The sequence below is a fragment of the Vicugna pacos genome, chromosome 19 (genome assembly GCF_048564905.1).
Source record: "Vicugna pacos chromosome 19, VicPac4, whole genome shotgun sequence".
In the NCBI taxonomy this organism is placed as follows: Eukaryota; Metazoa; Chordata; class Mammalia; order Artiodactyla; family Camelidae; genus Vicugna; species Vicugna pacos.
The window spans coordinates 14830132-14902220 of record NC_133005.1 but is presented as its reverse complement, the minus strand read 5'-3'; the positions used below and the strand labels follow the sequence as shown (position 1 = coordinate 14902220).

The window sequence follows — 72089 nt, the reverse complement described above, 5'->3', positions numbered from 1 at the left end:
CTGCAAAACTATCTTTCAAAAGTGAAGGAGAAATTAAAATTTTCTCAAACAAAAATTGAGGAAGTGTGTAGCCTGTAGAAGTGGCTTGCAAAATAATATTCAAAGAAGTTCTTTAGAGAGAAGGAACATGAGACAGATCAGAAACTCAGATCTGCATAAAGGGAGGGCATCAGGAAAGGAGTAAGTAAAGTTAAAAAGTAATAGATTAAAAGAGAAAAAGTATGAGAGTGCCCTCAATAGATTTAGGAAGGAGATTTCATGAGATTAACCTTACATTTATCAAATGCGTTAAAAAAAGATTTCAGAACAAATTAGAAATATAAAGAAATTGTGTTAGTTTGATAATAGTATCTTATGAGGAAGGAAGGAAGGAAAGAAGGAAGGCAGGCAGGCAGGTAGGCAAGCATCTAATTTTACCTGAAATTTTTAAAATGTTTAAGAATAGGGAGAAGAAAAAGAACAAAAGCCTGCTACCAACACTTCTATTTGTTATTATCCAATGAAGTAAGGCAAAGATAGAACTATAAAGGATTGAAAAGAAAAAATAAAGCTGTCATAATTCAGAGCAGATATGATTGTCTAGTGAAAAAATCCCTCCAAAAATCTGCAAGTGAATTATTATAATGAATAAGAGAGTTTAGCAAGTTTGCTGGAACAAAATCAACGCAGAGAATTTAATCTTATTTCCATAAACCATCGACAGGAGATAGAGAAGTCATGATTAGCCAAAAACCGATTTAAAATAAAACTTAGCTTGTGACTTTCCACAAAACTTCTGTCTGAAATATTGACTGAATTTAAATTGACATCTTAACAATATTCAGTCCTCTGATCCTTAAAGATGGTAGACCCCGCCTTTTATTTAAGTCCTGTCTAATTTTCCTCACCAGTGTTCTGGAGATTCCATTCTACAGGTCTGTTACATGCTATTTTGCTCATGTCATCAGGAAGTATTTCATGTTTTTATGCTATTGTAAATGGTAGATTTTTTTTCCATTTCATTTTCAAATGGTTCATCACTAAATTCACTTATTTCTAGTAGCTTTTGTCCTGTGATTATCACAAAGATAACATTATAGTTTATCAGCAGAGAAAGATTGATATTTTAACAACTAATTATTCTATGGGAAAAAAATGAATTGGATTCTTTATTACACGCACGCACATAAACATGTGATAAACTAAAAAAGGAAAAGAGAAGAATGATACAACACAACATTCCAGCTGGTTACCTCTGAGGGAAATGGTAGGATGGGATTAGAATGGGGAACGGGGCACTTCAATTTCAATAGAAATGTTCTATCTATCAGACTGGGTCACTGGTACTAGGGTGTTCATAGCATTATTATTCTTTATCTCCTCATGTGTTTTATACCATATTTATTGTATTTGCTCAATGTTTGATAAAAAACAACAGCAATCAATGCTAGAGTTATCACTAGTAGTGGAGAATTATGATGTACAATTTTTAAATGATGACAGAAAGAAAAAAGGAACAAATAGATTTCAATCAGGTAACAGAGGGCAGAAAAAAGAAAAAAAGAAATCCCCCAAAACCTAGACGTTCTAGAAGATGGCACAAATAAAATTTGCCAAAACGATTATAACAACTTCGTTAGTTAAACTTGGTTATTATAAGGCAAAAAACCAAAACAACATTCAGCTATATGAAGAAGTATATTCCAGGAAAATACAAACAAGCTTAACAAAACAGAGAATAGCAATATAGGCGCTAGCTAAAATAAAGCCATTGAGACAGAAAGTTTTAATTTTGACAAAGGGGCTCATTTACTTTTCCAAAATTATAAAAACTTCCTGGAAAATAGCATAGTCTTGAATCAGCCAATTAATAATCTCACAATTTACAGTTGTTCCTTGTTATTCAGAGTCCATATTTGTGAATTTGCCTACCTGCAAAAATGCATGTATAATCCCAAAATCAATACTTGTGGCACCTTCACAGTCATTCACAGATGTGTACAGAGTGGCACAAAAATTGAGTCACCTGATGTGTAATTACCCACTGAGGTCAGACAAGGCTCAGCTCTGCCTCCCCGTTTCAGCTCTCAGCCTGTAAACCAGTGTCCCTGTCATGGTCTATTTAGTGCCATAATTTTTTTTTCACCTTTTTATGTTTCTGTCGGTAATTTCACTGTTTAAAATGGCCTTGAGCATAGTGCTGAAGTGCCAGTAACGTCCCTACATGCCAGAAGGCTGAACATGCCTTATGGAAGAAATATGTGTTAGTTATGCTTCATTCACACATAAGTTATGGTGCTGGTGGCCATGAGCTCAATGTTAATAAAACAAAAATGTATATTAAGTGAGATGTCTTTAAACAATGACTCAGTGTTTGCTAATCCAGTCTCTGAGGGGACTTTTAGAAGGCAACTACCCCAAATAACAAAAATCAACCGCATAAGGCAAAAAAATCATAATCGTAGCAGAAGGATTTAGCATATCTCTGAAAAGTCAACAAATTGATTGGATTAAATTTAATTTAAATAAAACAAAAATTCTAAAAATAGACTTACCATATGATTCAGCAATCCCACTCCTGGGCTTATATCTGGAGAGAACTCTAATTCGAAAAGATACACGTACCTTAATGTTTATAGCAGCACTATATACAATAGCCAAGACATGGAAACAATCTAAATGTCCATCAACAGATGACTGGATAAAGAAGTTGTGGTATATTTATACAATGAAATGCTACTCAGCCACAAAAAAGAATAAAATAATGCCATTTGCAGCAACATGGATGGACGTAGAGATTGTCATTCTAAGTGAAGTAAGGCAGAAAGAGAACGAAAAATACCATGTGATATCACTTATGTGGAATCTTAAAAAAAAAAGAAAAAAAGAGGACACTAATGAACTTATCTACAAAACAGAAACAGACTTGCAGACATAGTTAAACAATCTTATGGTTACCTGGGGAAAGAGGGTAAGAAGGGATATATTTGGGAATTTGAGATTTGCAAATGTCAACCACTATATTTAAAAATAGATTGAGAAAAAAACAAATTTCTTCTGTACAGTACAGGAAACCATGTTCAATATCTTGTAATAATGTTTAATGAAAAAGAATATGAAAATGAATATATGTATATATATGCATGACTGGGATATTGTGCTGTACACCAGAAATTGACACATTGCAACTGACTACACTTCAGTTAAAAAAAATTTAATTAAAATATAGAGAATCTAATAATAAAATACAACAAACTTGTTTTGGCCTCTAGTTTTCCTCTCAGCCTAAAGTCAACATCCAGAGATGAACTTTCTCACACATCCAGACCCCTGGACCCTTATCCCTTCATCACCAATGATTTCTCCAGTCCAATACAGTCACCCACCCCCCTGGTCACATCTTAGATATTGTCATCACCAAAAACTGCACTGTCTAAAATCTTGAGTTTAAGCATCCCACACGCTGTCTGCCACCTTTGTTCTACCCAGATCACTAACTCACAAACCCCTATGGCCACAATCCTTCAGCTCTTTGGAGATTGCCAAAATACTGGTCCCATAGCTTTCTGACTGCTTGTTTTAATTTCCCTTCCCTAACCCCAAGTCCATGACTTTTCATTGTGATCTTTCCCTTGCAAATACCATCAGCTCCCTGTTTCTCTCCCATTCTCTCTCCAGGGAACACTCTCCCTCCAAACCTTTACTTGGCCAGTGGCTTATGATCCTCTAGGACTCTGTCCAGGAAAAGCTCCTCTGGTGGCCTTTCCTGACCAGAGTATGCAAACTGAATGCAGCCTGCTGTCTCTACCTCAGTTCCTCACTTCCTTCGTAGCACTCACGGAAACTTATAAATATTTTATTTGCTATGTCTTTTTTCCCCTCTGTCTCTTGCACTAGAACATCAGTTCTATCAGGACAGGGATCCTAACTCTCTTGTTCTCTCTATATTCCAAGTACTTAATGTGATTCCTTGCAAGTATTAGAAACTCAGTAAGTACTCGTCATACAAAGAAATAGTTATCAACTTTTCTAAGCCTATAAAAAATGCATTATTTCCAAGTGTCTGTGGAATGATTATAAAATTTGATCACATGTAAGGACATAAATATAACCTTAATTAATTCTGTAATAGAGATTATACCACTTCCATTTTTTCACCACTGTGTAATAAAACCATATTATAATAATTTAACCCATTGGAACCAACATTGACGCTAACCCATTGTAAAACTAGAAAGTCTATTTTCAATAACTTTTGGGGAAAAAAGAGAAAATGAAAGACTACAATTACATTACAAATATTTTAGAAATTGAAGAACATTATATATCAAAATCAATTGCATAGATCAAAAGCTATCTTCAGAAAAAATGTATAGTCTGAAATGTTTTCTGTTATTAAGCAAGAAAAATAAAAATAAACTAAATACATATTCACCAAAAAAGTTAAGGGAAAAAAAAGCACTGAAATGAACAAACATAAATGAGAGTTAAATGAATCAAGATAAAAACAATACATTGGAGATAAAAGGGAAAAAAGAAAATTGTTTGAACTTATCAATAAAATAGATAAAGTTTTGTCAAGGGAAATCAAGGAAAATGAGGTAAAATAAACAAGTAGATATAAAATTGGGCACTTATGCACATGGAGAAAAATTAATTTAATTGCTAAGTTTCTTCTTTTAGCTAAACCTTCCTTTTTGCTTTCTCTAGATCTCTGACTTAGAGCCGAGCTCAGTGGGACAGAGTTGTACAGCAGTTCACACAATGGTTTTCCCATAAAGGCACAGGTGTCAACTTCAAAAGCCCTTCAACCATGCCCTCCAAAACGAGGTAAGTGTCTCTGTCCTGCCCTGAATGGCAAGGCTTTCACATTTTCCCTTTGGGTCTCCCCAACTCCCTGCCATCTTCCTTATCAAAACAGCCTGACCTTTGACTTCTCTGAAAAAATTGCTGCCACATTTCCCTTTAATGGGTAATCAAACCAAAAAATATAGTAAGGAAAAAAATAAACAATACTGGCTCTAACTTCATAAGATCTTTGTCTGCGTTATTCAGTCATGCATCTTGAGCAACTAAGATAGTCCCTGACCCAAAGTCATTGCTCAAAAATACAATTTGGGGAATGAATGGATAGTGGGTATGCAAATCTCCATCCATTAGAACTCATTCTGTCTCCACACTTTTCTGATTCAATGAAAGCACTGGCTCTCTTCCCAGCCAAGCCCAAGCCTTCAACTCATGCTTGAACTCCTGCCCTTCTCAGCTTCTCAGGAATCTTACATTATCAGTTCCCCCTTTTCTCTTATTCAAAGTCTAAACCATACTCTTCCCAACTGCTTTTAAACATGCTTGAGTCTGTCCCATTCAAAACAGAATTCTCCTTAAACCAACAGCTCACCTCCAGCTTCCATCTCTCTCCCTCTTGTGTCTTTTACAGAATTCTCACAGAGCAGTTCACATTTGCCGCCGTAAGCCTTGGACAATCTCCATCTATCAGTGTGGTACTAGCATCTCATTTTAAAGACCACAGCCTTCATCCATTCCCATTTGGCTTTCTTCCCCATGACCTCACTGAAGTTATTCTTATCTCAGGAACAGACTACTTGAGCACAAATCCAGTGATTATTTTTTTAATACCTCATCAAACATGACCGTCAATCCATTCTGAGCTGTTGACTGTTCCCTCCTTCTTAGAAAACATTTTTCTGCGTTTCTGCCTACGTTTTCAGATTCTCCTTTTCTGAGTTCCTTGTAGGTTAATATTCTTTTACACGGTTAGTAAAGACTTAGGTAAGGCTGAAGTAGACCTTACCTAAGTCTTACAGGCATAGTTTTTATGGCCACCTACAAGCAAATGACTCACAGAGAGTTCTAGCACCAGCTCAGGTCATCTCTCTGACCCTCTCTGACTGGAATATGCGAGTGTCTTCTTCCTTCTTTGCAAGCCTGTTAGGATATTTCCAAATCCCCTCAAACTCTAAAACCCTTGAGAATTTTGTCCTATCCAAGTCAGCTGTAAACCCAATAATATATGGTATAAGTAGAATAGTCTAACCCTTCTCAGAGTGCATTAATATTTGCCTACAAAATATTGCAAATGTCTTCAGGCAGATTGCACACCAGTAATTTTAGAAAAAACTGAACTGGTATTAGTGAAGATTGATAAATTAATGTTGACAGATTATTTGATGACAAAGCAGACCTCACTAACATCAAGTTCAGGAAGTATTTCCATCAAGTTCCCACCATATCAACAAATCTAAAAGCAAAGGGCCCATGTACCCTGCTTTCCTTTCTGTTGATTAGGAATGATGTTTCTCCTATTCCCACTTAAAGTAAACCCTCTGCCTGAGCACTGGGCACCTATAAGTTTTACTCTCTCTCCTCTCTCCTCTTTTTCCCCTCTTCTCTATTGAACCATTCTCTTCAGCGTTCAGACATGTTGTAATGTCTCCCACCTTAGAAATAGTTCCTTAGTCTCATTTCCCCCTCCAGGTGCCACCTCAGTTTTGTTCTCCTTTATACCAAAGACTTCGGGGAAAGTTATCCACTCTTTCTTTATACTGCCTCCCATTTCTCCTTTCTCTCTTGACCATCAGAATCCGACACTCACCCGCTCCACACCATCAATACTGATATTACAAAATTCAGCTCTGATGTAAAGTTCAGGAAGCAGAGCAGTATCTAGCCAAGGAGAATGAATAGGATATGCCAGGGAGGTAGGAGGAAAACCAAGACCACGCGGTATCCTAGAAACCAAGGAAAGGAAGCAATTCAAAAGGAAGGAGATGACGACTTGATTCAAAAGCTGCTGAGAGGTGGGATAATATGAGGACCGAGAAATGACCTGTGGACTAGGCAACCTGGAAGCCCCGAGGCCCTTGACAAGAGTGGATTCCATGGAGACACTGGAATGAAACCTTCATGGAGGGGTTTCAAAGAGAGTGGGAAGTGAGGAGAGTGACAGAGTCCCCAAGACCGCGTCCAGGCTCGACAATTTGCTGAGAGGACGGCATATAGTTGCTTTCACATCTTTGAGTTGTTGCAGCGAGAGAATACACAGCAAAATCAGCAAAGGGAACACGGTGCAAAGGATGGAGTCTGAGAGAAAACAGGCACAAGCTTCCAAGGGGCCTCTGCCAGTGGAGTCGCACAAGCACAAGATGAGCAGCAATGAGTCGTGACAACAGGTGTGAAATTAAGAGGAGCTCCCTAGAGACTCAGAATCTAAGTTTTTTATTGGTGATTGGTCCTGTAGCAGCCTCAGCCTGCATTTACCAAAATTCCAGATTCCCAGAGTGAAAGCAAGTGTTCTGCATAAGCCACATTGTTCATGCGAACAATTTAGATATAATCTCAGTCTTATAATTAATGGTGGTGGGAGCCCTCTCCCAACTCAGGTCCTTTTAAAGTCAGGCCTGCTATATTAATTCTTTGCTTCACAAGGAGAGAAAGCCAGCAAGTGGAGAGTTTTTCTGTAAAGAAGGTGAGAGAAATCAGATGGCAGCTGGAGGAAATACAGGATGTCAAAGAGGTCTTTAAATTTAATTTAATTTAATCTTATATTAAAATAGGTGAAGTTAAGAATGTTTGAATGCTAAAGGGAAGGATCCAGGAAGAACAGAAATTCCAGTGATGCAGGAGAGAGAGGGATGCTTAAGTAGAAGAGAAGAATGGGAGGCAGCACATGGTTCAAACATAAGCCTTTTAATAGAACATGGGAGGTTCCCCATTGTGCCCATGATCACTACTGTTGATTGACATTGTAAATATATGTCTGTCTCAGTTATAAATTTTATTAACAAGAGAGCTCATGATGACAACATATGTTATAAAATATACAAAATCAATAGTTGTCTTATTTCAAAAATCTAATGAGGAAGGAAAATCTGCATTTACCATACCAATAGCAAGAAACACACCTAGACACACTCTATGAAGAATTTTTATTAAAAAAAAACACTATAAAATGTTACTCAGCGGCATACAGACAGACAAGAATAAAAGGAGGAATGTATCAATCAATGTCCTGGGAAAGAAAGGCTAAATATTGTAATAGAGTATTTCCTCCTCAAGTTAATGTAATTCAAATTTATTTATTGAAATCAAAACTAATTTCAGAGGGAAGGAATTTAAAAGACCAATTTAAAAACTTTTTATTAACTGAATTATCCTCATGAATTAAATTAATTTCGATTCACATCAAAGCCTAATTGGCTTTTATTAGAGTAAAAATACTCTACAGTTTTTTCTTACTAATGTTTATTTTTGTATTATACAAATAATATATATTAATTGTTGGAAAACTTAGAATACATAGAAGGACTTTTTTTTTGAATAAAATAAAACCATCCAAAACGTGATCCTCAGAGAGAGCCACTCACTCTGAACATTTAACTTCAGGCTCTTTCTATGTTTGCAGTCCTTGATCTGCAGGGTGTTGAGAGGCAGAGCTTTCAGTTACCATGATTAAGTTATAACTCAGTCCTCCAACAAGATGTTTCAAATTTCAGTTTTCTCGTGGTATTAACTGCAAATAATTGCACAAAGTGCAAACTTTTCCTCTAGGTCTTGAGCCCCCCAGCCATTTCACAAATAACCGATATGCATCATGATACTGTTTCCTTCAGAGTCTGTCAGGGATGGGTCACTGTGCATTTGTTATTCCACTCACACAGACAGCAAAGCTTGTAGCTGTGTTGCCTCCTGGTCTCTCAGGGATAAATCTGTTACATTTTAGCAAAATGAAAAATTGAAAGAGGAAACTGGCCAAAAAAGGGAAAGTTCAGTTAAAAAAAAAATAAGGGATAATGATGGGAGTGAAATAAATGGATTATAGAAGAAATAGCTGACCACTGGAATGCTGATACTGCTGCCACTGGAGAGGAATCAAGTGAAGGCACGTTTATAGACACAAATGAGGACTGTAGTTCTAATGAAAGGATGAAGACATCCCAAAGGAAGTCTAGCAAGTCTTTCCGTTAAGGAAACGCTCAGACATTTGTCATGACTTTGATGGTGCACAAAATACAATGCTGGAAGATAATCCATTCTTAAAAAGGAGTCTGACCGTTCACCAGGGCACAGAAAAATGTACCATATCGTAAGATATATGACAAGAAGGCAAGCACTATTCATACTACCTTTAATAATTTTCTAATGAAATGAAACTTTTTAATTGCCACTGCTTCTAATGCTTTAAGTTAGAGTGTCCTAAATAGATGTTAATTTCCACAGGCATAGAAAATAAACTTATGGTTAACAAAAGAGAAAAGGGGAGAGGGATAAATTAGGGTTTATTTTACTTCACATATATTACTTCAATATCAACAAATATAAATAAACACCATTTTGCATTCACTGATTGTGTCAACATTCATGCAATGATTCTCCTCTTTAAAAAATATGAATTATTGCTTTTGCTTTATGATTATGAACAGTGCTACAAGGCACTTCCTAAAAGTAGGATTGTTCAAAGGGTAGGTATATTTTTTTTTAATTTGATAACATATTACTGAACTGAGTTGCTGAAAGGTACACCAATTTACACTTCCTTTGGAGTAAAAGAGAACTCAATATTCAAATTCCACATCAAAAGTGGGTATTTTTAATCTAATCTTTGCAAATCCAATCAGTAAAACATTTCTTTGCATTTTTAAAAATTGTTGGACTGAATTAAACTTGTGTTAGAGCAAACTAAGAAACCAAGGCAAATTTCTATTTTACATTGGGAAGTATAAATTTTTAGGTCAGATAATTTAGAGATACTCATATTCAAAGAGGCCTTTTTGTAGTTCTCCAAAGACTTCAATTGTTGTATAGCAATCAATGATACCTCTGTTTTCCTGGACTAGAAAACAGAGGATACACAGAAGCAGAATACAAGTCTTGGATTCTGTTTATTGTTCTTGTCACTGGTTTGTTGGCTACAGATGTTTCAATGTTCATAATGGTCCATACGGATGTCTATGTATGCTGAAGATGCTTCTAACACTGGAATCCCCAGAAAACGGAGCAGAGATTAACAGATGTTGGTTAAGGGACTGGTTTTATATCAAGACTTTTAAGCATAACACTGAGAATGGGAAGAGTTGAGGGGAAAAAAGTAGACGCAAGTTAAAACTAAGCAATAAATCAAATTTTCTTCAATATTAATATCAACATAAGGTTAATTATAAACCTTAATATAACTTCAAAGTTAAGCAGTAACTTCATAGTTTATTCTGCTATGAAATAATGCCCTTGCAATGTATAAGGTTTGGCTAGCAATTTTTTTAATAATTGACAAACTTTTAACATTAGAAGTGTTCAAATTTCCAATTTTTCTCAAATCCTTGGAAGATCTGATAACACGGTATCTCTCATCTCCACGTGACAGCTGCAGACAGGGGCTGGAAACGTAGTTGCTTCCTCTACCAAGGAGCAAAGTCCACAGTCTCTTGCTTGTCTTCTTTATTCATTTATATTCCCTGCCTATCTTTTGCTCAAGAGAGTAAATCAATCTTGAATTTCCTTATAAATTTATATTACTGGGGAAAGAAATGAAAACTTATTATGGACTCTAATCCGACTATCAATTATATTTGAAAGGGACAGCAGAAAAGTGTATTACTCTCTTTAGACATTTTATTTCAGGGAAATGATTTTTTTTTCTTTAATATTGTTCTATTAAGTTCTTTCTGACTAGCTGCACCAAACAGATGACCTAATGCCCGAACACTGTGAGTTAACACACCATTTAGGGGTTAATAGATTTCCACCGAATTTTCCACGGTCCTGATGGAAGCACTTATCGGCCTTGATGCCAGTGTGATCTGCAGTGTAGATGAGAAATCTAGTCCTTTCATTTATTACCCCCACCCATACTAGTCCATTTTTCCCTAAGAAAAGCACACAATCTGCCTGAAGTCACTCTCAATATATTGTGGGCAAATTTTAATGTCCTTCTACTCCAACTGCAAATGATTTGCTTCAGAAGTGACTTGGCCATGACAAAAATTCTCAAAATACGCGTCTTAGATAAGTAAGTAAATTTACTTACTTACTTATTATATGTTCTTCAAAACAACCGTCACCAAGCAAGATGGGCACTGTGCTGGCGCAGCCATTTCTGTGAAAAGATCTTACTTTTTCAAGTCTTATTCATTTTCAAACATTAGGAAGAAAGAAAGAGAGGCATTTAGCTGGTTTTCCATTAAAGAAACAGACTCCATTAGGACAATAAATAGAGTCACGAACAATGTGAGCCTGGAAGCCCTGGAGCCCAGCTCCCTAAAATAAAAGCTGATCAAGGTCAGTCACCCCTTTCCTGATGGTCTCACCTCACAATGACTGTTCCTTGATAAAAAGCTCTTTTTCTTCTCTGTGACTGACTACAGCTACTCGCTTACTAATTGTCAGAGGTCTGTACCTTCGTCATCTTTAGAGATGCGCCGCAGTAACTAGCTTCTTGGTCTGCCGAAAACAAGCACTCCATAAACGCCGGTAATCCCCTGGCTGGCTCACACGGCGCCTGACTGAATACTCTTTACGTTCCTATTGTGAGCAGGAATATCTATCAGGTTGATCCCAATGTCCCATTAGCTCTAGTGATTTTCTGTCATATCCACCCTTCTCTTTATCCCTCCCTCCTTGGCCCAGAGTCAGGGATGGGCCACCTCTTACTTGGACACTTGCGATATCATCCTACTGTCCTCTCTGTCCCTGTGATCCTTCTAATATTAAATTTTGAACATGCCCTCCCTTTCAAACTCTTCAGTGCCCTCTCCTCCCTACACAATGAAAACTCTCGGGATAATATAAAAGGAATGCTCTAACACTTGCCCACCTGTCTAACTTCAATTTCCATTACATGTAAGATCCTATGATAAATTCCCATATTACTGAACAATGTCCAAATACGCCACCTCTTTCAGATCTTTTCTTTACATAGGCTGTTTCCTTGGCCTGGAATATGCAGCCCTGCCTGTGGGCCTGGATAACTCCCACTCATTCCTCTCAGCTCCAAACAGCCTCCCCGGAAACCTCCCCTCACTTCTAAGACACAGCAGATCTCACTGCGCTGGCACACGCCTCCAGTAGAGTATGCCTCAGGTTGTAATCAAATTTGCTTGGAAGTGTTTCTCACTCGTAGACTGTGAATCCCTCCAGGGAAGCAGCTGTAAGTAAGTTCTTACTTGCATCCTTGGTACTTGTTACTAATAGGTTGATGGAGCTCTGCACACAGAAGGCCCTCAATTCATTCTGATTGAATGTAAGAAAGGACAAGAGTTGACCAGTCATTTCCTTGAGAACTTCATTCATTCATTCATTCATTCACCCATGCATTCACCCATTCATATATTCATTCATTTATTGACTGCTTCCTAAAAATGGGTAGACTATTGTACTGGATGCCATCAGGAGGCATAATAAAAATGAGGCCACTTCACTCATCAGGGCCAGAGGCATTGAAAGCCAAACTAACAAATCTTGGAATTTTTCTTAGGGACAATACAGGCTAATTATTAGAGCCAACATGTAAATATAATAAAGAGAATAACAAACATCATCATCACAATGGTATCTCACAGGAATACATCACCTAACAGTTTATGAAGCTCTCAGGTGTTTGCAAACTATTTATCACATTATAAATCATTAGAGATATTTGGGGAAGGGGGCAGTTCTGGGTTATGATCGTCTCTAACTTACTGACAACAGAAATGAGGCTTAGAAAGACTAAGAGACTAGTCTAAGCTTACTCTGTGTGTGATAGCCCAGTCCTTTACCCTTTCCTGTGCCTGTAACTTTAGCCATCAAACTTAGCAGATCCTTCCACTCAGACTCTGGCTCAACCCACATGGCCTACTTTGGCTAACGGGATGTCAGCAAGCATAATGCTAGGGGAGGCTTGAATAGCCATGCACACCTGGGCTTCCTTGTTCTTGTCCTCTGCCATCACCACACGAAGCACTGCCCAGGCTAGCCTGTTGGCCGCAGAGGAAGGAGGAAAAACACTTAGAGCAGAGACTTCAGCCATTGAACCATCACTCTATAGACAGCTACGAGTCTAGACATGAGAGTGAACTCGGTCAAGGTTGGAACTGCTTGGTTCTTCAGCCCAGGATAAATCACAACCCTCAGACTCATGAAGTCACTGTATGTTTTTTATTTTAGGCCACTGAATTTGGAGGTGGTTATTCATAAAGAATTATAATGACAGTCCACCCAGTTAACAAAATAAAAACCAGGACTAGAAAACATTCTTATTGCAGTCATTCTTTATAGATGCTTGCAACCCTGTAGGACATTAGGCGTCTGGGTATTGAAGGTGGAACACACCTAGTTTAAAGAGTCCAGATGCCTCTCCATTTCCTGGGGATTATCCACCTTGAGGAGTTCCGTGACTTAGTGAGAGAGTGCAGACACTTCTTTATGTCATGGACAGCTCATGATTTCCTAACTTCCAAAGTATCTCTCCTATGAGGAAAAAAAAATGTTTTTATAGCACAATATCCCAAGCTATGCTAAACTGTGATTTGGAGACCAGTTGAACTATTAGCTGAGGGCACTCTCTCATTGGAGGCAGTTCCTTGGTCAGAGGTGGAAGGAATGAAGAGAGGGATGAAAAGGCCAGTGGGGGACGTTTCTTCCAAGCCCCTTCTAGTAATCAAGTATAAGGACCCCAGGGAGAGAGGAAGGTCATGAGACATGATCTGGAACGTGGGGTTTAGATGAGATTTGGCCAGTTGGATCAGCACAAAGGGATGGAGGTGGAGGCAGAGATAATGCTTTGGGCCCAAATAACAAAGAAAATCTTTTGTAGAACACTGAGCATGACTCTCGTGAAGGGAGAACCCAGAACAGAACATGGCATGTGCTCTTCAGTAGTCCTGGACCTTGGCAGCATTTGTGCTGGGCAAAATCCCTCTTGGTGGAGACACAGTCCACGTAGGGGCTCGGCATCCATGGTTCTGATTGAATCACTCACCACATGCCTTGTGGGTACCAAACACTAACAAGTGGTCAGAGACAAAATCCAGAAGCAGTGTTCTCTGGGCTAAATGGACATTCAGAACTAACTGGGTAGCTCTGAAGTGGGTCTTAAAGCCCTGCACACGTGTCAGTAGGAACTAGGGACAACAAAGCAAATTTTAGTGTTAAAATTAGTGTTTAACCTTAAAGGCTGGTGATGCCAAGAGGCTCAGGTTCCAACTATTAAAATTAAAATCAAAATGTACTATCTCCATGATGTGATACCACACCTAATAGAATGAATAAGATAAAAAAAAAAAACAGATGCTATGAAGTGTTGGCAAGGATAAGAAATAACAAGAATGCTCACACAATGCTGGTGGGAGTGTAAATTTTAACAACCACTGTCGAGCAATGTCTACTAAGCTGCCTATGTGCAAACTCTGACTGAGCAATCTTACTTCCAGGTATAAATTGAACAGAAATATGTTCCTATGTTCACCAAAGACATGTGCAAGGAAGTTCACAACACCATTATTTTAACAAGGAAAAACTGGAAACAGACAAAATGCCCATCAATGATCATACTGGATGATTACATGTTGAAATAGTCACACATACTATACAACAATCAGAATGACCTACAGTCACACCTGATGATCTGAATGGGGCTCACAGACTTTACGCTGAGCAAAGGAAAACACAAAGGAGACACAGTGTATGACTCTATTTATAGAAAATCTGCAAATCAGCAAAATGAATCAACACGGTCAGAACTGAGGACAGTGCTCTCCTGGGGGACTTGGGCAATGGTTTCCAAAAGGGGCATGAGATGGGCTTTGGGGATGATGGTCAGGCTCTGCTTCTTGATCTGAGTGCTGGTCACATGGATGCTTTTACGTTATGAAAATTAATTGAGTTGCACATTTAAGACCTGCATACTTTTCTATGTCTGTGTTATACTTTGATAATTTTTTTTAAATTTGACATTAAACATCGTGTTGAGGTAATATGACGTGATAAAAACTTGGTTGTTGTACAAACAGCAGACACTGTCTTCATAGCTGAATCAATAAATTATGATCTCTGAGTTTTAGCTGCCTCATTTTAAAAACGGGGAAAATGGTAACTGTGCTGTCTATTCATAGGGTTGATTTGAGAAGCAAGTGAGTTAATGGGTTTGAAAAAAAAGAAACTTGGTAAATTGTGAAAATGTATGCATATGGAAGATATCCTTGTTGGAATAAAGCAAAAGGGAGTTTTAATTTTAATTTTTAAATGATTTTTCACTGTTAAGGAATAACTCCCTTTGGCAAATGATAGTAATTGCAAGTGTTTTGGATCAAGTTTTAAAAAGCAGGTTTGTCAATTATATAATGGTCTTTAATGTACCCAGATTGTTGCTTTTGTTTCAGAAAAACAGAAAATTACATGATAGCTTGTAAATGGCACATTCAATTTCACACACTGAGAATGCTTGAAAAGCAAAAGGTCCACATACAATGCAGGAACTCAAATATAATGGCATTAAATGATACATAATTTGATTCGTTCAACCGCATTTCCAGAAATTAATCACTGAGTGTCAGTGTCTTTCTGTCTTCTACGACTTGGTTTGTCAAAAGAAAACTGCCCCTTTTGCCATATCACGACTAATCAGTAATAGTTGGTTCTCTGGCTTTAGCATTTCAATCCAGTGCTCAGCATCTGAAAACATCTGAAAAGGTCAGACTGCTACTCCCTCCCTCAATTTACTAAAGTTTCGCAAACATAATGAGCTTCCTTTTTGTGCCTCCCAACATGCTTAAAAACACCTTTAGCAATCAATGGAAACTTTGTTAGAGCAAAAATTGGGAGTAAAGATTAGGAGAGGAAATTGGAATGCACGACCTTTAGCTTCCTCTCTCACTGATGTTTTTTCTGTAGATCACAGTGTCTGAACAGTGTCACAACTGAACTTTTAGGACGGCTAATCGTTTGTGGGGTAGGAGCGTGCTAGCCTGTACATTGTAAGATATTTAGCAGCACCTCTGACTTCTAACCAGCGAATGCCAACAGTACCCTCCCCCCACGTTGTGACAACCGGAAAGGTCTCTGACCTTTGCCAGATAATTTCCAGGTAGAAGGGTTTAAAATTTCCTCCAGGTGAGGACAACTGCTCTAGATGGAAATCAGCTAATGCGTTTGTCTTCAGATCTGCTCTAAGACGTCTACACCTTCATAGAATTTTTTTCAAAACTGTTTGGAAACAGTCTGGAGGTAAGGTGCCCTGCTCAGGTGTACAAATAACCGGGTGTTTTGGCAAACCCGTGTTGTTCTCTGGGCGTAGTGGGTCACTGTCTGCTGTGCACAGCTGTAGAGCATACCTCTACATTTTGAGAAGATTTTGAGGAGATCAGAGAGAACAAGAAAAGAAAACAAGGGGAAAGAGGCAATCATTGAGGGGAATGAAGATAATGTCCAGGTCTGCCTGGGAAGGGGCTTCGTGATGCTGTTGTGGGTCTGTGTACCCAGTGCCCACTGGAGCCGCCCTGCTCACATTCCCTTACACTTTCTGATGCCAGATACCAGCAGTTGAGATCCTGTGCCTTTTTTTCCGGCCACAGAACCACCTTCAGCTCATGAGCAAGGGTTGAGTGAAAGTGCAGGGAAATCAGTTTCTCTGGGAGCAGAACTTCAGTCTTTAACAGGCTCGATGCTAATCGGTGGATAAGGTCCCTTGATGAACGGGAGTTGGTGGATAATGACCCCAGCTCCCCTGACCCTCGGCTGAGATATCCCTAAGGTAAGTGTTCTGCACTGGCTCCCACAGTCACCCACAGGACTGAGCTCCAGCTGGTAACTAGGCTGCATCACCTTTTTTGTTTCAGTCCCCTGCCACACCGTCAATGTTCCCTTGGTTCACCTCCAAAAACATGACTTGTACTTGAATCAGTGGTTTGGTTCTGGGGAAGATCAAAGCAAGATGGTCTGGTGGGATATGGCTTTTTGCTGTTGCACTAGATTCTGGAATATTCCAAACCCGCAAAGCTATCCTTGGGAGAATTCAACTCCACAGGGATCCTCCTGGCCCAAGCTATTTGATCAGAAAGAATACCTTCCCTCGCTTTCTGGGGAGCTACACAGTAATAACCCTTTTGAAGAGCAAACAGCACAAGTAGGTGGTGTTTTCTTAGTCTATTTTTTGTCATTTACTCATGTAGGCACAGAATGTTGCATGGTAATTCACAGCTCTATGAACTATAATTTACTGTTATAAGGTTATAATCTAGGAACAAACAGTTTACAATGCCTGTTTAAAGGGAAAAAGAAAAAAAGGTTTCTATGGGGCTCTGAACCTCCATAGACACCAAGTAAGTAAACCCAGGGAAGGAAATGTACTCATTCTATTTCTAAAAACATAGCGAGGTTATATAACCAATAGATAAAATACAATGCCTTTTCTGTTAATGTCTGGGTTTAAGAAAATCTCTGTATGTAAGTATTTAGTATGTTTTCCTCAAAATTCAGCTGGGAATGGTTTTACATGATGAACTGGGCCATCAATTATGAAGAAAAGCAGTGATAAACACACATGTGAAGTACAATGTTATACGAACAAAAGACAAGCAGGAAGTGAGGGTTTATCAACACTGTATGCTTATGAACATGTGTTTACTTCATCTTTTTGAAATCAGGTTTAGAATTCTTACAAAATATACAGCATTTAAAACCTTTTTGGCACTGAAGACAATGCACATTCTTTTAAACACATTATATCTGTTTACTGACTGTTCAGTTGATCAAAGATTGTATTCATTTTTATATATATCCATACAATGAAGTTTAAAAAATGTAGAAATGACTAAACCTCTAAGAAAAGTTCTGAAAGACAGAAGGATACTAATAAAACTTAGAGAAAGATCCCATTTATAACATGCAGAGATATTCAACACTGCAATACCTATAACAGATTTAAAAAAACATGCAGAGTAAGGACAATTGGAAATGAACAGAATCAAACATACTAGGACTAATCAAGTAAGACCTAGACATGGCAGATTGACTGAACCCATGCTTATATCCATTCTGGGCTTGCCAACGTGGCCTGCTTTGGCCAACGAAACTGTCAACTTGATGTCATCATAGACTTTAGAATGTGCTTGCATATTTTTACTGTGTCCCTGGAAGACCACCACGGCTCTGAGAACACAGCTGGGCCAGCCTGCTAAGAGATAAGAGACCACGTGGAGCAGTGCCAGCTTGTTCCAGCATAAAACATCCTACACCAGACTAGCCTCCAGGCACCCCAACGGCTAGATGTGGATGCTTGAGATTGCTCAAGCAAGATTAGCCAAGCCTGGCCAGAAGCAGACCTGCAGAGCAGCCCCCGAGACTTGACGGACTAAAGGTTGTTGTTGTAAAGCCACTAAGTCTTAGAGTGGTTTGTTATTGAGCAATATTAGGTATGCCTTATATATAAGGTATAGCTAATCAACAATCATGGGAGTAGAAAGCAAGATGGGAAATACTTGTCATGAATGTGCGTTCGCTCTTACACTCGCAGTAGGATAGTGGGCACTAGAGTTAAATAAATGTAGGCATCACAGAAAAGATTCGTGATCCCATTGGCAGACGTGATTTTTCTATTTTAGGGGATTTGCTCAACAAACATAAAGTAAAAATGCCAGAGAACAAATACAGAAGGGCCACTACTCAACATTTCTTACCTAGCACTGAAGTTAAATCTTTACCTGAAATCGTCCATGTTACATCTGAACTTATGACCAGATTAATCAAAGCATGTAGGCATTCTTTATTTTATTAAGAAATCCTAGATGTATGTGTGCTATGTATGCTATATATATATATATGCCACACCATTAGTATGTTTCAGCATAATTTTTGAATGCTATTGGTCTCAAAGAACAACACTGATTTCATAATAGTTTCAATAATGCTTTAAAAAATATAAGTGAGACTAGTGATTCTCAAACTCTGTTGCATATTAGAATCACTTGAAGAGTTTTTTTTAAATCTCCGTACCTTGGTGAAACCCCAGAGCAAATACACTAGAATTATGGGACCATGACACAGGCTTCATTTTTTCAACTTACTCAGCTGATGCCAATATACAGCCACGTTTGAGCACTAACTGGTGCAGGAAAAACGGATGTGGGGCATGAGGGGGGCCACATCCCAGGCCTCGGCTGAGCCCCTGGGATGTGCCCCACTGAGTGTGGGTCCTTGGTTTCGCGCAGGAAAAAATTCAAGAGCGAGCCACAGTTGAGTAAAGGTAGATTTATTTAGAGAGATACATACTGCATAGAATGGAGGCTGTTTCAGAAAGTGAGGGGAAGGCCATGAGGTGTGGGGGTTGGGCGCCCAGGTTAAAGTAAAAGTAGGTACACACTCCACAGACAGAGGGCGGGCTGTCTCCAGAAGAGGGGGAAGCAAAAAGGGCTATGAGGGGCAGGGCTTGGTAGCTTTATATGCTAATAAGTGGAAGGACCAGTCTAACTATCCTAGGGAAGGGGCTGGGATTCCCAGGAAGTTGGCCATTTCCCACTCTTTGACCTTTTGTGGTTAGCCTTGGAACTGCCTGTGTGCCTGTGGGCATGTTATTCACCATGCTAATATATTACAATGGGCGAATAATGAAGCTCAAGGTCTACTAGAAGTCAAATCTCCCACCATCTTGAGCTCCAAGGCCTACTGGGGGTTGAATCTTCCGCCATTCTGGTGTTAACTGCTGTGTTGTTCCTTGAATGGCTGTGCCCTGCCCCCTTCCTTCCTGTCTCATAATGATCTAGTCCTAGATTTGTGCTGTTTAGTACAACAGCAACTAGGCACATGTGGCTAATAATGTGAAATGTTAGTCTGAATTAAGATGAGCTGTAAAGGGAAAATGCAAACCAGATTTCAAAGATGTATAAAAACAAATGTAAAAGGTCTCATTGATAGTTTTTTATATTTATTACATGGTAAAATGACACTATTTTGAATATCTGGATTAAATAAAATACATTATTAAAGTTAATTTCACCTGGCTATATTTTTTTAAATGTTACTAGGAAATTTTAAATTTCATATGTAGCTCAATTTTGTGGCTAATATGTCTTTCTATTAGACAGCCCTGATCTGAGATGGTCCACTAAACTAGCATATAATGCTTATAAATAATTTTAATATTCATGTGACTTTACAAAAGCTTGTCTAATGAAGTATGTGTTTACACTCCAGAAAACTTGATACAATGTTCTGTAGGGGGTTCATTTTTAAAGAAATAACCCTCTGTAACCCGTTACTGGGTGTGTTACAGTGTTTTTGTCGTTGCTTATGCAAAATAACTGACATGCATTTAATTTTTATGATTATACCCAATTTAATATCTTAAATGTCATACTGATGGAAAGTTTATTTAGGATTTAAAACCACAGGTATAATTAAAATGTGCCAAAGTCATCTTATTGAAAAGTTGGGTGTCAATCAATGACATTTTGTCAGTGGGATAAAATATTAAAGGGAAGATGGAGGTAGAATCTGAAAAAAAATGACTGATATTGTGCCTGCTAGCTATATTGTTAAATTTTGATTTTTCATGATTAAATATTATAATAGAAAGAAACATTTATATTGCCATTTATATTTGCTTTACTGAATGGGCAGCATTCTACTCGTGATGCTGATTAGGTTGAATTCTTTTGAATAGCATTACTTTAAAAAAATCATGGGAAAAAGGATGCTGCATATGAATGTGAATATGTAGGGTAGAGCTAATTGTGTGTTAAGTCTAATTTTAAACCATTTAATGCTAGCACATTGGTTAAATTTGCAAGGCACCATTCCAGGGTTTGTAATGTTTAAAAAAATCTGGCCCAGGTTGTATTTTAACTTATTTCACATCTCCTATGACCGTCATTATTATTCATCAGATGATAATTAACATCCATGGCTGGAGGCCATTTTGGATTTTATTAAAACTCTTCTTTTTCTAGTACAGAGTTTCCTTTATCCCATATTAATTTATTTCCCATTCACTGTGGCAAAGCTCCTAAAATGAATATATTCATAAATTCTTATAATAACATCCTGATTATTTAAAAATGACTAAAATGCTGTGTCTTTTCCCCAGATCACTTGCTTTTGTCAGTTGGTTTACTCTCATCCATTGTGGAATATTTCACTCTCAGCCAAAAGGAAAAAGAAGGTCACATCAGAGCAGCACTGGATACAGGACAAACATGACAGCCATCTCTGTCCACCTGGTTAATGGTTTACAGCTCAATTATTCCTTGTCCTTCTATAGACACCGGTCCCCACCCTTTGTTATCGTCATGTTAGTTTTTATGTATTTTCCTCATAAATCTCCATGAGGTCAGGGAAATTTATCTTAGTTTTGTTTTTCATTTAACTCTAAAGTTAAGTTCTCCTTTAAACAAGACAACAGCCATGACAAAAAAAGAAAGAAAGAAAGAAGAAATCAAAGAGGAGCTTTTTCCTCTGACTGGGTTGTAAGGGCCTCTCCTGCCTCACCCTCTCTTACTATGCCCTGTAAGCTCTGAAGGAAGTGAAAGTTGAAAAGCTATTTTATTCAATATTTATCAGCTTTGCTCAAAACGTTTTTAAAAGATGCTACTCTACCCCACTGGCTTGCACCAAACCAACTATGCAAAACTAGAGGCCACAGTGAGGGCAAGATTAGGAGAGTAAGCTCCCAGCAACGACTTCCTAAACAAGGTACAACTGGCCCAACCATTTACGTCCCTCCTAAGGCACAGTCTGTCTGAAGTCGTAGCTCTGGTTATTCATTTTTTTCCTAGTCTATCTGATAAATTCCCTGAGGTCATGGATATTGCCCATACATAATAAATGGCAATATCTGAAGATTAAATGGAATATCTTACCCATTTTTGCATGCTCCCAGTAGCTATAGGCTTGCCCGGAAGGAATTCAATAAACACACTGAGTGCTATAACATGCACCTACTCTGAGAATGGGAATTATTTCCAAGGTAAACTCTTCTTAGGTTTCTCTTTCCTAGTAGCAAGTAGAATTAATTGAATTGGCAGTTACAGTGAAATAAATGCTCAGAAATGTTCAGATGTGAATTCATATGGCGGCTTTGCTTGTTTGGTGTTTTAAGAGTACAGTTCGAGTCTATCTTTAGTTAATGGCTCATTAGGGATTTATTTGCAAATAACTAAAATATTCATATGTATCACCTGTTTGGTATATCATAGTCAGGGAGACCAAAATGTTGTTACCTCCTAAACCAACTTTTAAAATTTAATAGTATTACCCAGTGAACTGAGAGAATCTGTTCATGGTGCCAATATTCACCCTCTCTCCTCTTTTGATTTTTGCCTCTGGTATTCATTCACAAGTAACAGTAGTTGCCGTTTATTCAGACCCTCGTATGTGCTGGACGCTTTACCCATTTTTATTTAATTTTTCATAACCTTATAAGTTAAAGATTATAATCCCCATTTTTCACATTCAGATAATAATTAATGCATGTAATTGTCGTAACCTCATAAAGTATACTAGTCAAGGTTCTTCAGAGAAACAGAGACAACTAGGGAGGAAGAGAGACTTATTTTAAGGAATTGACTCACATGATTGTGGAGGCCGGCAAGTCCAAAATCTGCAGGGTGAGCCGGCAGGCTGGAGGTCCAGGGAAGAGTTGCAGTTTAAGTCCAAGGGGACTATGTTTGGCAGAATTCCTTTTCTCTCAGGGAAAGACAGTTTTTTCTTTTTCCATTAGGGTCTTTAACCGATTGGATGAGCTCAACCACATTATGGAAGACAGTCTGTTTCAAAGTCTACTGACTTAAATATTAATCTCACCTTTAAAAAATATCTTCACGTATACACCTAGGCTATGTTTGACCAAATACCTGAGTACCGTGGCCCAGCCAAATTGACACATGAAATTAACCATCATACAAGGTAAATATTATGAGTCCATGTTACTGTAGGGGAACAAAACTTACCACCCCAAAGTATATTTTTGGTATGCAGATTTTTTCAAACCGGAAACAATCAAGGCCCAGAACACTCAGGAAGAAACTTTAACCTCCCCCCTAATTACCTAAAAATTTTAGCTAGAGAAACTACTCCAGGGATAGCACTATCACCAACGAGATCCACAGAAAACACGGGCTCAGTGTGGTCGACAAATAGAGCCTGGAGACCCCAGAGTCCTCTCTGTGTCCCATTGACTCTGCATGGCCCAGCAAACATTAATTTTCCAAACATTTGCTTCCCCACCTTCATATGATTTGCCTTCCTCCCTTGAAGTCTCAAACCACTACCCTGGAACATCTTCTTTTGCCTTGAAACTGAAGACAATATTTAAAGTTAGGGTTTCCACCATTTCGGTGAGTTACTGTTTTCCTGGGTGTCTCCCATGTACACAAGTGGCTGAACTTTGGTTTGATTTTCTCCTGTTAATCTGTCTCCTGTCAACTTAGTTCTTAGACCAGCCAGAAGAACCTAAAAGGGTAGAGGAAAATTTATTCCTTTCTGATATTACAGATGAATGCAGTAAGTTTCACAGATGTTAAGTAATTTGCACAACATCAGACAGTTTGTTATGGCTCACTGGACTTTATAAAGGGGGCTTTTGTTTCCCAAAGTCCATATATTTTTCACTACATATACTGTCTGTCGAATTAATACTTTTTTCAATTAAGTAGAAATACATTCTTCCAGAGCCAAACTCTCATTAAGAGACACATTTAGTGACTGTAGCTGTATATTTTAGAGGTCTAATTCCTCCACCAATAAATATTTTTCCAAGGATGATGATCTAACCTAATGAAGTGGGTGTCTGTCATGAGAAACAGCTCTCTACAACCAAACAGGCAGTGAGAAAAACTAGGGAATCCTCCTGTCCTTTATAATCTCTGAAAAATCCGTGCATTCTATTTCTGATTCCAACACTTGAATTCAGGACCCTACTACTTCTTTCCTAAAAGGCATATTACAGCATTTCATATCTAGTCTTCACTTTATATTCTGAAATTCTGCATTTAATCAGACCACCACCACCACCATCACCACCAGGACCTTCTCCCCCACATTTTTAGTATTTCTCAATTAATCCACTGAAAAGAGCTGAAATTTTGAGGTGAGGCATCAAAAATCTTTTCCAGACAAGCTTCAACTATCTTTCCAGCCACCGTTTCAGCCCTTCACTATGAAGAATACACTCAAGTTAAACCTGTCTGTGAGAAGGTTCTTGAGCTCAGATATAATTTGATTTTTTTTGGCTATGTATGCCTTTGTATTGACCTTTCTGCAAATGAACTTATCTTCTGACTCCATCTCTTGCCCTTCAGGCTTCTCAAAAGTTTTCTCATCACCCCAGCCAGTAGCAACTCTTCTTCCTCAAACTGTTCAACGGTGCATTTAGTTTTCAGTTTTAGATACTGGTTGATCTCATCTGTTCAGAGGGTGCTGAAATCAGCTCCCCAAAAGGGATCACAAGGCCAAATGCAATTGGTTCCCCATTACCTGAGGATGCCGTGTGTCCTGCACAAGGGGTCTGCCAAAGTAGGTGCTCAATAAATGCGTAACACATTAACTGACGAATCAACCAGAGAAGACTACAGCTTGTGGGACAAAGGCGAACTTGACTCTCAGTGAACGGTAACTTTCAGCCCTCTCCCACTTTCCTCTCCCTGGCCCAGGGTCACCGTCCACTAGGCCACAGGACTCTAGCAAGGGACTGGCACTGCGCATGCCCGGTAACCACAAGCACCCCTCCCCGGGCGCGGAGCCCGCTCGGCCCCGCCCCTCCCGCTGCCCGTGCGCGCGCGCGCGGCCCCGCGGAGCGTGCCCTGCGTGCGGGTGCCCGCTGAGCCCGCCGGGCGCTGGATCCCCGAGTGCCCAGGCTGGGGCCTGAGGAGCGGGCACCGGGCCGGGGCAGCGAGTGGCGAGCGGCGCAAGCGGCGGCGGCGCCGGAGGGGACGAGGACCGCGGGCGGTGAGTGAGGGCGCCGCGGGAGAGCGTGCGGGCGCCTCCGCGCGTGCGCAGCGTCGGACCTCTGGGCCAGGGGCACGCTCCCGGACTCGGGCCGGAGGGGCCGAGCGCGTCTGGGTCGGGACGGGCCGCCGATCGGTGTCTGACCGGGGGACGTGGGGGGGCAGGCATCACCCGCCCGGGCTCGAGAGGCGCTGGCCGGGCGGGTGGGCTTCCCGAGGGGCTCCAGGCGGGACAGTGCGGGGCCCGAGCTGGGGTCCTGGCGCCCCGGCCGGGGGTGCAGGGCCAGCTGCAGCCGTGGACCCCGGGGAGGGCGAGGCGAGCCCCCCGGAATACCTGCGGGCCGTACGGGCACCGGCCGAGTGCGCGACCTCCGGGGTGGCCAAGGTCCAGGACGGGGGCGCGGCCGGGGAGCCTCGGCGCCGAGCAGGTGGTGGGGGCCGCGCCCCTCGCCCGGTGAGGCGGCTTGGTTGGAAACCGGAGCAAACTTCCCCCAAGTAACTTTACTGAGGCGCTGCCTGCGGGGTCTGGAGACAGGACCCGTACTGGGGGCTCCGGGAACCGACACCCCGGCCTTGCCTGGCCCTGGTCGCCCCAGGTCGCCCCAGGACCCCCGCGAATGATAAGTGGGCTTCTGTCGGTTCACTTTCCTTCTGGTCCTGGAGCTCATCCTCCAAGTTCTGAGCGGCATTCCTGGCCCATTCACTCTTAAAATAGATGTGTAAGTTTGGTGTTTTGGTAAGAAGGATGTTTGCTCTCTTGGGAAGAAAAGGCTTATACTGCCCTGTCTTTTTATTTCAAAGAAAGTATTGTTAGGGCTTGCTGGGGATTCCTATTTATCAAGAAACCTATTGTCCTGTGTGTGCTTGGACAAAGCCAGCTAATTTCTATTATTAGTCATAAAAAGACAAAGGGAGATAATTGTGTCCTTTCTAGTTTCTTTTCTTTCTTTCTTACTTTTTTTGGGTTTAAATCCACCTCGTCACATTGCCAAATCTTGGAATGCTGTAGTTCTCAAAATTGGCTGCACGTAACAATCACTGGAGAGTTTTAAAACTCTATACTCAAAATTTCACCTCAGATCAATTAAAACACAATTATTTTAAAGTACCCTCGGCGATTGCAACGTTCAGCAGAGTTGGGAACCACTGGTTTAATCTAAGAAAGTCAAGCTTTTCTTTTTGCGAAGTAGCATTAAGTTTGTAACTGATGAGATGAAACTAGCTTCGTATTTCGTCGGTAGGAACTCACAAAGAGTGGTTTGTTCCCCACCCACCCCCCTCCCCGGGGAGGGAGGGAAGCGTCTCTAATAGTTCAAACTTTAACTGAACTATATAATCCAACTCTAGCGTCCAGAACGTTGTTCTAACTAGTATTTTGAATTTCTGTTGGATGTATTGAATTTCTTAGTAGTAAGCCCACCTTCCCTGACTCCTGCAGCAGCCAGGGAGTTTGATCTTTTAACCCACTCTAGCCTCCCTCTCCTCGCCCTCTCCCAGCTGCCCTCTTTTAACCCTACCCCCAGCCTATGGGAGGATCCCCCTCCCTCAGAAATGTACTAAATCTGAGGGGTTACTGCGGGTTCCCATAGCAACGGGTCTTCCCGGGGAAGTGGGCGGGTCTACCTTTGGATTTCTGAATAGGACTCTTCCTTTTCTAAAGATTTTAAATCACTCTTTTCAGTTCTTGGCTTCAGCTCAGGTAAGGGTGAGCTCATGCAATTCCACTTTTTCTTTATAAGTAATTGCTTAATTATTTATTAATGCAGTTGTATGGGTGATAATGCTAGCAGCCATACTGTTCTCCCCTGAATATTTGTTCTTTACCAATCTTTGCACCGAGAACTTGTCTAACAAAGTCCCAAAAGAGGTGGAAACAACTTTAATTTTTTTTTCCTTTGGGGCACATGAATCTAAGAATTGTGCGCATCATTTTTCTAAAGTCCGAAGACATATTTAAGAAATTTAAAAAATGAAATATAATCCTATATCCATACAAAAACCCTATGGCAATTTGTGGCCAAAAAATGACACTGTCAGTTTGTAAGTTTTTTCATTCCTAGAAAGTGCTTTGCCATGATTCTTTACAAAAAGTTAAACCACTTGTAATGTTATACTTTAAAATAACAAAGGGAAGGCAGTTTGTCTACAGACTCCCCCGCCCACTCCTTTTCTTCCCCAACACACACACATCCAAAGATAATTTTTTTTTAATGTTCATTCTTTTATGCTCCAAACAGGTACTCTGTAGCCATCTAATTCCAGATTACCTTGCAAAGAGCTCTTAAAACTGTTCCAAACAAAATAGTACATATAGACATATTTATGTGTCTCCAGGCTTTTTGTTTTTTGAAACCTTTTAACCTTTATTGAGTAAATAATAGTCAGAATTCAGTCAGTCCAGAATGCTTATAGTAAGTAGTACAGTGATTCCCAGCATGTATTGGGAATTGAAGAGGTTCTGTCTATCTACTCTTGTGTTATGTACTAGTTAAATTTCAGAACCTGGACTATCCAAGCAAATTCTGTAAGGCTAATTTCCCCCATTTCATCGAGAAAAGAATAATAATAGAAAATCCTTTCATTAGATGGACCTTATAGTTCAACAGTAATGCTGTGAGCGAAGACAGTAACCTTTCACCTAATCTTTTACCACATGTTTAAAAATTGAGACCTTCTAAGTAACTGCAGTTTAAAATTACTATTGTTTCTATGGTTTTTAACATTTTAAAATAAAAAGGAGTTATCTAGGTTGTAGACATTTTGAGAATTATCCCCCCCAAAATTAAAAAAATTAAAATCACAGTGATGTCATACAGAAATAAGTAACTGTTCGTGGGATAATGTGCTTCCATTTGTTTTTTATTTGTCTGCAGAGATATACTTTTAAGCAAAATTGGCATTTTAATTTCATTTGTAGTTTTAAATATTGCCCTTCACATAATGTATCACAGACATTTCCTATGCTCTTAAATCTTCTTTGAAAATAAGATTCTTAATGATGGATATGCCAAAGTTTATTAAACTGATTTTCTCTTGTTTAACGTATTTCCATGTTTAGTGTTTGGGAATACGATATTAAACTCTGGTTGCACATCCTAGCTTGGGCACTTCTAATCTAAGTGACCTTAAGTACCTAATTATTTGATTGTGTTTCCTTTATCCATAGAATGAGGGTAATAATTGTGCCTGCAACATAGAGTCTTGGAGTGATGGAGTGAACCAAGTAAAGAAAGGTCTTCATCAGAGTCTGCGAGAGGGGATAGGCTCAGAAAGTCATAGTAGACACACAGGCAGAGCTGGGGTAAATGCCCTTGTCTGAAAGTCTCACTCTCTGACTTTCTCAGGCCAGATTTATAGCACAATTCCTGGGGCAGAGGTGAACTCTTTTATGACTCTTGAGGCGTGTTGCCAGATTGCTTATGCCAAGGCACATTGATTCCCTTACATGCTGAATGGTCTTCCCATAGTGTCACACTCCAGTGTTTAATCTTTCCTAATTTTCTGTTAACATGTGCTCTTATTTTAATGTCTATTTCTAACTAGTGAAATTAGCAATTTGCTTTTTGTTTATGTTTTGAGAGTTGTCCATTCAGGTACTTTGCCAATTTATTCTTAATCGATGATTTTCAAAGATGACTTAAAATATCTGTCTAATATAAAGAGTACTATGCATTTACCATGTTTGTAGCAATTTTTTTCTCCACAGCTCATTATTTGTCTTTTTTATTTTACTTTATGGCAATTTCCAAACAAATTTCCAAACAACAAGATTTTTTCACTTTTATGTAGTCAGCTGTTTCTTGTCCTTTATGACTTATCCTTGTAATTATTTATGTTTGGAAAGGCCAGAGGTGAGATAAATGAAACAAAAATTTTGGAAAAGCTATTACATTTTTACATTTAATTGTATCTTAGTGTGTGGATATGAATTGCCTTCAGCACCTCTTCCTCCTGAGCTAGCCAGTTCTTTGTTAAATAGTCCATCCTCTCCTCATTGGGTTGTGGTCTTTCTTTCTTTTGTTGTATTTAAAGATCTTGACTAGCTTTTGAGTCTGATTGTGTTTTAAGACTTAGGCATCTATCATTGATCTCTAACCTTAATCAGTGCTAAATCTTTTTAACTGTACATTTAGAATACATAGAAATATCTGGTGGAGCAAGTCACACTATTCTTTAAAAGGCCATTATTCAGCTGTCCTTTCAGATAAAGATTATCATCTTATTATCTTTCTCTTTAAACTAACACATGCACATAAACTGTAAAATAAGTTATCCCCTATGCTCACTGCACAACCGCCAGTCCCCTTGATCTCCCTTCTGCTTGGCAGCCTTTTGATTGTTAAGGGTTTCTTCTGAGTTTTTCACTGGGGCCATGTGTAAGGTCTTTTCCTCTTGGGCTGTCAGAGAATGGTCTTCCTCTGGTACCCAGGGCGGAGGAAAGGGTGTGGCCACTGGTGTTCAGGAGGCATCGGGCTGGAGTCTTAGCATCTCCTTTATATGGAGGTGCTTTGGCAAAGGTTCTGGTGTTCTCACAATCCAAAGACTTAACCTTTATCTACTCTCCTAAGAATCGATTTCCAGTCTTGCTGGACTCGGGGACTGTGGGCTAGGGCTCCACAGTGAGGAGGTGGGAGGGGCATCCAGGGAGGTAGGGCTTTTCAGACAGCCTGTGCCAACCTTATTTCAGCCCGTCGCCCTTTCCCCTCCAGTTTTGGAGCACACTGGTGTGCTGCTCAGCTTTCCCCTCTGGTAGCATAGTGCTTCACTCTTAGGTCTGCTAAGTTGGTGCTTGTCCCATCTGCTTCATGATTTTGTTGTAATTTCCACTACAGTTCTTTAAATCCTTGGGTCTGTATCTTCTGGAAGGATCTCTTTACTGCCATTTTTGTGGAGTTTAGAGAGAGGATGTGCTTGAATGTTTTGTTAAACTTCCCATCTTAACCTGGAAGACTGCAGATGAATGCTTAAAACTAAGAAGTATCCAGTTATTTTGGTCCTTTGGCAGGGACTGTCATGTACATGTAGTGTAGTCAGTGTTTCTGTTAAGACACATGAAAAGTTATGCAGACCTTCTGCCTCTTAGCAGAGATGTGTTTGTCTGTTTAATCTTTATGTAGGTCCTAATATTTCTTATTAGGGTTCTTCTCAGGTAGTTTTGTTTTTGTTGCTGTCCTGATGGAGTCCTCAAAGTGGCTATTGTTGGCATAAGATGGTTGTTGACTTACGTATCTTTATTTCATAGCTGGGTCTTATTCTAAGGGCTTTGCAGTTTATATAATCAGTGTGTACAATGACGCTTGTGACTCTTTCTTTCTAATAATTATGCCTCGTATTTTGGTTTTATGGCAGGCTGCACTAGTGTTAGCATTCTGGAACACTATAAAATAGCTCTGAAACATTACCAAATAGTAATGGCAATAAGGTGCTAACTAATGTTGTTCTTTAATAGGAAAAACAGTAGTACAGTATTGGCTTTTGGTTTATCATAATTCCTCATAAGGACAAAGATAATCTATCCTTTTGTTTCCAATTTACCTAGAGGTATTTTTATTTTTTCTAAGGGATAGGAATTGAGTATTAGCGAATTACTGTTAGCAGGTACAGCTTATTATTGGTATTTTTTAGTAAATCTGGTGACTTGAGTCCCAAGTACTAAAGTGGAGTAAATCCTTCCTTTTGAATAATTCTTTAGAAAAATAAATTCAATTCATGACAAAATTGAAAGATAACATCATATTCAGTGCATATTCACATCTTCTCAGGTGGGGTACGGTGACCAGGACTTTTTCAAAAGAAAATTATAAATTGCTAAATCCAACAATTAGTCCTCATTTTTATCTGTTGGCAGCATTTGGTACAGTTGATCATTCCCTCTTTTTTAATTTGACTTTTTTCATTTGATTTTGAGGACAGCACAGTCTCCTGCTTTTCCTACTGACTTTTCAGTCATTTTTAAAAGGTGCCTCAGTTTTAACAGGGCTAAAGTAGAATTTCTCATCTTCCTCTCTAAACCTGCTCTCCCTGTACCCTGCACCACTTTGGTGGGGGTAGCTCCATTTTTTCAGGTTATTCAATCCAAAAAGCTTGGAATCACCCTGACTCTTCTCTTTCTCTTGCACTTTACATTCAGGCTGTCAGCAGATCCTGCTCCTTTATCTTCAAAATGCATCCCGAGTCATACAGATGTCTTCCAGATAAACCCAGGAGCTCGGCCCTTTTCCCGCCTCTGCGAGTGAGCACCTTCGTCCTAGTCTCCAGCACCTGTTGCCTGCATGGTTGCTGTGGCCTCTCCTTTCTCCTTCCCTGTGATGTTATCAGCATAACAGCCCAGAGTGATCTTTTTGAAACATAGGTCTGATATGCTTAAAACCCTCCAGTGGCTTTTCATGTTGCTCAGAGTAAAAGTCAGATTCCTCATAATGATTCAGAGGCCCAACACAGTCCGGTTACCAGGAACCCTGACCTCCTCCCAACTCCTTTCCCCCTCGTGCTCTTCATTCCAGCCATCCTCACCTCCTTGCTGATCCCAGAGCACCCCAGGCATGTTCTCCCACTTCTAGGTCTTTGTACTGGGTTTTCCCTGTGCCTGTAATATTTTCTCCCCAGATATATTCGTGGCCAACTCCCTCACCTCCTTCAAGTCTTCACTAAACGAGCACCTTGTCAGTGATGTCTACTCTCTTTACAATCACAAATCTTGCCCTGAATCTTTCTTCTAAATTACTATGTGACTTACTTATTTACTTGTTTGTTTATTTTTGGTGATTTGTCTCTTTCCCCATCCCTGCTAGACAATGTGGGCAACTATTTTATATCTGTTCTTGAATGTGTCCCAAGTGTCTGGAACATAGAAGATGGTCAGTAAGTGTTTTTTGAATGAATGAATATAGTCTGCCTTCTCTCTTTTTTTTTTTTTCCCCAATGAATGTCTCATAAAGCAGTGTAGTCCTTTGGCATCTATGGATCCAGCATTGATGATTTAGCATCTCACCAGCAAGAGAGAAGTTGCAGGACATGTATAATTTATAATGGGTATTATAATACAGAGAGTGGTTATGAGGATTCAGTAGGAAACTGTAAAGTGCTGAGCTGTGCCACTGTGTAGGAACAGGTCACCTAAGTATCAGAAAGCCTAGCCAGCTGCCTCGATTCACATCTGAATGATGTGAGTTGAATTCTAGAACCTGCTTTCTTTGGATTTCAGTCTTTAACCAAGGGCGGGCAGTGGCCTCGCCTTGGGAACATTTCCAGACACAGGGTGCCTGAGCTCCCTGGTATCAGTGATGTACTGTTGCTGTATTTGTTCCTTAACCAGTCTGTGAAAGTGGATGCGATCACTTAGTTTTTCCTTTTATACCTTCTTGCCGTTCAGGACATCTCCCCATTTCTCATATCCCCTTTAAACTCTTCTCCCTCTGAGGTTCTAGCTGAAATAAGTTATTTTATAAGGTGATTTTGAAGTCGTTCAGAGCCACAGAGAAGCACATACCTGAACATGATATTAAATCCACAAAATGAAAGGATCTCAGTCCTTTGCCTTCAGTTTCCCAGACAGGCGTGCATTGCAGCCATCCCTGCAGCAATCATTACAGCAGTCATTTTGAAGTTTTGCTTACAGTTTCTAGAGACTCATTTTGTGACCTTCAAATTTGAGAACTTGTGTCTGAAAAACATCAGACTTCTCCTCTTTTGATAGAGCAAGAAATACTTGTATGCTTTGTATTGTTGTAATTGCTGTGCAAATTAGTGGAATTGTGTGCAAGAAAAATATGGTTATTTTAGAGATTGTATAGGCAGCGAAAGAATAGATAATAAAACAGAATCATGATCTCTGTATCTCCAGAAATGCATAAACCCGATACCACCCAGTACCAGTAACCTGAACACAAAATGTGAACATTTTCCTCAGTTTTTATTTTTTTCTTAAAACATGTGCAGTTCCTTATTTTTTTAATCTATTTAGTTTTTCTGTAATAGTATATGAGCAAGGGAGGTCCCATATTCAGAGGGTATAAACATGTTAGCCACAGTTGCTATACATGTTGGAAATAAAGTTTTGCAAGCACCACTAGCACCACTGTTCTGAATGCATCTACCTGATGAATTTGCCTTGTCTTTGAAGCTCGGATTGTATCTTGGTTTTGTAATTGTGAGGATTCAGTCTTTAAGAAATATCACTATTACAATTTATTTTGAACCCTAAACAGTCAGTACGATTGGCCAAGGCAGAGTGGAAAGCATTGACTGCCTTTCTGCTGCTGAATTGCAAAACAGTCCTTAGTTTAGGCTATTAATGGATATCCCAGTTGGAAAAAGCAGCTTGTTTTTATAGTTCTACAGCTGGAGTGGGGACCTATGTATTTTGTTTTCTTCGTGAATTTTTTTTTTTTAATTGCCACCTTTTCTTATATTTATCCAGGGTTTTGGAAGTGGCGATCTCACCTGCCCAGCACTAGCGGACGAACCTACTCTGTAGTGAGGGACTGCTTTTTGGCCTTCAGCTGTTACACATGAGATCTGTGCGAAGACAGGGCTTACGTCTAGACTGCCACCTGTTCTCGTTTTGTGCATGGACCATGTAATGGAAGGTTGAGCGTAGCAGTCACACCACATTTAGATGTGTTGTTGGGGGCTTATTGGAGAGGGAGCTACATTCCTAGGAAGTCTAGAAAATGATAACATTCTTAATTAGGGTTACAGCAGGTCTCTCTTGTTAAAATAATCTTACTGTCAACGTTAAAGCTGGTGAGAAGCTGCCCAGAAGCACCTCCTGCTCCAGATGCAGGTTCAGGCTCCAAACAGCTGTTGAAGCTGTCACCACCTCTCACCCAGCCCTTCCCCTGCTCCCGTGTAAGACACTCCTGGCAGAGGTGCCTCCCAGCCTGTTTTGGCCCTTCCCCTGGTTTCTTCTTCACCCCTCCCGTGGCCTCAGGACCTAACGGTGCCAGAAGCTGGCCCCAGCTGTTGATATGCACAGGCAGGCACCTCTGCTCCTGCCCCCAGAGGACTTCAGCGCACATTTCAGTAAATGCTGTAGAACTTCCTTATGGGAATTAGTGGGTTTCCTTGTTAATTTAATTCCCTAGTTAGTCACCAAGTATTTCTTTGGGACCTGTGGGATCAGCCCATGAAATTCTGGGTTACGTTACTACCTACTTTCTCCTTGAAAGGCTCTGACACAAACAGTTGCACAAGTATTTTTTCTTTTTCCGAGGCAACCGTTCTGTTTTCATTTTCATCAGAAATGCCTTAAGCATACTTCCATTTCATCACACAGAATATTAAGAAAATGTGTACTTGAGGGTTGAAGTTTAATAAAATCCACCGTTTTTATTGCTGCATCTTCTAGAGATCCCTGTGAATCATTGATTATGGTGAAGGAGTGCACGGTAGCTCATCTGCATTCACACAAGCCATTTCATCACTGTTCCTGCATCCTCCAGCCCCGCAGGTGTGACTGGGGAGGCCTGGGGAAGGCAAGGCCACTGGACAGGTCCTTCAGTGATGTGCCCTTTGGCCACTTAGAATGCGCTGGAGTGACCATTCGAAGCTAAGGAACCAGCAGTTTCAGTAGTGAAAAGGAGTCTGGCTGTGAACCAGTCTTTATAAGTTTGAAGCTCCCTTTTCTGTTTGGAGCAGATGGCTCCTCCCATGGGGCTTTTGGTTATGCATGACCACTGCCGGATGTCACTGAGAGGTTTCAGAGGGCCTCAGTCACTGCAGCTACTTCAGACTTTCTGAACCAACGCAGTTTGCAACTGTTTAAATGACTAATACTTTAAAGTTACACACACTTTAACCAACAGACGCAAAGCGATGTGTTTACTTCATCCCACTTTCCAGAAAATACACTTTTATAACCAGTTGAACTTGTTACTTAAAAATTCAAGTTATATTTTTTTCCAACACACAATTCAAGCCATTATTTTATGATAGTTTGTTTACATTACCAATCCTACTAATGATTTTTAAAATCATTGCTGGCGGTAAGTTTCCTTTCATAAATGCACCAGCCCAACGAGAGACTTTCAAGGCATGGCTATTATATTCAGCTTTTCCACTATTGAAATGACCATTTCCATTTATTCTGGCTCCAGTATTGTAAGATAATATATAGACTGAAGTTGAGAATTATTTATTTTTGAGGAAAAAATTAAAAGTGCGATTACTTCGCACTCCAGTCCTTAGTAAAGTGTGCCACCGAAACGCACTGATGTTAAGTGCATTTTCCTGGTTTTGCTTGTGCTCAGAGGTAATTTGAAAGGTGACGTTGCCCATCCCTAGCAGTGTGGTTTGTTTGCAGGGTAGGCATGAGTTTCTAGACTGTTCCATACTCAGCCCTGTACACACAAGCCTATTTTATAACTTTGAAGATGGGCTATGTCTAATATAGTGGAAATTCATCCATTCAGTATTAAGTACAGACGAAACACATTTCAAAGCCACATATAAAAGTCTTTTTAATTATCCATTTTTTAAGGTTTTTCGTATGACTGCTTTCCTCCTTTCATGTGAATTGCTGAAAATCCTTTCTAGTTCATTAAATCACTAAAATTCTCTACTGGTGTTATAAATAAATATGCCAGACCCTGAAATGAGACTAGTTGATAAAGGCAGCTTTGTCCTGGTAACTGAGCCTTGCTCTTCATTAATCCACACTTCTGAGTACGTGACTGTCTATATTACATGAAGTTTTAGACTTCTAATGAAGCAAAGCCTTGCTCTGAGTACATGTGGAGACTTGCTTTAAGTCGAGCTTTAGTATTTTCAGTTGCACTAGCTGCAAGATGAATGTGATGTGATAAAACCGCATTTGTGCTTAGACATGTTCAGGAGAGCCTCAGGGCACATTTAACAGCTGTCTGGGTTCTCTACCACTGTACCTTGTGTAAACCTGCATCTCAGACAGCTGGAAACCTCACAGCCCTGGGTCTCAGACCATTTAGCACAGGACCAGTTGCACTCCAAATGGACTTGGAAGTGCTGAGGTTGATCCTTCCTGTTATGTGATGGTTGAAAGCCAGGTGTGACACTCTTAGCTCTTGTTGGGAGGTCTAGAGATGCTGCTCAGAGAACTCATCTCATCAGACCACCTAAGCCGAGATGGGATGTGAGAGAGTGCGGCACCGACACTGAGAGTCTGGAAGCACCGGGAAGTCCTCCCTGTTGAGGTGTCTGGACTGCATTATGAAGGGTGGATAGACTCTGACAGGTGGGTTGCAGGGAAGAAAGGGCAGTGAGGATGGCAGGAAGCAGTGGGTTCATTTGCAGTTGGGGAATAGTCTTGTTCGGAAGGTGGGTGAATGAAGAGGACAAGTCACAGCTCGGAGGCAGGTCATGGAGATGCAGAATGCACTGTAAGCTATGTGGCTTCCTCTCACTGAGAAAGGTGAGGCAGGATTTCTTCTCTTTCTTTCTGGGTAGGTGCTTGGTCTGCAGTCCTGGCATGCCGATGCAGCAGGAGAGACCATCCTTGTTTCACGTGGAGCCTCTTACCAAACCAGCACAGAGTGGATGGTTACGACTTGGCCACCTGCCACTTAAAATATCCCTTTTAATTTCCTTTTGATGCCATATTTTAAATTTTGTAAGAGAGTGTTAACATTAAACAAATACTGATGTCAGCCAGGTCTCCTGTACTGAACTGTCAGTGGATCATGGCATCCCTGCAGCTGGCTAGTAAGACAGGTATACAGAGACCTGACTCGTGTAAGTTTTGATCACCATTCTCAGAGACCGTCAGCTCTTCCATGGTTTGGTTCCAGTAGTCATCACTGCCATGGGTCTTGTATGAGTCCATGCAGTTCTTGACTGTGGTAAATGACTGCTTCTCTGTGTAATAAAAATAAATAAGTAAATAAATAAATGAAGTAGTAACAATTGAATTCTCACTTTTTGAAAATAAATTTTGACTTGAATACTTTGATTCTGCTCATTATACTTAAGGTACACACAATAATGTTGTCGGCGAAAGGTTCTTGTCTTGTCACAGAAAGAATTCAGAAACGAGACATGGAGCTCAAGAAAGCAAAGCAAGGATTTGTTAAGGGATAGATAGTATGCTCTCGGGGAAAGACCGGGCAGACCCAGGTGAGTAGCTGCCCCGAGTTTCCTTGGCAAGCTGGTTATATGGCTGTGATTGGGCAGAATATTCATTGGCGAGGAGGGGTTAAGGGTCATCTTTCTTGATCTTCATTGCAGCCCCACCTTCCCAGGTGGGGAGGAGGGATTTTTTTTGTCCTTATTTAGTCTTGATTGGGAAGTTGGATGAGGTCATAATGAACAAAGGTTACAGTCTGATGGGGGGGTGGTATCATAAGCAAAAGGTTACATTTGGACAGAGGTCATAATGATCAAAAGGTTACATTCAGATAGTGGAGATTCCTGTCTTGTCCCACCCTTTTGCCTCCAGGACACTTATCAACCCAGAAGGTATGATTTTTATCAGTCCAGAGGATCCTGTTTTTCTTGGTCTGTCCGAGAACCCCCGTGGTTCACAAGATGTCTGGTTTTCTACCATTTGGCCCATATCCCCCTTTCTCTGCTCATATTTAGCTACCTGCTTGCTCTAACATAAATACTGTCTGCCTATTGTTATATGATGCAGAGATTGAGGAAACCCAAAATTAAAAAACAAAGTTCTGTGAATAGTCATGACTTTCTAAGTGAGACTTCTTTGAACATTATTTTACGAGCAATTAAATTATTTTATTCTATAACTCTGGGCAGTTCAAGTACTGACCTACTTATATAGTAGCCCTTAATTTAAAAAAAAAACTTGCTGGATATATTATTAGAATTGAATTTTCATTGGGAATACCTTGTTTTCTTAGTTCTGACACATACAATGAAAGTGTATAGAACCGCCTCAACTTTTTGCTGTGATTACGACAGCATGAGAGATCGAAGCAACAAGAGAGAACTTTATCAGTGCCAAGTAATTATTTCTGCAGCAAATGGTGGCCGTCTCTGAATGCGACTTGGTTTTGATATAGTTAAGGCTATGCCAACATTACAGTACAATGTGCCTTTATATTGTGTCCTTCACAACAGTCATGGGGAATTGAAGACTTTAAAGCTGATTAAAAGTAGCATAAAACATATTTTTTTATTTGGACTTAGAACAGATTTTACTTTGAGTTTTTGCCAGAAGCTGGTTTCCATAATAACCCTCTGTCACAGGCTTCTAATTCTACTTGGATTTTTTGTTAGAAGATATTTTTGTGACTCAGTTTAGAAATGTATGTGCCTTTTTCATTTTCATTTGTTGGTCTCCACTCCAGTAAAGGTATGTAGAAACTTGGGCGTGAAAATGCCTTGTGACTTCAGACGTGTCGGTGTTTTCCCACGGCGCAGTTTCTCCCAGCATAGCGGAGCTCTTATTTTTGGATCTTGTGTTTTTTTGCTTGAAATAAATATATTTCACTCTAGTCACATACATTGTAAAAATGAAAGAAGGCGTTCTATTAAATAGTAACTAATTGAAGTCTTTGTGGATATGGGTGTTAATGATGGTCAAAACACAGAATTGATAACTGGTCTTTTCTCTGTGTTTTTGCTAAAATAGGAATGGAAGGTTGTTTTTTGTTGTTGTTGTTGTTTGTTTTTTCCTGGCATTTACCAACACTATCCTGTTCATTTTGCAGTGATAAAAATTTTTAATCTAAAATAGTTTGTATCATCCCTTCAGGTGTTTTGGGGGGAGGTAGGAAGCTGAGGGAAAGGAGAGCAGTGCTCGTTTCTAAGCTCCCTTGAGTGACTTACGTTTGGGAATCTTGTTTTACCTCGCAGGGCTTTTTCACTGATTTGTGAATGTTGGGAAAATTGGTTTGTGATACCCTGTTAATAATCAAGACTGATTGCGGAATATCTGATGATTTGAAGGTTGTCTGGATTTTTTTCTTCCTGTTCCATGTGCTCGTTGGAAAAGGGTGACTTCACCACATAGAGGAAGACATTCTTTGGTTAAGTACATAAGCGAAGAGGGCCTTTGGATTAATGTCCCCTGTTGGGTCACAAGAGCCCCCCTTCAGGCCTTCTCAGAAGAGACCTCCTGAGCCCTCATTTTACTTTTCTTTGAATTAATTGTTTTCGGGTACCTGGGAGAAAGCCATATATATAATGGGATCATTATAATATGATCTTATTTCTTCCTCTTAAGACTAACATTTTAGAATAGATTCTATTTGTTTAAAAATTATTAATAATTTCAAAGGAGTCATTTAGCTCCAGGTTTAACCAATGTATAACATCATTGTAAGTTAATAAATTTTTGATTGATGGATAAAATATCTTTAGCAAATATTGCCCAGAGAGATCGTAGCCTTCTTTTAATTAGTTACACGTACATGGATAACTGTGTGCCATGGGAAAATATTAGAAACACATTGTATTAATGCTGGAACTCTTACCAGTCCTGGCAATGGAAATTCTCATTTTGGAATTTCCATCTAGACTTTCTACTATATCATCGGTTGTCATAGCAGCAGTCTCAATTGAGAATTGTGATTATATACTTATCAAATGATTTCTTGATGAAAGCTCAGTTTTTCTAATGTAGTTCAGCCAGAATTCTGAGCTGTCACCTTGCCTGGTTAGGGGAATAATTAACCAACCTAAAGAAGAGAGTCCTTTTTTTCTGCTGAATTTTATATATATATATATATATATTTACCTTATTTCACAGGCTGTAAGGTGTCATCAGTTGTAAGTTGTAAGACATGCCTTTATTTTATGTACCTAATCATTATACTCACAAAATGCCATTAATTATAAGATACAACCCAATTTCAGAGATGTTAAAATGTGGAGGGGAGAAAAAAGGAATCCTGCAATCAATAAAATATGCCATGTATGTATACTTACAAGTTTAAGTTAGATATTGGCCATAGTCATAGTATTAAAATATAAGGGAAACTATATTAAATAAATCATTGTTTCTGCCAAACATTATACAGATTATTTAACATTTTTATTTATTTTTTTATTTTTTTTAACATTTTTATTGATTCATAATCATTTTACAGTGTTGTGTCAAATTCCAGTGTTCAGCCCAATTTTTCAGTCATACATGGACATATACACACTCATTGTCACATTTTTTTCTCTGTGATTTATCATAACATTTTGTGTATATTTCCCTGTGCTATACAGTGAATACAGATTATTTAATCCTAGAAATCTAGAATTGGGAAAGGTAAGAGAGATTATGTGGTCAATATGAGGAAACTTAACTTGAGATCATGCAGAGTATATGGAAATTAGCGATTGATTACCTTGTTTACCAAAGTATCTTAAACTTTACAAAGAATTCATAGTAGTATTCTTTTAAATACCTATCTTTAGAGTATCTCCTATGATATATCCTATATGTTCTTTTTCAAGATCACTTCATTTAACATATGATAGAAAATAATTTAGCATTTATATGAGTTTAATACTCCAAACAAGTTACAGACACAGCTATAACCATCAAATGTCATATTAAACGCTATATGAAATTTTAAAAGAATCATTGTTTCTGCCTTCAGAGAATTGTCGATTCTAACTTTGGACATTTCTTCCAAATTTAAAGTACAGTTTAAGGTCAACTGGAACTTTGTGTGGGGAAGAGGAAACGACTTTCACCCGTGAGCCCCGTCCTTCAGCCAGCACTGAGGCATGCCTTGTCCATTGTTCGTATTAGCTATCATCACCCTTGATGCTAGAATTCAAACTGAGTTCTTGAGAGGCCAAATCGAGCTGCTAGTGTAGACATTGCTGGGTGGCTCTCTCAGGAGGTGGGTACAGCAGGGCATCTGCCAGCAGGTGGTCTCCAGGTCCAGTGGACACCCTGGCTGGAGTGCCGGTTCCAGGTGCACATTTCAGGCATTGACCTGATCACAACGCACACATCTTACTGAACCTCACCTGCAAAATCTGAGCAAGATCCACAGCAACCTGGGACCTGCTTGGTGGGGCTGGAGCACGCCTGCAGAGTGATGAAATACCAGTAGCCCTGAAGCCTGGAAGATTACAAGGCAGGGAGCCAGATTAATCTTTGGGTTTTTGTGTTTTGGAAAACCGTATCACAAATGTTTCCTGCTTTCAGTACATTTGTTACTAATAGTGGAAGTTTCCCTTTCCAGAGTGTTTTCAACTTTTTATCAAGGTGCTTTCACAAACATGTAACCTTGCCTTCACAATAAACCTGAAAGCGATGAGCTGGGTAGAATCACCCCATTTGGCAGACAAGGAGAATGAGGCTCATGGTGGCCAAGTGACTAACCTTAAGGCCACTTGTTATTGGCTCTTACTGTGTTCACTATACCGTACTGCCAGTGCTTGACTCCGTCTTTATTTCCAAATTCAGCGTGCATGTAGTCTGTTTTCCGGCAGCTGCTGCTATCCTTAGGGACGGCCAACATTTTGTCACTTATCTCTTTTACCTCCCAGATCACAAGCGTAACTTTTGCTCAGTATCAAAGAGAAAGATAAGCAAAACCAAAACACTGTTCCATCATAATTTATCAGGTTACATATCTCTCCTCTGTTAAGCTCTGGAAGTGACTCTCATTTCTTCAGTCTACCCTTCCTTGTTTAAACCTCAGTTACCCTCACCTCTGTAGCTGTTTAGGTGTCTTGTAGTAAACCAAATACAAGTCCAGACAGGGAGTGCAGGGTTAGAGCAGGTTAAGCAAGAGTTGCCAGCTCTCCTAGTTGTTGGCATAGGATCTGTTGGTGTTAACCAGGAGTGGCCGGTTCTCTGACTCTCATTTTACCTGGAGAGCCTCTTCTGTTCTAGAGCAGCTAGCTTCCTCGCCGCCGCTGCGCTCCTGGGTTCCTTCCTGGTACAGTTCCTGTTTCCTTCCAGAAAGTGTCCCTCTGGCATTCTTCTAGCAGTTGCCCCTTGCAGGGTTCGGGGTATATATATGTTTGTGGTTTTCACGTCTGTAAATTTGCACATGTATTTTTCTTTTAAAGTAGATTAGAAGTATGAAGATAAAGCATCACATCAAGATGTGGAGTAATTACTCTGGGTGAAAATTAGAGTGGAACAGACACAGTTCAGCCAGCAGTCAGGAAATCTGCATTTTAGTCCAGAGATTGCCCAAACCCAACTGAGGACTTTGTCTAATCCTTTAGTTTTCTGGACCCCTAGTTGCCTTATCTGTAGGACATAGTTGCATTAAATGATTTCTACAGTCCCTTTTAGTTCTAAATTTCCCTCAAGACCCCAGAACTGAATGAATAAGATTCTACTAGATAAAGGCAGGGTGTCTGGCAAACCTTCCAGTGGTGAAGAGGATGATCTAAGTAGTGAGCTTAAATTTTGTTTATAATTTTGTTGTTATTGGTAATTGAATGGAAGTAGATAAAAGTGATTGAACTTCCTGACAATTATAAAATTACCTGAAACCCACTATCATTAGCTGACTTTTTCAGCTTCGTTCCTAAGCTCGCTCACTATTGCAGGCCTAACACCCAACCCACTGTGTGATCAGCGTGTTGTGTTTTGAGAATACTTCCATAAGACTGATAGGCTTTTTGACTTAACCTGTTGTTCATTTTATTAGGGCAGATTAACCGTGTCTCGTAATAGCTTTAAAATTCAAGATGTGTAGGAACAAATGAGATCTAGACAGAAAGAAATTTTAGAGGTGAAATTTGACAGTAGATACTGTGCTGGTGTCCTTTATTCTTCAACCCCATTGGTGATGTTTCTGGGTTACAGATTCAGTAGATAGGGTTCCGACTGTTTATATTTAATTTCAAGATGGAGGAAGAAGCTGTAATTTGTGTTTAATGAAATAAACTATAGAAATGAAAGCAGAAAATAAAAAAATGCAATGAATATTTTGAATATTCAAATTAATCTTTGATTTCTATAACATATGTAATTGTATTCTGGGTCATGGATTACTCTGAAAGACAGATGACAGCTATGGGTTCTTTTTCCAGAAAAATAACTGCAAACTCGCAGTTTTGCGTGTTATTTGAAGGGTTTCATGGGCTCCATTAAGTCGATGCAGCCTTGCCTTCTGCCTCCTTTAGTGGCCCCTAGTCCAGATTCTTGATAGAAAAGAACCCTGGAATGTTAAACCTTAAAGTCCCTGGAAGTAGTCTAGGCCAGTGTTATTTAAACCGTGGTCATGAAATCAATTGGATGTATCAAAGCCAACATAGAAAAGAGTAAGACAAAGTATCAGAGTGTGTCATAACATGCTAAGCGCAAGTTTTGTTTTGTGACCTGTCTCTCCATTTGTTTGTGTGTGTTAGTACTGAGTCTGAATACATAATGCATTTCTTACCGTGGATTCATGGATTGAGGGTAAAGTTCGAGGAACACTCATCAATTCTAGATGAACATCTTCATTTTGTAGGAGCTTTAAAGGCTAAATGATTTGTTCAGACACCCGCCCCCGCAACACACGCTCTTTAGTTTGTAGTGGCTGAGCCAGGACTGAACCAAATTACTTGATTGCTAATTGTGCTCTACCACACTGCTAATTTTTTGAAATAGAATTGTGAAGTAGATTATTTAAAAATATTAAGTGATTCATCTGTTTCACATTTGGCATTTTTTAATCCTTTGTTTTTCCTACTAATTTTCTCTCTCATTGCCCTTTAAAATAATCTGGGCTTGAGCTTCTTTTCCAGAGAATTGAAATTATTAGGGGGGGGTGCTTATCATTTGGCTGTCTACACAGCTAAATCATAGAATTTTGAGCTAGGGGCTAATCAGAATTTCAGAACAAGGCATGAAGGTTGTTAAGTTTTATGCCCAAACCAAATTAAATTATTTTGAATTATTTGTCTATTCGCTTGATAATTGAATATAAAACATGCCTCTAGATGTTGATACTGGCTTATTAGGAAGACCTGGTAACATTCCCTTAGTCATCTGTGTGAGGTTTTCTCAAATTTGACCGTCGTACAGATTGCTTTGAAGGTTTTGTTAAAATGCAGATTCTGATCCAGCATCTGGCTGAGACCCCGGGGTTGCTAACAGGCTCCCAGGAGAGGCTGCTGTGCTGCTTGGACGACACTTGCAGTAGCAGGGACCTTGTATTAACTGCCTTATTATCATGACAAGACACGGTAGCCATAGTACGGTTTTCATAGTCTTGATTTTATTAACGTTTTCCTGCCTTCCCACGTTGGCTACAAAAATTAAAATGGCATTCTTATTTCTTAACAAACTGGATTACTTTTTGTAGTTAAGAACGTATCTTTAAAACAGCTGCGCTCATGAGTCCCCACACCTGTGAATGAGAACGAGGCCCCTCTCTGCAGCGTTGCTCTATGTGATTTCTGCTTAGCACCACGTTGTTTAGCCAGTATTTCCAAATCTTTCCACAAAACTTAATTTTCTAAATAACTGAAACATTTACTTTCATAAAGAACTTTTTAAAAATATTATGTCATTTTCTTAAACGATTACATGCACTTTTCCCCTCATTTTAGTGGTATAAGAGCAGTGTTTTGGTGAAGGGTGTTGAACTATATGCAAAATGAGTAAAACCCACAAAACCTTCTAAGTTCTTGTCTGCTTATTATGTTTTTTCTGTTTTGTCTGTCCAGCTGCTGGTATGTCTGTCTCAAAACCCTTCATTTCCCTTCCATTCTAGTTGATTACTTCTGACCTGAAAAGCCAGATGCTAGGTTTTCTAGAAATATGCAGGGGGTTAATCCCAGTCAAAAGATCCCCTGTCCTGGGGCCTTTCCTAAGAGCATGGTAGTCAAGAAGTTCAGCTGCACTTGAGCACTAGGGAAATCCTTTGGTCTTAACCATATTCTGAATAGTTGGCTCTAAAAGGGACTCACTTGTTCTTCATGCCTTTCTCCATGTGCTTCTCTCTCTCTCTCTCTCTCTCTCTCTCTCTCTCTCTCACACACACACACACACACACACTTTGTGGTAGAATGTGTTTGAAATGTGTCTGTGTGTATTAGCCCTGTGCCTGGGAATATGTAAGTGCACGTCAGGGTCTGTATGAGATGGGGATGAACGTTCTGTGCTTAAGACCATGGTTCTCTTTGCACTCAGTCTGTCTTGCAGTGGCTTCAGAGACAGTTTTAAGAATAATAACGGTGACAACAAAGAGGATATTCCTTGGTTCAGTTTGGTGATTCAGGGTCCCAGGGATTTAAAGTCTGACTTCAGTTGTGTTGTCTTTAGTAGGTGGTTGGTTGTAAAAACAGTCAAAGCTCCCATTTGTTGGATCCTCTCTCAGGAACGCATCATTCAGATGGATGTTGTGCAGGGAGCAGGGCTGTGGTCATGGAGGTGTGTCGGACGGGGGCACATGGCTGCTGCCCTTCAAACCAGCGAGAGTCCCCCAGTACTCGCGGTGTGGCTACATCCCCTCACTGGTCCCTCCAGAGATGAGTACGCATGTGTGGCACCTACAACAGGTGTTCCAGTTTCTTCTTACTCAACAAAGCTACAAATCGTTGGAGGACTCACATCTATGAAAAACACATGGTAGTTAGTATTGTTCAGATTCAAAGCAGAGAGAACCTGTGCGTCTTAGTGAGGCAGCATCAGAAAATGTGTTATTTTAGACAGCCTTACTGGTTTTTATGTTAGAATTTGTGGATTATATTGTTCAAGATTGTGACAAGACTGAATGTAACCATAACATTTGGGTTGGATTTTGAAGCCTTGAACCAGGGCCCCCATCTGACATATTTTCAGTGAATTATAACCTTTAAACACTGATTAACAGACTTGTCTCATTTGAATCTTATTTTTACATCCAGAATGTGTCTTACATTTCAGTGCAGCTAAGCCTACTGATATCATTTTAGTCTAATTAACAGTATTTTGCAATCTGGGACGCCTGTCAAAGATTATTACAGGAGCTAGAAAACACTGGGAGGTAGAATGAACACATGACCTCATCTCTTATTTTGCGCTCGACTATAACTTGCATTTAAAGAGACTAAAAAAGGAAAAAGAAAAATCGCATTCTTTCCCATTAAGCTGTAATAAATATGATTAATATGGTTTTGCTATTAATAATCCCTTTTAACTGGGAGAATGGAGGATTTTGTTTGAGGTACTAGAAACTAAATGCTGCCAGGATAAAGATTTGACTAGAAACAGAGTAGATACCAGTCTCTACCCTTTGTTAACTGATCCTGTTTGTTTAACTGAGGGAGTAAAAATGCACGTCTCCTGAAGAGAAATCTGTGGGCATAAACTCTTCCTGTTTTTAAATGTATTTCATAGCTTGTTTATCTTATTTAAATGTAGCCAAGAGAATGCAAGTGCTGTTCCTTTAATATCAGAACTATGCACGTTACAATAGGTGTCACTGTTTTGCTTGGTCCAATCATGACTGGTGACTTCAGCTATTGGCTCCGAGCTCTGGCTGTCTGACTCCATCTGCAGGGCTGTAATACCTACTCTCCTCCGATCCATTCACCACACAACTTCGGCCGGCTGAGCAGACTCACGGGCTCCCGCACATCTTGCTAACCTAGTTCAGAAGCAAGTGCCACGGCTCTCTGCCTGTCATCTTCGCTCACTGTAGCGTTTTCAGGTGGTCTAGGAAACTGGGTTATTTTTATGAGCAAATAAGAGAAACGGGAATCATGATGGGGATGTATTTAACAGACCCGGTGCTGGATAAAACTTAAAGCCAGTTTCTAATTTCAACATAGTAAAAGGGTCACCTTGCCCGGCTGAGGAAAGAAGCAGAGCGTCGGCTGGTCGGCTTCTGCCCACATCTTAGCGCGTGCTGGCCTCTTTCCCTTGAAGCTTGCGCCGGTTTGGGAGACCTAGCTATAAACAGAGACCTACTGTCCTCATGGTAGATGACAAGGAAAAGAACATGAAATGTCTCACCTTCTTCTTGATGCTTCCAGAGACGGTAAAGAACAGGTCCAAGAAGAGCTCAAAGAACACAAACCCCAGCAGTGGCAGCGGCAGCGGCGGCAGCAGCAGCAGCAGCAGCAGCAGCAGCAGCAGCAGCAGCAGCAGCAGCAAGTTGCCCCCGGTTTGCTATGAGATAATCACCTTGAAGACTAAAAAGAAGAAGAAGATGGCTGCTGACATATTCCCCCGTAAAAAACCAGCCACCTCCGGCAGCACCACGGTCCAGCAGTACCACCAGCAGAACCTCAGCAACAACAACCTTATTCCGGCCCCGAACTGGCAGGGTCTTTATCCCACCATCAGAGAGCGGTGAGTGCCGGGCCAGCGTGCTTGCTTTAAAAGTTCTCCTGTGTTGAAGTTTCTGCTTTTGCACAACCTGTGCTGTATTTTAACTTAAATCTGCGCTTCCTCTTTTCCCAGAAGCTTTATTGGTAATGGAAAACTGCCTTGTATCTTTCCCAAAACAGCACAGCTGTTTTCCTCTTAGATAAAAATGTTTTTGTAAGCTGCAGCATTTAAGTGACAGGGCTGTGTCTGTGGGTTGTAGAAGACAGAAACCTTTTATTTGTCCCTAGTCTAAAGAAAAGTTTGGGGAACTCTTTTTCCGTTTAGCTTGAGTCACTTCCCGTGTGTCTGCAGTGATCACAAGCACAGGTGTGTAGTGGGAACCTCTGTTTGTAGCTTGACCCTGAAGTTAATAAACTGCTGCTTGGCTTGTGCATCTTTTGTGGGTTTTGTCTGTTGGGGAGGGGGTGTTAAAACGCTGGCTGCTGTGAATTAATGAATTGCCTCTGTTTATAGAAATGCGGTGATGTTCAATAATGATTTGATGGCAGATGTCCATTTTGTGGTTGGGCCACCAGGTGGGACTCAGCGGTTGCCAGGACACAAAGTAAGCAACAGCTGCATTACCGGTTTAGTCCTGAGGTTTACAAAGAGGGACCCTCTCCATGAGCCAGGAACTTGGGGTGGGCAGCTCGCTGATGGCCGGTGTGCGTGTTTTACCAGATCACAGAGAAAGCGCAGCCTCTCCAGAGGGCCTTGGCCACGCTTAATTTTTTTCTTTGTCTCCTTCTACCCAGCTTTATATCTTACACAGAAACATGCCCTCTTACCTCTTCAGTCATGGAAATTCATTTTGATAGGTTTGATAGTCATATGTTTACCCTTCTCCTAGAAATCAGTTAGATAAGCTTTTATGTTATTTATTCTGTAACGAGGGAACCTGTGCATGAATCTGTTAAAGCCTTGATAATAAACAGCAGAGGGACTAGTTTGTGTGAACATCAGTCCTTTACTTTCACAGCCAGATCCACTGTACCTGGACATTGTCAGCAGAGCAGGTGTTAGGTGCCTGTCTCCACTAAAGCTGATGGCTTAGAGTTGTTTTTTTGGATTGATTTGCTGAAACTGTTTTCAATTTAGTGCATGAAATAAGATTTCCATTTCTCCACAGTATGTTTTAGCTGTTGGGAGCTCTGTGTTCCATGCAATGTTTTACGGAGAACTTGCTGAGGACAAAGATGAAATCCGTATACCAGATGTCGACCCTGCTGCTTTTCTCGCGATGCTGAAGTAAGCACCATGCGTATGTCTGGAAAGAGTTTGTTTATGCTGTATTGGTACTCTGCTGGTTTCACAGTTAAATCTAAGTTCCAGGTAACAGAAAAGGGAGACTGACGTAGAAAGAGGGTGCTGCTTACCCTGTAAATATTTCTCTGTGGATCTTTCCACGGGAAGCTTGTGGACTGAAACAGGCGTTTTTAATGACACCTTGGGGGGCAAATGGCACGTACAGTGATTTCATGTTGAATGACTTATAATTAAAGAAAAGTAACTTTCTGGTGTAGTCATTACCTAATAGAGCATGTTCTAAAAGCAGTGTGTGTGGAAAAGTCTTTAAAGAGACATAAATTACATTTTTGCTTCACAATTCCAGAAATTATATACCTTATTTAAATACTACCAGTTAGGAGATTTTTAAGTTTTCTAGGAGTTACTGTCTCCTGTCAGCAAACATAAAACTTATTATTTGTTGCAATTATCCAATCTTTATGCGCACATGCATACTACATACATGTATAAAATCACATACTGTTTTCTCAAGGATAAGAAGTATTTGCAGTTTGTAGTAGAGGAGAAATTTTTGAAAGATACGAGTAGTTTTCTATAGTTTTCTGTGGATGTGTTCAGGAAAACTTTAATTGGTGATATAGAAATGTAAAGTTACAAGATTTATATTATTAAGAAAAATAGTTTTCTATGTCATGGGTCTTTTTCAGAATCCAGTGCATGTTAACCAGATAAATAGAATCTGCTTCTTTGACATGTGTGGTTTCCAGACAGCGTGACAGGCTACCGTGTAGTCAGAATCCAGTGACTAGTCTAGACGAAATTTATGTGATCTTCGTTGATCCGTATTCTAGCACACCAACGTGTATCAGAGCTCAAGGTTATCTGCTGCCGTAGGGATTTTGATTCACTGGAATAAATACAGTGTTGAAAAAAATTATTCATTGGGTCCACAAGTTAAAATGTTGATAGATAATTATCTTCTGCCTACAGAAAAATACATATGATAGTTTAAGAACTGTAAAGTGCTTAATTCTTTATTTGTAGTGTAGTTTTTGAATCCATTTGCTGCCAGCTAGAACTTTTACAGTGGGAGGGAGGGAACTTAAAGGCAAGTGAGCATGTGAAGTACCAAGAGGTAAACTAATCCACCACTTTTATTTATTTGCTTTTCTAATGGAGGCACTGGGGGTTGAACCCAGGTCCTTGTGCGTGCTAAGCTCATGCTCTCCCACTGAGCTATACCTTCCCCTGACTAAGCCACCACTTTGAACCAACAGACCGTTTGTGACTTCTGTAGTCTTTTATAGATACAGGTGCAGAGGCGAATTCTATGTGCAGGAGTTTTGTGTGTGCTTTTCCGCACCAGTGAAGTCAGCCTCGTGTATCTGACACTGCTTGTGCTGCAGAGTAGAAATCCGGCACTGGCTGGGCGTTTTGGCTCCACTGTGGTCAAGTGGAGTGTTGAGTTGCTGCAGGTGCAGGTACAGTGAGGAAACCTGAGTGCGAGTAGCGCAGCTCCCTTTCACCCAAGCCCTTCGGTTCATCATTTGACAAGCATCTTTTCTTACAAATGTGCTGCCTAGAATGTATCTTGGTACAATTTTTTTAAAGTACAAACACAGTCCACGTAAAGTGGTAGGAATCAGAGGTGTAGCAGGTGCCATCTGCTGTCGCCTGGGATAGCAGAGGCCGGGTTTTCCTCCTCCCTGCATTGTGGGTGAGTAGCTGGCACTACTGCAGAGGGGCTTGTCCAGAACAAGGGAAGACTGGCCAGTCCCAGGGTAGGAGCCACAAAGTGCTGACCGTGCTGCAGATCCTCCCCCCGGTCCTGGTCCTCTGGTCGCAGCATCCCTGCTGCAGGTGTTCTGTCGGGCAACCTTGCCACCTTGCCAGGGGCAGCTGGCGCTATTCTGTCTAAGAAGAGTAAGGGCTTCCTGAGAGCAAAAATGCAGGTTCCATTTGCGATTGTGGTCATTTTTCTCATTGCCACCCTTGTATTTCTATACTGTCTTACAGAAGCCATTGCTGATTTCTCGTTACATGTGTTCCACCAAGAAAAACTTCACAGCAAGTAGCTAAACACCTTAGCTAGAAAAATTTTTAAATCATGTTATTAGGATGTATTTTTCACCCATGTGCAGATCTCACTGACCATCTCTTAGGGAACCATAGGGAAATAAAGGAAGCAGATGATTTATCGCTTTATAGACTGCCACTGTCCCCCAAAACAGTAAGAAGTGTCTTTTCTCCTGAAATAGGGTTACTTCACGGAAGTACACAAATAGTGTGTATTTTGGCTTACTTTGTCTTTTAATTAAATATATCTGGGAATAATGCATTCTTTAATTCTGAAGGTGGAAGGGAATGTGTGGGGGAGAAGAAAGAATTTAGAGTATAAAAAAAAGCCGGATACAAAGCCTACATTGGATTCAATGTAAAGTTAACTGAAGATAGCATCAGAGCGCATATTTAAAAATCCGTTGAACTTGAAACTATTAAAAAATACCTTATTTAAGATCAGGTTTCAGTTTGTGTTTAAGGAAAATCCAAGTCATTGCTAACATTCTTGTATTAAAGATATTTGTTTCTATCTGAATGTGTAGAAAAAAATTTAAGTAAAATTAAGTAAGAAAAGGAGACTTTTTCTCCTAAAATATGTGGGATTATTTTAATTAAATATAATACAGTATATTTAATAGGATTTTGCTACTTTTTCCTAATATTGACTATCTGCGATGACAGTCCTTTTTCAGACAGTTCTGGTATCTTTTTTTTTTTTCTTCAAAAGACACAATGTAGATTATAAAACAGAGGCTACAATGGTTACATGAAGTTAATGTCTTTAATTATACAAACTTTCTGCTGAGTTGAAATATTAATAATACATGAATATATTTCACTTGTTGCCTTCATGTCTGATCATTTTGTAATGACTGTCACATCAGATGATTTTCTTGGCACTAACTGAAAGTAGCTGCATCTTTTCTTGCTGGACCCGCTCATTTTGTGAAAATTCCGTTTTCATGCTGTGCTCTTTCTTTCAGATATATCTATTGTGACGAAATTGACTTGGCTGCTGACACAGTGTTGGCCACTCTTTATGCTGCCAAAAAGTACATCGTCCCTCACCTCGCCAGGGCCTGCGTCAATTTCCTGGAGACCAGCCTGAGCGCCAAGAACGCCTGTGTCCTCCTCTCCCAGAGCTGCCTGTTCGAGGAGCCAGACCTGACCCAGCGTTGCTGGGAGGTGATCGACGCCCAGGCCGAGCTAGCCCTTAAGTCCGAGGGGTTCTGCGACATCGACTTCCAGACACTGGAAAGCATCCTCCGCAGGGAAACTCTGAACGCCAAAGAAATTGTGGTTTTTGAGGCAGCTCTCAACTGGGCCGAGGTGGAGTGCCAGCGGCAAGACCTAGCCTCGAGCATTGAAAATAAACGCAAGGTCCTCGGGAAGGCGCTTTACTTGATCCGCATCCCGACCATGGCCCTGGACGACTTTGCCAACGGCGCCGCGCAGTCCGGGGTGCTGACTCTCAACGAGACCAACGACATCTTCCTCTGGTACACCGCAGCCAAGAAGCCCGAGCTGCAGTTCGTCAGCAAAGCCCGCAAGGGCCTGGTCCCCCAGCGCTGTCACCGCTTCCAGTCGTGCGCCTACCGCAGCAACCAGTGGCGCTACCGGGGCCGCTGCGACAGCATCCAGTTCGCCGTGGACAAGAGGGTGTTCATCGCCGGCTTCGGGCTGTACGGCTCCAGCTGCGGCTCGGCCGAGTACAGCGCCAAGATCGAACTCAAGCGGCAGGGTGTCGTCCTGGGGCAGAACTTGAGCAAGTACTTCTCGGACGGCTCCAGCAACACCTTCCCCGTGTGGTTTGAGTACCCAGTGCAGATCGAGCCGGACACCTTCTACACGGCCAGCGTGATACTGGACGGCAACGAACTCAGCTACTTTGGTCAGGAGGGCATGACGGAGGTTCAGTGTGGCAAGGTCACCGTCCAGTTTCAGTGCTCCTCGGACAGCACCAACGGCACTGGGGTGCAGGGCGGGCAGATCCCCGAACTCATCTTCTACGCTTGAAGACACGTTCCGAAGTGGCCTGGGCTCTGTGGTCGCATTGGGCCCCCTGCCTGCTCGATGCTTAGCGCGGCTGCAGGTGTGTGATCAGCACAGGTGATTTATAATGAATGGAGCTGCAGGCAGTTTCTAGTTTCTTTCAGCCTTTTGATTATGTACAAGCAAAAACGCAGCATTCAGCTTTCAACTCTGTGCCTGAAAAAGCCAAGTTCTTATCAAGGCTTGTGGGCTCTAGAGTGGCATCCATACATATCTGGGGAGATTTTGTGTTTTTTTCCAATTTTTCCGACTGCCCCACTGACTTCCCAGTTTTGTTCCTCTTAAGAGAATTTTTGGATCACCTCAGTCCTTTTGGACTTTATTTTGACAAATAGAAGTAAATAGTCTAAAATAATAATAACAGGAATTATTTTTAAACAGAACCCCTCCCTCCCCCCAAAACAGATAAACCTCAGTGTACAATTTTGAAAAAGTTTTGCTTGATAAGTAATAATTTAGAAAGTAGACAGTAGTCATGTTTACCTTCCTATTTTATTTCCTTTTAAAAATTTTACTTTTAAGCATTGCTGTTTCTTAAATCTGAAATTCACAAAATTGTTAAATTTTAAACTCCGAAGTGTAAATGTAAAGTAAGCAAGTAAGAAATTGGAAGTTTTAGGCCATGACTTTTGCTACAAGCAGGTTTATGTTTTAGTCCAGAAAACAAAATATTGCAGTACAGAGACATCTTTTTAGTAGTAACTAAATTACAAAATTTTGTCATCATTAGAAAAAAGTTGAGGCCTATTAGCTTAAACTAACACAGTTTAAAAAGGAAGCCTAAAAGAATCCCATACTACAAGTGCGGATCAGAACACACAGTTTGAAAAAGTCAAACTCTTTTCTCCCCACTTAGCTTATGATCCCTGCCATTTGCTGGTTTTCAAAAGTTGTACTGTATAGACTCCCTATTCCCTTTTTCCTATGAAAAGAGGACCAAACGATTCTTTAGATGAATGGAATAGCAATTAGTTTTGTAGCACCACATGTTAATATAGTAAGACACTTTTATTCATTGATTTTTTTTAAATCTGAAATATACTTTACCTGATCTACTTTGACCACATTCTATCTTCTTAGTTAATTATAATTCTGTCCTGTTCCTCGACTGCTAGAATCTGGCCTCTGGCCATCTTAAAGTGCCAATATATGCCTGCAGGGTTTTACAAAAATGGTCTGGAGCTTTGATGATACGTAATATTCACTGCATCAGCATCACATCCAGCACTCTTATTTGTCCATAGTTATAATGTAAACAAAGGAGGGAAAAGCTCATCAAAAATTCTCCTTCAGTGAAGGCTTGTTCTGGTTTAGTGCCCGAGACCCTGGTAGTGTCCGCTGTGTTCACTCCCAGCTGAAGTATCCATGTGTTTCTGGGCAGCTTTTCTGCTCAGCGTGATCCTGAGATGGCTTCCCCGCCACCCAGAGTGTGGTCCCTGGCCACCTCCTTCTCCTGCTCTGTGAGCCCGAAGCTGGCTTGTGTGGAGCAGGTGTTAGTCCTGGGGTGGGTGTGTGCGTGGGGGCCCGCGCGCCTGCGCGTGCGTGCCGGCTCGGGAATTGTCTCTTCCCTGCCTGGCCAGTGAGGGGTGGGACAGAAACGGTCCCCCTGCTGGCCCCAGCGAGGCCCCAGTGAGTGACTGCCTGTGCTTCTGTAGACGTGGGCTTGTTGCGTTGGCCGGCTTCCCTGATGGAGGAGAACACTGGGTTACAGGAAATGTTTTAATCATCTTTGCCATCACCTGTGTCTGTTAGCACAGAGGGTCAAAAGCTGTGACTGGTGATGATGGACAAGTAAGTCCCGCCAGGACAACTTCCCAAGATTATCTAACAGTTATTTCGCATTAGCAAGATGACAGGTAGTAGTTTTGGCAAGCCGTCTATGAAACAAGGAAACATTTTCAATTTAAAAAATACGAAGGGTTTTTATTTATAAATTACAGTTAAACATTTCAGTAACTCATAGCTACCTTGCAGAATGGTAGACTGTGTACCGGATTGGAAGGCACTCATTTTTAAGCCAGCGGAGAAGAAACTTTATGTAGCACTCATTTCATCACATCAGGTTGTTGAGGTGGGTGTGATACCCTTAGAGTGAAGATTGTCCCTTCAGAAACACTGTCAGTGGTCCTGGTAACGGGCTGCCCTCCACGGGGCCCGGGAACCGCCAGGTGAGGCCACGAGAGATTGTACACTGGGTGTAGAAGAACTTAATTTTAAATTAATTACTGTCACTTTGAAAAGAAAAAAAAGAAAAAAAGACACATCCACCATCTGATTGGCTGGTGCTAAAAACTGTGGGTTAAATTTGAAAATTGTGTTTAAAATAAGAAAATGTTATCTTTTAAATCCTATTCTCCCTTCTGCATTTTCAACAACATGGAATTAAGGCTAATGTGCTTGCTTTATTTTCTTTGACTTTTATAGCTTTTAAACTAGAAACTATCATTCTGACAAGGCAGGCAACTTAGCGTATAAACACAACTTTATTAAACAGTACCCTGTAGATGCTGTTCCCAGTGTGTCTGGCAGTCTTCGTCCTTGTTCACGTCCTGGGGACGAGGGGAGCTAGGCTAGCAGTTCTAACGTGACGTTCTTTAAGCATATCTTAAAGTAGTATTTAAGTAAATGGTCTAATTTCTACATAATTATTGCACTGAACTGTCTTTTTTTTTTTAAGGTGTTTAAATAAGCTCAGCTAATTCAAGACCACTTGTGCATCAGAGTGCTTGAATTCAGTAGCTTAAGCATTATTTATGAAGGAAAAATACATAAATATGAAGTACCTCATGTTGAATGTTATTGTACTGTATTTTTAATGTAACAGTGCAGATCTTGTTAGACACATGAATGTGTATAATCATGTTAAATGCAAATAAAATAAAACTGGTTCATAGATTGTTTTCCTTAGCATTTTTGTGGGTCCCTTGAAAGAGTAAAGAACTCATTCTGGCACTTTGGGTGGCACTTACATTTTGCAGAGATGGTTTTTGCAGGAACATTTGTTTGCTAAGTATTCACATATCCTTGATCCCTAAAGAGGTAAAAATTTGAGTCAAAAGCATAATAAAACAATAAATATGTTAATCAGTTGCATTGTTGAATGCCTGGAGAGGGAGTGAATGGACATGTTTCTGTTCCCATCAGGGAAATTGTGCTTGGCTGGCGTTCTGATGGTATAGTTGCTCAGAGGTCTGGATCTCCCTGTCCTGGGGTGTGGACAGCAGATCACATCTACCTTTAGGTGTGACCGGTGCTGCTTGCTCCTGCTGTCTTACATAATAGCTTGCATTTGGAAATAAAGAAGATACATGTCCCATGACAATTTTGAATATAAGTTTTGAATATATATGCTCAACCAGTTTTCCATTATATTTCCCCATGGCAAGTACATATATACACACAGATTTGTTTATAACTATATACACACATACATATTTTTTTTTTCTCAGCAACTATCTGTTGCTGTTATACTAGAGTTTGTTATGAAACCCTGTATATTTGCTGAACTACTTCACCTACTCACAGTTAAGTTTCTATAGCATACCTGCTCAAAGGAGGTTTGGAATTATTCCAGAGAGTAAGGGAACTGGAAATACCCATTCTCGTTAGCTTAATTACAGATACAACCTGAATTGCAAAAATCTTTAATCCAGGAAAGTCTTAGCCATTATCTCGTCTCTGATGCTCTTTAAACGTAATCCACATGGGTTTGTTTTCAGTATCCCAACACAATTGGAAATGATCCTCCTCCTTTGTCAGCACTTAGGATCAACATGTCACTGAAGTTACACTTTCTTCCCAGTTGACTCTGGCTTGCCTGCAGAAGCCATGGACTTGAACTTGGGAAAGAACAGGAAGAAGGAAAGCATTCCTGCGGAACTGAACAGCATGAAACTTAGAGGCCAAAACAAGCAAGTGGCCCAGAAAACCTGTGGTACCTTAATTGCCTGTTAGGCTGTGCGTGCCTTTAAGATGCTGCGTAGAAGATGACTACACTTTTTTTTCTAATTGATTAGAGTTCAACATTTTTTTCTCAGCCATTTACATTTATTGTCCAGCTATTTCCTTTGCTCGACACTTCATGTTATCTTCCACTTTTTGGAATATATCATTGAACAAAACTGAAACGGGGGGAAATTTTCAATAATAGAATCTCCTCATTTATTTCCATAACCAGCATAATCACTGGGGAGAAAAGTTTCTCAACCACGATGTGGTCAGGTAGGAGAGATGAAAGTATTTGTGAGGAAAACGATGGCTGACCTCGTCAGGCACCAAGCAGTGTAAGACCCCAGCACCTGCCAATGGGTCCCTGAAGAATCTTTGGATACATTTCCCTAACTTGGACATCTCCCCTCTTTGCCTCTTCTGAGCCTTTTGAGGGGGAAAAAGGCAGTGGGGAAGTTTTAATTCCTATTTATGCAGATCCCAAATGTCCTTAACATGGTCATTTTCTATTTGCCTGTTTACCTATATGTCTGCTGGGCAGCAGTTTTGCCAGCAGTGCTTCTGTTTCACGCTCAGCCATCCAAAAAGTCCCTCTCCTCCAGATACACAGACACAACACCCACCCTTTACTTTGTCAGGTCTGTTCTTTAAGTCTGTGCTCAGGACGTAATTAAAGTTACCTTAACATTGGACTACTAACACTTAACCGTCAGTTTGCTCCCACTAATTCTTTAAGCTGTTCTCGGTGGTAACCAGGCTAAGTGTCATGGAGAGGGGTGGCACGTTAGACTTCAAGGACGGTGCCCTTTTCCACTTCACGCAACAGCGGTACAGAAAGTTATTTCAAAATTAAGTCATTTTTGTTCGTTTTGATGACTTTGGTGAACAGTTTATATTCAATGGACTATCTCTTACATCTGTTTGTTTTAGAGGAATGAAATTGTACCTGAAAAAATTAAAAAATAAATCATCCTAGTGGCCTTGTTAATTTTAACACGAAGCGTCACAGTGAATCTTTATGAGCAGCACACAGCGTAAGGACTTTTGTTTTGTGAGAAATCAGAAAAGCCTCCAAGATAATATTTTGATACATAGCAGTCTTTACTGTGGCTGTGCAATTGGCATTTTCCTTCTTAAACTACTATATCAAAAAACAGTCAAAAGGAAGATAATGACTATTTAAGGAAGCTGCAAATAATCTTTCAAAGCTTGAAATGGAGGGTACCACCTTCTGCTATATAGTAGAATACACAAAAACTTTTGAGAGACAGTCTATGCGTCTTATGGAATTTTCACTTCTGCGCTTGCTTTCACCCACTCTAAACTCAGTATTTCAGCACCTCTTACAAATAGTGCTAAAACAAACACTCAGAACACCCGAGCCTTAACCAATTTAAAATTAAAGAAAAATTTCAATCCTAAGAATATTTGAGGCATTAGTTGACTGAAGAATATTGAGTATTTCCTGGGTAATTCAGCTCCCCAGGAAACAAACATTTAATGTGTCACTCCAGGATTAACTTGACATTCATTCATTGATCATCTGTGGAGCTTTTGCTTCATCCCCGGCAGTAAGAGGTGCTAGGAGACATGTGAGCGCTTTCAGAAGCTTCTGGTCCAGGGCAGTGCTGCTCTGCTGTCAGGGGGCCATCACGGGTTGCTGGCTTCCACCCCAAGGAATTCTGATTTGGTGGGTCTTGGGTGGGGCCTGAGAAAGTGCACATCCAAGGGGCTTCCCTGTGATGCTGACGCTGCCTGCCCATCTCACTTTGGCGCTGGTCTGAGTGAGTGGTGTGTCAGGCAGGGGCCTGTGCAGGAATGAAGCAGCAGTGCAGAGCAGCAGACAAACGCTGTGGCTACCACAGGAGCAGTGGAAAAGGCGTCTAGGTTGGCCTTAGGTGGAAAAAAAAGTGATGCTTGAGCTGGATTTTGAAGGACGCATTAGAATTGTCCAGTGTAGATGGTTGATGCAAGTCAGAGGGAGGGGATAGGGATGAAGGGAATTCCAGAAGAGAAACAGCAGGGGGATAGAATGGGGAACAGCTCAGTAAGGCTTAAGGAAAGGGTACCTGTGGAAGAATGAGACCTACTGTGTGTCAGCCATGGAGCAGGAGAATGAACTGGGCAGAAACGTGGAGCACTCCATGTGTTACGCTGAATTATCTGGCTTTCATCCACAGAATAAAGCAGTGACATTGAAGAGATTTGAGATAGACGAGACAACAGTTTCGCATTTTAAAAACATTTCTCGGACCTCAGGGAAGGATAGACTGGATCAGACTGGAAGCAGGAGGGGTCAGGACTGTGAATAATACCAGCAAAGATCAAAGGGGACCAGGGGATGGAGAGAGGGATGAAGATTCTAGAAACAAAGGAGAGAGAACCAGGACACAGTAGCTGTAACGTCAGTTAAAAGGGGGCTTGTGACATTGGAATGAAGCCTCTTATTTACTCTTATGTAAAGGGAAAGAAACAGTTTTTACCACCGTCCGTAGATGGGTCATAAGTACCCAACCCTTGATTCTAAGATTCTTTTAGGAACAAGTTAAAACATGAGAGTCCACTTAGTGTACTGGTTCCTAACTGGAGCAAGACTGTCTGGATTTGAAGCTGGGCTCTAGCTGCATGTGACTTCAGGCAAGTTACTTAACCTCCTGAGCCTCAGTTCCAGACAGGAGTAGTAATAGTGCTTCCTCACAGGGTTATTACAATGATTAAACAAGTTAATATTTCTAAAGCACTTGTGACAGTACCTGGCAGACAGGGTGTGTCATGTAAGTGTTGTTAAGGGAAACAGAATAGAAAAGGCCTCAAACTAAACCCATACATTTCCCCCATAGGCATTTCCCTTTAAGAAAACCAGTTTACTTTTTGTTTGCACACACTTGTAACAAGTCGTCAATGCAAGCAATTAAAAAGAGTCATTTTGTTGCTGTTTTAAATAAACTATGGCGATAGGTAGAGAGTATATAAAGTTACAAGGAGCTGTATTGTTGAGGAATTCTGGTATCTTAAACTGAGTTTCTAGTGAGTATTTAAATGGTGTCATGTTAATGACGTGGGTGAGTTCTAGCATATCAGATGCCGTCTATGCTAGGAAATTATCCAGGATTCCTCAGAGAATTACTCTGTAAAAGCTGACCATGAGAATGTAATGAGTTTTCTGGAAGACATTTTCCAGGAGGAGTCTGTTTTGCAGGTAAAAGAAAATCCCCTTTAACTAGTTCTGCTAGAGTCAAAATGAGCTCTTTTGTCTTGGCTTACAGCCTTAGACAATTTTGGGTATAACTCGTTCTCCAAATATTTGGGGATTAAAATGAGTTTTAGCATTGACATTATTTGTTGTGTGTTGAAAGCAGATTTGACCTTTATTATGAGTGATGTGAATATTACAGGGAATATTTGAAGGACTAATTGTTCTTCTTGAGTAAACACAGGTGTACCAGAAGTCCTGGCACTTCTGAGTCCAGGCACCCCTCTTGTTGTTGTTCCACCTCCCTTCTGCTGCCCTCCCCACGGATGCCCTCCATCCTCAGACTCACCTGGCCTGGAGCCAGTGTGGGGTCTTACTCGACGATGGCCCTGATTTCCTGGAAGTTAGTTTCTGGTCCATCATTCTGGATTATGTTTTGCAAAATAAGCCTTCAGGGGCCTCACACCACCCCACCCACCCCTGCCCTTGAGATTCTCATTCAGGGACCACTTTCATGTGAAGCTGAGAGCAGTTATGTGGGATTCTGACGCACATGAAAAATTGAGAACCTCTTCCGTAGACAAACCTGCTGGAACTTTCACACCCACACGGGCATGGACTCGGACACCTAGCTTCAACGCTCTGCTCCCTGCTGGGGACTCAGGCACCACATATGCCCTGAAATCAGACTGAACCCATGAACCCTGGAGCTGACCCCAAACAAAACCACAGTCTACATTAGTGGATGAAATAAACCAGGCGTATCAGAAGGCCCAGCCTCTGACTCCATAACCCCTTGACCCTGACCTCTGCCTGTTAACCTCACTCTTGTCGGTCTCGCGGAACCCCCAGCCCTCCACTTGCCCCCTCAGACGTTCATAGATCCCAGTCCCTCCACGTGTCCTGGTCCCAAATCTGGTCCACTGGACCCTGCCTCCTGCTTACATTCTGATCACCATCCACTGGTCTCCGTGCCTGCCCGTGTCTGGGACCCCAGTTCTGAGCCCACATCTGTAACATTCTACTTCCTCCAGGTGTGTGACTCTCACTGGGCCAGCGGCACCTCCTCTTGAGGACTCTAAACCTGCTGCTCTTAATGGAGCCCTGCCCAGCATGTTCTGCAGCCCCAGCCCCACTTTTTTTTCCTTACCTCCGACCTGACCCCTATACTTAACATTTGTGACAGCTTTCTGTGGTCCAGATAACGCCTAACAGATCACACAGCAATACATGTACATTCTCTTGTCTTGGAGCAGCTGTGGTCTGTTTTGGTGGCTTTGCAGACCTGACTGGCCTCACGTGTGGGGTTTTGGCTGCCTGCGGCTGGATTGGCTTGGTTCCCGTCATCTCTCATACTCCAGCAAGCTAGCCCAGGCATGGGCTCATGGTGCTGGCCAAGGCGCATAAAAATCACCTGCATCAGGAGGAAATGGGCAAGGCCTCTTGAGCTTTGGGCTCAGAACTTGAACATCATCACGTATGCTGTGTTCTGTTAGCCCGAACAAGCCAGAAAGCCACCCAGATGCAAGGTGGGGAATTAGACTCTCCTTCTCTACTGAGAGGTGCAGCAGAGCCATGTGGCAGAGGCTGTGGGTAAAGAGGGGGTGGCTATAGATGGGCCATTTATGCCATCAGGCAGCCATAGCATTTAACCTGAATGTTGGCAGGACCCACATGTACACACTGTGCTCCTTCAGACTTGGACCCCAGACTCAGTGCCCCTCGATGTTACCCACAGAGAATCCTCTTGCCCGAAAAGCATTAGTGAACATGATTCTATAGGGAAGAGGAGGAGGAATCTTTCTCGTATTCACAGCATAAACTGCCCAAACATCCACTTGGCAGGTCTCCTCCCCAGGTAACTAGCTGGTTCTGCTAACAGGAGTTGCTTCTTGGCCCCTTTCCCCAGACCACATCTCACCCCCAAGCTACAACCAGAGGATTCACCTGGATTGGCATACACCTCAGTGGAAGGTTTGTCTTGTCACTTCTGCTCTCTCTCTCTTCCTGTTAGCACCACTGTGGTTATGCTCAGAAGACCAGTCAAGTGAGGAAAGGTTTTGAGGTGGATAGGAAGGAGCCTTTCCCCTCTGTTTCTTCATCATCATAACAGCAACACCTCAGGCAACATAAGATGGTCCAAGAGCTTCTTCCAGGTACAGGGAGATGGGGAATGCTGGCCCTCGGAGGGTCAGAAAGGAAAGAGGGAGTTGGACTTTGATGTAAGAGCCCAGCCAGCCCTTGGGGAAACAGAGATGGAGGGTTGCCTGCAGCTGCTCTATCTGGAGCTTTTCATTTCCTCATCTCAAGAATCCCGGACCTGTGACCCACCTGCTGTGTTGAACCCGGGGAAACTTAGCAGGTGGCAGAGTCTAGGGAGAGCCCACCAGCCGGTGGCCTGGGCACATTGTCTGGACTCCTAAGGTCTATTTGATGAGGACTTGCTTAATCTGCTCTGTGTTTTGTGACCATGTCACCAGGGCCTCGTAATCAGAACAAGTGTCCTTGGTGGCCTTTCCAACACTGCTTTGTCATCTCTCACATGCATTTGTAAGTCAGCTCTTTACTCTCTGGTCTTTGGGGAAATATGGTGAAACCCCTGATTCTGCTTCCTCCCTGTCCCTTTCTTCTCTGAGGACCCCTTCCCTTGCCAGAGCCCCTGCTTTCTCTCTGTTCCTCTCCCACAGTACAGAGTCTTACCTGGTGGCATAGCCCAGATCCTGCCTCCCTCACTGAGGAATCACACTGTTAGTAACTGGCCAGAATCTAAACCAGCAGAAGAGTTGCGTTCCTTCTCCAAATTTCAGGTTTATCTGCCACGTGTGTTTATCAGAAACCAAGAGAGAAGTAGCTCATACTGTTTCCGTTCGTTGGTCTTCCCTTAAAAATATCCCATGACTGTAGGTACAGTTTGGGTTCGAGGGAACATCCAGCATGAATGGGGGCCTGGGAACCTGGTGGCTTCCCAGTGATTGGCTATCATCCACCCAGCCACAAAACTGGGCTGAACTTGAGCATCTCCCAGGCCACCCCTTTTCCCAGGTACACAATTTAAAGTTTCTCAACCCCCTTTCCTCCCCTCTCCCACCACACTCAGGAGGAACGTGCCTCCTTATAGAGACAGCTCCCAGGACGGCACAGTCAAGCAGAATGGGCTGCGTCTACTTTCAGCAAGATGCCAGTGTCCAGACTGACCAAATAAACCCTCTGGAATGTTTTCCAGCTGTTGGTAGTAGGTTTTATTATCATTCTTTCATGTTTCAGTTACTCACACCACGTTCAGAAGTCAGGAAGGAAATGAACTGAGCTCTTTCCTGTAATTGCAAAGAAACCCCCACTTTTCCAGGTAAACAGTTACTAGATTAATAAAATGAAATCTTCCGTAGATACAAGTCACCTTGGCCTCCAACTCATGACAGCTGCAGAAATGAGCTTGCTTGTGACTAGAAACAGGATGGCGCAGGCACAGTAAGTCAGGGAAGGAATGGTGGGGAGAGACAGACAGAGGCAGAAAGACAGAGAGAGGAGAGACAGCCTTACCATTTCCTCTGAGAGGCAAAGTCTTTGGAAGAAGGCTGAAGGAAAGCAGTGGACTTCTTTGGGTGGCAGGAGTGACGTTGAATGGTGACAAGCCATGGAGGCTGGGGACATGGCTCACTTAGACCTCCCTGGTCTGCCATCCACACTCTGTAAGGAGCCTTTGTAGGCTGGCCATGCCTTTAGCCAGAGTCCCATGAACGGCCTTCTCAGGTCTCTTCATCTTCTGGGCCTCCAAATCATGTGCAGGCCACCAGCCATTCAGAGATGAGGCAAGAAACCAGGCCACCCTTGACTCCTCTTCCGGAACTGTGGACCTTAGGCCCGGGCACAGTTGAAGAGATATGTGGCTTTGTCCTCCACCAGAAAGAACCAAGTCTGGCTCATGGTGGCCTCAGGCATTCCTGGAGCCCAGATGATGGTGTCCAGGTTTCCTTACGACTCTGCGATGGCCCACCCCTCAGGCCAGGTGAAGTCAGACTCACATGAGAAGCCAGAGGCCCTATTGGCTCACACACATCTCCTCTTTCTTTTCTGTCCTTCTTGCCTCAACGGCATCATCCCACTGCAGCTCACTGGCCTCCAGCTACTGCCCTTGACCTTGGGGAATCTGTCCCACTTCCTGCCCCACCCCGAGCCCCACATTCATCAGCCAAGATGGTGAAGGTGAGGGACTTTTCTCTTGCAGAACAGCATCCTCCTCTCACAACTGCTAGACCCTCTCACAGCAGGTGGGAGGAGAGGAACGGTTGGAGCAATGGAAGAGGTCGCAGACCCTAGTCCCCAGTCACAGTGATAAAGGCCAGTGGGGACAGAGGCAAGTGTGGCCAGACCTCTGATCCCCCACCGGCCCATGGGCAAGAAACACCGGGACACGTGGCTTCTTACAGCCGAAATAAATAAAATGAGCTAGTCCTTGGGCTTTGCCGTGTGCCTACCATTTACACAGGAGCCATGTAGTCTCCCAAACTCCCGCTAAGATGCCCTGGTTAGAAAAACAAATTACTGAGGGCACTCAGAAAGCAGACTTTCATAGGTCATTATCAGGCCTTGTCAATAGCGCGCCTGACTGGGAGCAGCTCTGGGAATCATTTAGTTTCTCTTGTCCGGGGGAGGCTTTCTTAACTGCTTCCTGCTGTCCTGCCATTTTGTGCTCACCCCCAAAGGCAGTGTTAAATTGATGTCATCTTTCCAATTTCTTCCCAGAAGCATTTTCTTTTCTGGTGAACAATGGGACTATTTGCACAATAATTGGGGGAGAAGCGTATCCAAACCTGAATGCTGAGAAAACTCCTAACTGGGGATGAAGGCATTTATTTATTTCCCTGTCCCCATCATTCTGAGAGTCCATCTTTCTGACGGCACAGAGAAGGATGAATCTCATTTGGGTGGCAAGATAAAGAAAGAAAAATAAAGAGATAAAAGTAAAAGCAATCCCAAACCAAGAAGAAACCCATTGCCTTCGGTCAAGAAGAGGATCCAATGTGAGAACTGTAGAATTAACACCAAGCAATAAATTAAAGAGAATATTGATAACGGTTGAACTGGATGAGTGGATACCTGGGCTTCAATCTGGATTTGTGTATGTTGGAAATTTTCCATACTAAAAATTATTTTAAACTGTGGTAGGAATTGGATCAAAGAGCATGTAGTTCCTAGACAGAGACCATTTCCCCCTAAATTTAGTTAGCAGTGCTAGCAGGACCCATGACTTACAGCTGAAAGCGTGTTTGAACATAAACCTGGCTTGTTTTAGACACACGTGGACAAAGGGTTCTCTGTGATCAGCCCCCACCTCTGGCATCACATAACTTAGACTGAGATTTTCCCCAGTGCTGGACTTCTGAATTTTAAAACTTAAATTAGGCATCCACTGAAATGCAGGGATTGACATTTATGCTTAGTTGCTTAAATGAAGACTCCTACTTCATAAAGTGCTTAATTAAATGGGAAAAGCATTCTAAATTCTTGATCTTTGTTAATCATATCTAGGAGAAGGTTGGAAGTTTAGATTATGATTTCATTAGGGCATTCTTACAGTTCCCCCGATGGCAACATAATCTAATTTTAGCAAATTTTAATTGCAAGTACAGCGAGGGTTGATGTGGATTGGAGTTGTCTGAGATATTCTGGCTTCTGGAAGTAGCACCACCAGCCTCTCCACCTCCTGCCCTCCATTCAGCAATGCCTAACCCTAAGAGTCATACAGCCCGGGGCAATTGCACCAATGGCTACCTGTGTGTTATATGCCTAAATATTAAAGGTTATAAACCCAGCTAACAAACTGCTTAAATAAAATGTGCTTTAGCATTTGATCTTGACAAATATGACTTTGTGGCAATCTGTAAGGCTAGGTTCAAATTTCGAGTCCTTGGCCACTCAGAGTACTACACCAGGGAATGTGGTGGTGGAGGAGAGGTGGTCCCACTCCTGGGCTCCTGTCCATAGCCCACACCCTTTCTCTTAGAACCCTTGTCTTTATTTTGTAGCACAAGGAGTCTCCCTGCACACATGTGTCTCCCTAGGCCACACATTGAACTCTGTCCATCCCAACCCAACACCAAAGAGCTACCCCTGGTCACCCGTTGGACCTAAGGATGCACAGCTGGTGGCCTGTCCTGTCCTCACGAGGAAGTGGGCTTGAGGCCACAAGGACAGAGAATTCGAGGATGCCAGTTATCACACACTGCAGAGGTTGAAGCAAGGGTCATAGGCAGCCATGACCCTTTGACCGATTTGCAGGGCCAAGGGGTCCAGCTCTGCCTCCTCCTCCTCTGTCAGACACCCCAACTGTTGGCATGTCCCCTAAGGATCAGGACTGAACCCTGTAATCCTCTAGTGTTTTCTTCCTAAGTGATCTCATATAGTTCCATGGTTTTATATACCTGTTAATTCCAACCATCCTTCCTTCATTCATTCAATAAATGTCCCCATTTCTAGGTACTGGGGACAGAGTAGTAGAAAAAGAGACAAAAATTCCTGAGTCACAGAGCTCTCTCTCTCTAGCGGGGAGATGGATGGTAAGTAAGATGTGGTAGTCTAAAGCATGATCCTAAATTCTTCAGTACCCCATTCAGTGCAAGGTAGGGTCAATGTCTACTCTCCTGAATTTGGGTGGTCCTTAGAGCCCAGTGGAAGTGATGCTGCGTGACTGCCGAGCCTCAAGGCCATGACCTCGTTTGCTGGAAATGCTCATTCCTAGAGCCTTGCACAATCACGTGAGAAATGCACTGAGACCACCATACTGGAGAACCTACATGTTGGCGTCCAGGGCGACATTCCCGGCTTAGTCAGTCCTTCAGCCCAGGCACCAGACGGGAGAGGGCAGCCATCTTGGGAGTGGATCCTCCAGGCCCAGCTGTTCTGGTCTCAGCCATTTATGTCACTCCCAGCTGAGGCCCCAGGCATCAGGGAACAGAGGGGATCTGTTCTCATGGTGCCCTTTCCAATACTGATCCATGGGATTTGTGAACCGAATAAAATGATTATTGTTCACCCCACTGTTTGGGGTCAGGATGTGTAATGAGTTCTTGAGTTCTAAATCTGTACCTCCAGCCCAGACCTGAGTTCCAGGTTGTATGTTTAGCTGCCTTCTCACAACGGCCTTTGGGTCTCTCAGTGGGCGTCTTAGAAGGTCCACTTCCAAAATGGAAATTGATGGCCACCATGGCCTTCCAACAGCAACAACAAAAAACAAAACAAAGAAGCAGCTCGTTCCTCTATCCAGCCTCAGTAAAAGTCCCAGCTTCCAATCTGAACGCTTACCTAAGACAGGATCACCCTGGATTCTTTTTCCATCATTTCCCACATCAGATCCATTAGCAAATCCTGCTTTTTTGACGTTGAAACTACAGCTCATCTGCCAGTTTCTCCTCAATTCCACTGCCCAAATGCTATCCCTCCACACCCTTTTCTCTTACCTGAAGCAGCCTCCTAACACACTTCCCTGTATCCAAACCTAGCATCTCACTATGGTTAATGTACTAGGGAAATCTACTAAGGTCACTTTAAATATGTCGTTATAGGAATATTTTCAAGATGACAAACTCCTTAGTTACATGTCCCTGTTTTCCACAGCTCTTTAATCCAATTTTCCTTAAGTCTTAATGAGTGAGTCCTTAAGTATACAGACTTTTTAATGTTAAATCCTCTCCAATCTGGCCAGTTTTCACACCAAAATTCCTCAGAGTTACCTTCTTTCATCAGTTGCCAGAGGCTTCCCTTAAGCTTTGATATGCTGCCTAGTAATAAAAGCCTGACTGCTTACAAATAGTATTTTTAAAATGCCATTAAATTGTTTTCTTAGGACTGCAGCTCACTTCTCCCAGTACACACATGCCTTAGCTCTTTTTCTTCCAAAAGCAGAAAGGAGATTCAAAAAAGAAAATGCAGTGCATGGGATGTGTACTTGCAGAAACCCCATGATTATCTCTCCCCCTAGTTGGAAGGAAATACCGTTCCCCTTCCCTTAATGGTAGCTCTTTGCCCTTTGAAGTCCAACTGCTATTGCTGATTTTGTCCTGGACGATTCTTTTGCAACATTTATACCTGTCGGGTTGGCAGACTTTTGCATAGGCTTTCTTTTGCTTTTTTTCCCCAATGTTAAGCATAATTTTAATCCCTTTCCTGTTGCATTAAAAAAAACTGCAACATAAAATTTAAAAGGCATATTTAAGCAAAACTTGATGGTGTCTTAACTAACTTAACTCCAAACAGAGTTGTTACAAAGTGGTTTCATTACACTGATACAGACTGCAGGAGTCATCCCTGGCTACAGAAAGCACCTGGAGAATAGGATGTGTGAGTTAGGGGCCTTGAGAGTCTGCACTGGATACTCGTGGGAAAATGTGCCCTACTTAGTGCAGTCAGCTCTCTTTTTTGAAGGTTTTCTGAGCTTAAAAGACATGGGATTTGGTCTATTAATATTTTCTATATGGAGTGTGAGAAACCATTAGTACTTAAAACGTTGACGTTGGTGGATTTGACATTTTGGTTTGAAGAATTTTCAAGCAACCTGAAACTTCAAAGTCGTCAGTAATCTGTAATTCTGTTGAGGCAGGGTATTTAATCTGAATGTGCTGTGAGGCTGGCTTTTGGGTAAGAGTCATTCAACCCAGGAGGGCCACCTCGACATCTTCATCTCATTCCATCATCACCCACATGGGAGCTCTTTCGAAGCAATGGTAGTAGGTCGGTTGCTGTCCACAGCATATCCATTCCCACTCTCCAGCTTTCTCCTCTCCCTTTCCTAATAGTCTGTGATGTTCTTTTAGGTTTCTACCTCCACTTCGCCATTGTAGGTCAAGATGGGCCTTGATTGGATTAGATCAACCATCATGATTGGCTTAGGGGTGACTGAGAGATTTAAAACGATGCAATGACAGCAACCTTAGATGATCTGTATATCATTTAGCTATCGCCATGTGATGAACCATCCCAAAACTCAGTGGCTTTAAGCAATGAGCATTCACTGTAACTCTACAAGTCAGCTGTGTGGATCTTCTGACCTCAGCTGGGCTTACCTGGGTGTCTGTGTTTGGCTGCAGGTCAGGAAGTGGCTCTGCTGCTCCTGATTGGACCCTCATGTGTATGGAGGTTACTTGGCTGTAAATGATCAAGGTTGGGCTCAACTGAGTGGCTTGTCTCTACTCCATGTGGTCTCTTATTGCCCATTAGGGTAGCCCCGGCTTGTTCCTCTGGTGGAGACAGGATTCCAAGCGAGAGTGAAAGTGTTCAGTTCTCTAGCACCTTGTCACTGCTACCACATTCTACTGGCTAAAGCAAGTCATGAGGATGGCCCAAATTCCAGAGTGGAGAAATAGACTCCACTTTATGATGAGAGGAACTAAAGGTTACATGGCAAAGGGCATAGTTTCAGGGATTGGTGGGGAATAGGGGCCATTTTTACAGTCAGTCTACGGGAGTCACAGTGAAATGTCAAGATCAAGATTGACTCTCTGTCTCACTTGGTGATATTGACAAGGAAGTAGATGGAAGTCCTCAGAGCATCTTGAAGCCTTCTTGCTGTCAAAAGGAAAGCCACCTGAAGACCACATAGAGGGGAAGACAGAACCAAAGGGATTGTAGAAGGAAAGCACCACAGCCCTCATGACTATGTGGACGTCTGGATCAAGCCAACACTCTCCCTGGACTTTACAGAAACTTAAGCCAGTTTTTTCTGATATCACTCCAGCCTGTGTGATTGGAACTTTCTTTTTGGAACAAAAGATACCTAAATGATACTGCAATTCAACAAAATAGCAGCTTTTCTTCTCCCTTCACATTGCCCTTCCTCCAAGCAATTCAGCTGCTGGTGCATTTATGGAAGCAAAGAGAATGCAGAGATGTGTAGGAGACCATTCTGAGTCAGGAAGTCAAAGTTTCATGTAAATTAAAGAGAGAAATATTTTACTCAACAGAAGTTCACATCTGTGACTTTAATCCTATATTTATGGAATATTCAAGAACCTGAACGGGTCACTTAAAATTTTCAGTTATAATTTAGTGTCTTTTATGGAAAAAAAAATTACATGTTTCTGTAGACAGTTACTCAAGCTGTTTTCTTTTTTTTTTTGTTTTAATTATGTCTTTTGAAATGCTCTCTCAGTTTATTTTCTCTCTGTTCCTACTCGTCAAGATTTTGTTGACCTTTGCGTTCTATGGCTTATATTGAAAGTACTGTTGTTATGTTGAATATTCTTTTCTTAAACTATACACAATTCTTCATGATTCCAACAAAAATATCTAGGGGGAAAAAGGAAAGAAATAGAATAAATAGAAAAAAAATAGCGTAGGGGCACTAAACTCATACTCTTCTCACCTACTATGAGAATTATAGCTTTCATAGTATTTGAACATTTGTAGATTCACAAAGGACTCTGGGACATATTTTTCCCAAGTGTCAAGTGCCTACTCTATTCACCATTCATTTCAACGACAAGTGGATATAGAAAGTTTACTGAAGTCCTCATTAGCCCAATAATGTATTAGTAATTTCAAGTTCCAGCGGAAAGAACCCTGGGAGAAAGCCCGGGCATAAAGCTACCAAAGCCAGTTGGGCTGCTGAATGGCTGTGAAGCCTTAGGCGAGTCACATCAGGACCCTCCTAGGTCAGTTCCCTGGTTGAGGAGATTAGAATCACCCTTCACCCGCATTTACTCCCAGACTTCAGCAGTTCAAGTGAAGAGTAGACGAAGCACGTCTGATTGACCTGAACTCAGAATGCAAGAAGTTTCGAGTGCCATGTGAACAGCCACAGTGGCAGTGACACGACTGGGAAGACACAGGATGCCATTTTCCCTCCCCTGTGAGGGGAAGTCAAACCTGGAATGGAAACACTCTAAAAGAGCACGGGAAATCAAACACAGTCTCAGATCTGCCCCAATTCTCAGCAAGCAAATTTTGTTCGGTAGACACACCATTCCCAACTTTGTATTGAGTCTGTGTTCAGTCTAGTCTAGAGGAAGTTGTCAGTGTATCAAAGGGCTGTTATCAAAGGAACTCGGAGAAATTCGCTTAATAATTTCCAAGTTTCCACCTAAGCAGAGCAGCCATATACAGCTGTGCAGTTTGCACACTGCACAACATCAGAGAGCAACGTTTACATAGTCTGTGAGGTGAGGGGCTCCCTTGGGCCTTACACAGGGACCATACACACAAGTAGCTGTGGCAGCCCGGGACTCGAGTCCCTTGTGTCATTTGTTAAGTGGGTTGGCACAAGTCCTATCCAATTTCAGAAGCTGTGTATCAACTTGCCTTGACTGTTCAGTCTTCCAGCATAATCTTGTCTTTATTAAGGAAAAAGTGGGCCTGGGACATCACTACCCCTTAGATGCCCCAAACCTAAGGAACTTGAGGTCAGTTATCATCAAGCCTCTCCTGGGGACATGACCATAGAGGACTGGAAAAGGGGAGGGGCAGCTTCCCTCTCAAATCCACCAGTCAGCTCTTTCTTTCATGGGCTGTTATCAGCCAAATGCGTGCAATTCCTCTCCTCCTTGAGAGCGTGTTTCTTCATCCCAGGAAACTGTTTACTTAAATGTGCATCAATCCCTTCCCCACTGTCAATAAATCAGCTCCACTAATTCCTGTCACCACTAATGGAGTCTCTTTGCCCCACGTTCTTCTCATCCCATCCACTCTCAAGGGACACTTCCGTTGTTCTCCCAGATAATAACCCTAATGGTAAAGGCTGTGACTGACTCGTGCCCAGTGCTGTGCTTCCCCGCCCTCCTTTGAAAGATGAGGGAGTTGAACTTGAAGACACCAAGTCGGTTAGGTCAGAACTGGCACTGGACACAGGGTGAGTCCTCCCCAGGGCCTGTGCCCTCAGACCTGTCACTGGGGACTTCATGATCATCTTGGCCTCGGCCAGAGAGGAGACCCAGCTCCAGACCAAGACACGTGGGCACTGGGGCGAGCTTACCACGTCTTTCCCTCAATGTGGTATTGTTTAAAAATCAAGTCAACACTGATTTAAAAGAGAGTCTGATGTGGGGTGGAGTGGGAGGTCACTGGTGAAGGGTCTCAGTGTCTCCTCGCTTGTCTCACATTTTTTCACTATAAGCCCCCCCGCCTGCCGCTTTACTCAACAAAGCCAAAGCCCTGTGGTCAGCAGGTCCTGGTGCCTTGGAGGGCAGGTCAGTGGCAATGACTGGGTTACTCTGAGGGCCCCCGCTGGCTCTGCACTCGGCCAGGTGTTCTGCTTTTACCAGCAGGACAGTAACAAATGGCACACATCTGGGACTTGAACAGCACATGTCCCTTCCCTCCTCTCTTCAGTCCCTCCCCCTGCTGAGAGAACAAGCCCAGGAGAGGCCACTGGAAGTGTCTAAGGTGTAGCCGGAGCAGAGGCAGGTCATCCCAGACCAGGCCATCCTGGAACAGCTATCCCACAGGTGACCAGTTAGTGGAGAGTGGACACACGAGTGAAGCACACTGAGATTAGCCACGT

The 72089-nt window shown here is 41.6% G+C and overlaps 1 protein-coding gene across 3 annotated transcripts; it reads left to right on the top strand.

Annotated features, from left to right (window-relative positions):
- Positions 1-24768: 24768 nt before the first annotated feature.
- On the top strand, positions 24769-52544 carry BTBD3 (BTB domain containing 3). Of its 3 annotated transcripts, none has more exons than XM_031675008.2 (5): positions 24769-24906; positions 46761-47079; positions 47572-47662; positions 48227-48345; positions 51390-52544. In XM_031675008.2, exons 2-5 carry the CDS (start codon positions 46937-46939, stop codon positions 52420-52422), a joined length of 1386 nt encoding a protein of 461 aa, XP_031530868.1. In that variant the 5' UTR covers positions 24769-24906; positions 46761-46936; the 3' UTR covers positions 52423-52544. The 3 variants fall into 3 exon arrangements, with proteins under 3 accessions (XP_031530868.1, XP_072799921.1, XP_015097345.1); XM_072943820.1 differs by lacking the exon at positions 24769-24906 and adding an exon at positions 37254-37337; XM_015241859.3 differs by lacking the exon at positions 24769-24906 and having other exon boundaries at positions 44840-47079.
- The last annotated feature ends 19545 nt before the right edge of the window (positions 52545-72089 follow it).

Bases quoted from the DNA above. Each gene is read 5' to 3' on its own strand.
- BTBD3 (XM_015241859.3), top strand. From the start codon at position 46,703: ATGGTAGATGACAAGGAAAAGAACATGAAATGTCTCACCTTCTTCTTG. The intron at 47,080-47,571 runs GTGAGTGCCGGG...CTCTGTTTATAG, and splicing joins TATCCCACCATCAGAGAGCG to AAATGCGGTGATGTTCAATA. The intron at 48,346-51,389 runs GTAAGCACCATG...TCTTTCTTTCAG, and splicing joins GCTTTTCTCGCGATGCTGAA to ATATATCTATTGTGACGAAA.